Source organism: Myotis yumanensis, unplaced genomic scaffold, assembly GCF_028538775.1.
Source record: "Myotis yumanensis isolate MYYU_CA2020_CCGP unplaced genomic scaffold, mMyoYum1.0.hap1 SCAF_3, whole genome shotgun sequence".
In the NCBI taxonomy this organism is placed as follows: Eukaryota; Metazoa; Chordata; class Mammalia; order Chiroptera; family Vespertilionidae; genus Myotis; species Myotis yumanensis.
The window spans coordinates 10,115,007-10,187,095 of record NW_027223754.1 but is presented as its reverse complement, the minus strand read 5'-3'; the positions used below and the strand labels follow the sequence as shown (position 1 = coordinate 10,187,095).

General features: G+C 39.2%; 1 long non-coding RNA gene across 1 annotated transcript; it reads right to left on the bottom strand.

Moving 5' to 3' along the window:
- Positions 1-31,813: 31,813 nt before the first annotated feature.
- Positions 31,814-60,348, bottom strand: LOC139004847 (uncharacterized). Its single transcript, XR_011470618.1, has 3 exons — positions 60,236-60,348; positions 58,884-58,952; positions 31,814-31,897 (listed from the first exon to the last, which is right to left on the bottom strand). It is a non-coding gene; the product is annotated as an uncharacterized lncRNA (long non-coding RNA).
- Positions 60,349-72,089: the final 11,741 nt, after the last annotated feature.

Below are 72,089 nucleotides of genomic sequence, written 5' to 3'. Positions count from 1 at the left end.
TACAACTCAAAGAATTAGAAAGAGAACAACAAGAAAACCCCAGAGTGAGCAGAAAGAAGGAGATAATAAAGATTAGAGCAGAAATCAATGACATAGAGACCAAAAAAACAATACAGAAAAATCAATGAAACCAAGAGCTGGTTCTTTGAAAGGATAAACAAGATTGACAAACCCCTAGCCAGGTTCACCAAGAAGCAAAGAGAGAGGTCCCAAATTAACAAAATCAGAAACGATAGAGGCGAAATAACAACAGACCCCACAGTAATACAAATGATTGTTAAACAATACTATGGACAACTCTACTCCAACAAACTAGACAACCTGGAGGAAATGGACAAATTCCTAGAAAAATACAACATTCCAAAACTCAATCAGGAAGAATCTAAAAATCTCAATAGGTCAATAACTATGGAAGAAATTGAAGCAGTCATCAAAAAGCTTCCAGCAAACAAAAGCCCAGGACCAGACGGCTTCACAGGGGAGTTTTACCAAGGAAGAACTAAAACCTACCCTCCTCAGACTACTACAAAAAATTCAAGAGGAAGGAACACTTCCAAGCTCATTCTATGAAGCCAGCATCACCCTAATACCAAAATCAGGTAAAGACAACACAATGAAAGAGAATTACAGGCCAATATCCCTCATGAACATAGATGCCAAAATCCTCAACAAAATCTTAGCAAATCGGATCCAGCAGTACATCAGAAAGATCATACACCATGACCAAGTAGGATTTATCCCAGAGATGCAAGGATGGTACAACATCCGTAAATCAATAAATGTGATACATCACATAAACAAATTGAAAGAAAAAAACCACATGGTCATATCAATTGATGCAGAAAAAGCATTCGACAAAATCCAACACCCATTTTTGATAAAAACTCTCAGAAAGGTGGGAATAGAAGGATCATACCTCAACATAATAAAAGCCATATATGACAGGCCCACAGCCAACATCATACTCAATGGTCAAAAACTAACACCATTTCCCCTAAGAACAGGAACAAGACAGGGATGCCTACTCTCACCACTCCTGTTCAACATAGTACTGGAAGTATTAGCCATTGCAATTAGACAAGAAGAAGAAATAAAAGGCATCCAAATTGGAAAAGAGGAAGTAAAACTGTCCTTATTTGCAGACGACATGATATTATACATGCAAAACCCTAGAGACCCGATCAAAAAACTACTAGACTTAATACATGAATTTGGCAATGTAGCAGGATACAAAATTAACCCCAAGAAATCCGAGGCATTTCTATACACCAATAGTGAACTTTCAGAAAGAGAGATTATAAAAACAATCCCATTTACCATCGCACCAAAAAAAATTAAGCTACCTAGGAATAAGCTTAACTAAAGAGGTAAAAGACCTCTACTCAGAAAACTACAGGACGTTGAAAAAAGAGATAGAGGAAGACATAAAGAGATGGAAGAACATACCATGTTCTTGGATTGGTAGAATCAACATCATTAAAATGTCCATACTACCCAAAGAAATCTATAAATTCAACGCACTTCCCATTAAAATACCAATGGCCTACTTCAAAGATCTAGAATGAACTCTCCAAAAATTCATCTGGAATAAAAAAAAGACCCCGAATAGCTGCAGCGATCCTGAGAAAGAACAAAGTAGGTGGGATCTCAATGCCAGATATCAAGCTGTATTACAAAGCCACTGTTCTCAAAACTGCCTGGTACTGGCACAAGAACAGACATATAGATCAATGGAATAGAATAGAGACCCCAGAAATCGGCACGAACCAATATGCTCAATTAATATTTGACAAAGGAGGCAAGAACATAAAATGGAGCCAAGATAGTCTCTTCAATAAATGGTGTTGGGAAAATTGGACAGATATATGCAAGAAAATGAAACTAGACCACCAACTTACACCATACACAAGAATAAACTCAAAATGGATAAAGGACTTAAATGTACGACAGGAAACCATAAAAATTCTAGAAGAATCCAAAGGCAACAAAATCTCAGACATATGCCAAAGCAATTTCTTCACTGATACAGCTCCTAGGGCAGTTGAAACTAAAGAGAAAATGAACAAATGGGACTACATCAAAATAAAAAGCTTCTGCACAGCAAAAGAAACCATCAACAAAACAACAAGAAAACCTACTGCGTAGGAAAACATATTTGCCAAAGTCATATCTGATAAGGGCCTAATCTCCAAAATTTATAGGGAACTCATACAACTTAACAAAAAGAAGATAAACAATCCAATCAAAAAATGGGCAAAGGATCTAAATAGACACCTTTCAAAAGAGGACATTCAGAAAGCCAAGAGACATATGAAAACATGCTCAAAGTCACTAATCAGCCGAGAGATGCAAATCAAAACAACAATGAGGTACCATCTCACACCTGTCAGAATGGCCATCATCAACAAACGACAAGTGCTGGAGAGGATGTGGAGAAAAAGGAACACTTGTGCACTGCTGGTGGGAATGCAGACTGGTGCAGCCACTATGGAAGACAGTATGGAGTTTCCTCAAAAAATTGGAAATGGAACTCCCATTTGACCCTGTGATCCCACTTCTAGGAATATATCCCAAGAAACCAGAAACACCAATCAGAAAGGATATATGCACCCCTATGTTCATAGCAGCACAATTCACCATAGCTAAGATCTGGAAACAGCCTAAGTGCCCATCAGTAGATGAATGGATTAGAAAACTGTGGTACATCTACATGATGGAATACTATGCTGCTGTAAAAAAGAAGGAACTCTTACCATTTGCAACAGCATGGATGGAACTGGAGAGCATTATGCTAAGTGAAATAAGCCAGTCAATGAAGGAAAAATACCACATGATCTCACTCATTCGTGGATAATAAAGACCATTACAAACTTTTCAACAATAATAGATACAGAGGCAGAGCTGCCTCAAACTGATTGTCAAACTGCAGTGGGAAGGCCAGGGAGAGTTGGGGACAGGAGGGAGGGGAGTAAGAGATCAACCGAAGGACTTGTATGCATCCATATAACCATAACTAATGGACATTAGACACTGGGGGGTAAGGGAGGGCAGGGGATTGTCAAGGGCAGGGGAAAAAAAGGACACTTATGTAATACCCTTTGTAATACTTTTAGCAAAAAAAATAAATAAATAAAATAAATAAAAATAAATAAATAAAGATCATCTATTGGCCTCAGCACTGCAGGCCCAAATCCTTACAGGAGACTGTCTGTGAGACTGTAGGACAAGGGGATGGTGTGGGCTGATAGGGTAGAGAGTTTGCTAAGAGGAAGATGTGGTGGACATGGTGCATGAGAGTGTAAGTGAGGGTTAGAGGAAGGTAGGAGCGAGTGACAGAGGAGAAGATGGCATGAAGGAACAGGGAAATTTTTATTATATTTTGTGTCTGTGTGACTTTCATGAATGTATAATTGTACAAAGAGGAATTATACCTAAAAAGCATTTAAGGTAAACTTCCTATGTCATGGACAGGGAAAAATGGCTGGACTTGTTGAGAAGGTGAAAAGCAAAGATGATATTTTTACATTTCTGGAGTGAGATTTGTGTTTCCTTTTAATGTGATTCTGCAGACACTGGGTCATGGGGAGACACAGTATGACACAGGTAAAACTGGAATAAAAAACGTTTTCATCCCTAACCAGTTTGGCTCAGTGGATAGAGCGTCAACCTGCGGACTCAAGAGTCCCAGGTTCGATTCCAGTCAAGGGCATGTACCTTGGTTGTGGGCACATCCCCAGTAGGGAGTGTGCAGGAGGCAGCTGATTGATGTTTCTCTCTCATCGATGTTTCTCTCTATCCCTCTCCCTTCCTCTCTGTAAAAATTCAATAAAATATATTAAAATAAAAAACATTTTCACCTGAAGACAAGTTCCCAGGAACCACTCCAATACCAAAGGTTAAGTCTGGCTCCCTTGCCATAATTGTTGCTTCACCCACCTAACAGAAATCTGCACAATGATCACCAAATACATTCCATCTCAAATTCCTCCCCACTCTACAATGAACCCATTTCCTGTTCTGTGTTAGTCCTTTTCAGCCTAACCACATCACACTCAGCATCTCACTTGACTATGCAACACAAATCTGTCATCTGCTCCATATGAGAGTCTTGCCATAACATGACTGGTTGCAGCACGTATGCCAATTGCCTGGTTCTAAAAAGAAAGCCTGAGAAAACACGATCCATCTATAAATTCCTCTCTACTTCCTGGAGTCTGCCAACCCTAGAAGACCAGAACTCACATTGGCAATAGACTGACAGGAGTAACTCTGGAAATATAGGGTGTCCCAGAATTCACGCAAGATTTTCAATCCAATTCAATTGCAAATCTTGCGTGGATTTTGGGACACCCTATATATCAGGTGTTGAGTTCAAATGCTGAGACAGTGGCAGCAAGATTTTGCATAGACTTTCAAAGAAACTGCCCCATAATACAAAGCCCCCGAGAATTCATCTGGGCCTGCTGTGTAAGTTCCCTGTGTCTCTCACTTTCTTTGATACTTTCATCTGTTTTTACCTCTGAGGAGTATATCCTCATGTTTTCTCGTCTTTCTTTTGTCATGTCCTCTCTTAGGAAGATTGTCCTGGTCTCTAACTTGTGTTTCCTCTACATTTACCACTTTTGTTCATTGCTGCATTCCTGGCACTTAGACCAATGTTTGGGACATAGAACATGTACCCATTTGACTTTGACTTACTCCCACTGCTCAAACTATGCATCCTAAGGTAGTCTAAAGGATCTACACCAACTTTAATTATCGAAGAAGCAAATTCTGTTCATAATAGTCAAGTAAAAGTAGGAAAAGCAACATTTTTAGAAAGTGCAGAAAAAATCTTTGTCAAGAAAAATGGCAAAAGGCCAAATGATGTTTTGCCATTTTCAACAATGTTCTAGGAGCTGAAGTTTGAGAAGACACCAAATTTTAAACAAATATTTTATTTATACAATTGACAATTCGAATTATGTATACAGCCAAGTTCTAAGCATGGGATCCAGGAGTGAAATGAAAACAATCAAGAATGTTTCATTCAGCATATACTTAAAAGGCAAGAAACAAAATAGTATTTAAACAAACCATTTCTCATGTTAGTAATTGCTATGATATTAAAGCTGGGAAACTGCATAAAGGTTTTCGAAGAAATGCTCTATAGAATTGTTGGTACATGGAAACATAAATATTCCATACTTTGCAGAATTCAAAATAAGAGTACATTTCAACAAATTGTGTCTAAAATATATGCATAAATATTAGCAAGGATTTAAATTTATAGGATTTAAATATCTTTGCATTTTTCTATAAAGCTTCTTAACCATCTTAAGCAACAGATAATTAAAATCCCCTGACATACTATTTATCAATAGAAAGAAAATGGCTTATTTTGTATAGCAAGGGGTTATTTTTGTTTCTCTCTGTTACTGAGCCCAGAATCAGCTTTCTATGACAGTTATCTATTCATTTCTCTGTGAATGACACGATCTCTCATAATAACTTTACTTCTTATTTTCCTGGCTTCTGAATCTAAAAATCTGAGGAAATAAGACCGCATTTTGGCATTTTTCCCACTAACGGCTTTTTATTAGTCAAGGCAGTTGCTATTCTCAAAACAACTAATGGAAAGTCAGCATGGAAAATGCAGTATGGAAAACTGTCCATCGTTTCCCATATTTGAGAGTCACATTCCACTGGCTTCACTTGCCTCTGCTGGAATTACATTTAATATACTTACCTGTTGATCACTCTTATGTTTCCAAAGGATGGAATACAGCTGACTCTGGGACTCACGGATTAGGGGCACCACCCCTGCACAGTCGACAGTCCACTGTAACTTTTGACTCTACAGTCTGCCCTTCAAGTCCCAAGATTCAATCAACTGCAGATTACAAAAAAAAAAAAAGTATTTTCACATTTACAATTTCGATTCCCAATGGCAGATTTCTAATGGCAAATCAAAAAATACTCTTCTGAAAATATGTTTGATTGGATCTGTGGGTGGGAAACCTAAACAAATATGTTTGATTGGATCTGTGGGGAGGAAACCTAAGAATAGGTAGCTCAGACTGTATTTATTGGAAAAAATCCACATATAAGTGGGCCCTTGCAGTTCAAAGCTACGTTGTTCAAGGGTCAACTATGAAGGCATGACACCAACAAATACAGTTGTTTGTTCCTGGTTGGGCTTCTGCCCCAAATCCTATCTGTTCACTAAGTGTTCCTGGCCAACAGTGGAAGCCTCAACAATTACACTTGTCCTTTCTCTTGAGGTCTAAATCAGAACTAAAGAATCTAGACCCTTGATTCTTAGAACTTGAACCCCACCCTGACTTTTCTAAGCAACTCCCTAAGGTAAGGGGCCTCAAAAGCAAAGGAAAATTTGAAAAAAAATGTATGACCTCAGACATTCTTTTGAATTCTTTTAGTGCTACCTGAATACTAGTAGCTCTCAGAGGGCAGGGCTGAAATAGGAAGTTAATGGGTGACCAGACTGTGTCATCTTAGCATCTCAGAACTCTCCTTAAAGATAGATCTGAGGGCAAAAAAGGTCAACATTTGTCAGTCTGAAAATCATTTTCCCAATATTTGCATAATAATGCCCATTAGCAGTATCTCTCAGTTTTTTTAAAATATCTTACCTTCCCCCTTTTTTTGAAAAAGAAATTTAAAGATATTTTCATAGTTTTTAAACATATTTTAATTTATTGAGAATTTTTTAGACTAGAGTAAGGGGCAGGAGTTATAAACAATTTGTGAAATAGCTTATTGGGAAGGCCACTTAGAGAAAAAATTAAAGTAACATCCTATATAATAAAAGCCCAGGGACCATTATGGCGTAATGACCAGAATGACCAACAGCAAGACCTCCAGCCAGTAGCTATGAAGAGCACTGACCCAGATCTTGCTGTCAGCACCCTGACAGCCCCGAATCCCATTCACCCGCACCCCAGACCCTGACAGCAGGGAGGTGGAAGCTGGATACCTGCACCCCAGACCCTGACAGCATGGAGGCAGGAGCCCCATTCCTCGCAGAATCGGCCTTGGTCAGCTTGCTATCTGCACCCTGACAGCCCCAAATCCTATTCACCTGCACCCCGAACCCTGACAGCAGGGAGGAGGGAGCCCCATTCCTCACAGAATCGGCTGTTGTCCCTTATAATCCATATTTGTGGCTTAAATATAACTGTCATATAAACGTTGAAGTCTGTGCATCGATTAAGAGTGTCAAATATTTATTTAAATACGTCTATAAAGGGCACGATTGGGCAAATATTCAAATTTCTGAAAAAATATTATCAATCATGATGAAGTACAGGACTTCATTGACTCCAGGTACGTGAGTGCTCCTGAGGCTGTTTGGAGACTTTTTGCAATGCAAATGCATGACCAATCTCATGTAATCACAAGATTAGCTATTCATTTGCCAAATGATCAGAATTTGTATTTTTTATACTGATGATTTTGGTGAAGTTATAGATAGGGCTAAAAGGCATAACTTGACTTTGATGGCTTGGTTTTTATTGAATAGAGAAGATTCCAATGCATGTAATTATTACTATTGGGAGATTCTACCACCTTATGTGTTTAATAATTCTTCATGGAGAAAACGCCAAAAGGGCGGGAATAAAGTATTAGGTAGACTGTTCACTGTGAGCTTTAGAGAACCAGAATGGTATTACTTCTGCTTCTGCATGTAAAAGGTGCGATAAGTTTTGCTGATCTGCGAACTGTAAGAGGTGTAATTTATAATACATTTCGTGAAGCTGCTAAACATAGAGGATTATTAATTGACGACCTATCTGGAAAGATACGATTGACAATGCAATCATCCTTAATGTGCCCAAACAACTACAGCAACTTTTTGCATGTATATGCATGTTTGAATGTCCTTCTGATACACACAAATTATGGAGTGAGAATAACTCTCATTTTATTGAAGATTTTGTTGGAAATTACACCAAATTCCTGTGTGAACTGTGAAATGCATGCCCTTATGAAATTCAAGAATATTTACATTGCATGGAATGAAATGTTTGCATTCCAAACATCCAGACTATTCTTTATTAATGAATACAACTACATGTGATGAATCGTATGAGCGACAACAGGCAGAGGTTTTGATATATTCTCTGAATGATGAACAGTTGGCAGCCTTTCAGACTATAACTTCCGCCATCGAAGATCAAACTGTACACCCCAAATGCTTTTTCTTGGATGGTCCAGGTGGTAGTGGAAAAACATATCTTTATAAAGATTTAATACATTATATTAGAGGTCATGGTGGTACTGTTTTACCCACAGCATCTACAGGAATTGCTGCCAATTTACTTCTCGGTGGAAGAACCTTTCATTCTCAATATAAATTACCAATTCCATTAAATGAAACTTCAATTTCTAGACTCGATATAAACAGTGAAATTGCTAAAACTATTAAGAAGGCCCAACTTCTCATTATCAATGAATGCACCATGGCATCCAGTCATGTTATAAATGCCATAGACAGATTACTAAGAGAATTTATGAATTCGAATGTTGTATTTGGTAGGAAAGTTCTCCTTCTTGGAGGGAATTTTCAACAATATCTCAGTATTGTGCTGCATGCTATGCAATCAACCATAGTACAAACGAGTTTAAAGTACTGTAGTGTTTGGGGATGTTTCAGAAAGTTGCCTCTTAAAACAAATATGAGATCAGAGGATTCTGCTTATAGTGAATGGTTAGTAAAACTTGGAGATGGCAAACTTGATAGCAGTTTTCATTTAGGAATGGATATTATTGAAATCCCCTGTGAAATGATTTGTAATGGATCTATTATTGAAGCTACCTTTGGAAATAGTATATCTATAAATAATATTAAAAATATATCTAAATGTGCAATTCTTTGTCCTAAAAATAAGCACGTCCATAAATTAAATGAAGAAATTTTGGATATACTCGATGGAGATTTTCACACCTATTTGAGTGATGATTTCATTGATTCAAAGGATGATACAGAAAAGAAATATTTTCCCATCGACTTTCTTAATAGTATTACACCTGAGGAATGCCGTGTCCTAAATTAAAATTGAAAGTGTGTGCAATCATCATGCTATTGAGAAATCTTAATAGTAAATGGGGTCTTTGTAATGGTACTAGATTTATTATCAAAATATTGCAACCTAACATAATTGAAGCTGAAGTATTAACAGGATCTGCAGAAGGAGAGGTTGTTCTGATTCCAAGAATTGATTTATCCCTGTCTGACACTGGACCTCCATTTAAATTAATTTGAAGACAGTTTCCCATGATGCCAGGATTTGCAATGACAATTAATAAATCACAAGGACAAACTCTAGACAGAGTAGGAATATTCCTACCTGAACCCATTTTTGGACATGGTCAGTTATATGTTGCTTTCTCTCGAGTTTGAAGAGCGTGTGATGTTAAGGTTGTAAATACTTCATCACAAGGGAAATTAGTCAAGCACTCTTAAATTGTTTTTACTCTTAATGTGGTATACAGGGAGATATTAGAATAAGTTTAATCAATTTATCAGTCATTGTTTGTATCCATATTGTTTTTATATCATGTTTTTGTTGTTTTTATATCATGTTTTTGTTTTTAAATCATATCTTTGTTGTTGTTATATCATGTTGTTATTGTTTATTAATAAATTTATATATTATTTTCATATACATTTTACTAATTTTCTTTAATCTCTGACACTTCTATTATAGAGAAAGGGCGAATAGTGATATTAAAATATTTCTTCTAATTAATTCCCTTTCGATGTGCACAAATTCGTGCACCGGGCCACTAGTATATGAATAACTTTAAATAAAAATTTAAAAGATATCTTCATGTTGTCCAGACCATTATATTCCTCAGTTGCATAATTTTTATTGGAACATATGAAAGTGAAGAAGCAGAGGGAAACCTTGGAAATTAAAAGGTAAGTCATGGCTTTGCACTGATAGTTTATAAGAGAAAATTAATTATGTTTATCTTAATAGAGAGATAATAAGGGGAAATGGATGTCTATAGAAAATAGAGAAAAAAGCTATACAATTTTTGATACTTGAATAAGTGAATATGATATTTTAACTCCCAGCTGAGGAGCCAGTGACAAGCACCATAAAATCAGGATGACCCAATAGAGTTGAGATGAGCTAATTGTACTCTAGGATGAGAGAAAACCAGCATAAATAATAATTGAAGATTAGGGGGAAATGTATTTAATCATACTTAACTTTTAAAGGCACAATTCTGACCTAAATTATATATTATGCATTTTTTGAGTCTTATTTCTTATATTATGTATTTAAATGCACATTATTTAAATGCACTAGATAGTAATTCTAGTACACACTAAGTGTAGCTCTTTTAAACACTCTTTGTGTTTTAAAAGAAAAATGTCATTAGTTTAAATCTCTCAGTTAATCATGCTTATCAAAAGTCTAGAGGTTAATATGATGACTTAACCCTGCTATCTCCATACACCTAGTGGGTAAATATAGAAATTTGAAGTACAATGCCCAGAAGATAACATTTTTAAAAATCCTTCAGTTGTAGCCTACAGAATACATAAAAGTATTTTTAAATATCAGTATAAATATATCCAAACTTTTAAAAAGATTTTCAGCCAGATCAGTTTTGCCAGCTGGTAACTTTAGAAAATTTAGGTATGGCCACTTAATATTTGCTATTATGATTCTTCATCTTGAAAGTGAATAAATTCTAAGTTCTATGCAGGTTGGGAAGAGAAAGTTGATTGCATTCTTAAACATTCCTGGATGGATTCAGATGCCACAATGTATTTTTTTTTTCTTTGCTAGTGCCAGAGAGAATGAAATATGTTCACTGTGACCAGGAAGATCTAATCTCTCAATTTTATATTTTGAATATGATTTATTATTTTATTGTCTCTCAATTTGTTTCCACATATGTACATGTGATGTTTCCCTACACTATAGCCACTCTTCCCTTTATTTACAATGTTCCCTTTATTTCTAAGCGCTGTTTCTACAGGCTGTATACGGACTTCCAGTGTTAGAACAGGCCTTTCTTTTTTTTCTCCCAGAAAAGAAATAACCAGCAATAATTTAATTTGCCTCATTATGCTCCATTTTCTTCTAGAAGAATGTATTCCTCCCCCCCCCCCCCCGCCCAAGAAAGCATATTTTATACACCCAACACTAAACATGTGCTAATTTTCCCAGATTTGACCAGTGGGAGTTTCAATTGGTTTGTGTTTCCTTTTGACATGGTTCCATCCTTGTTGGAACATTTCCTTATTTTCTGATACAACAAGATGTCCCTGACTCATCTGTTTCTTTCTTTTCCCAGCCCAGGAATCAGTAATTTTTCCAAGGAGCCTTGGTTTATTTTAGTGGAGAATGATAGATATGAAGCTATATGTGAGTGAAAGTTATGTTCATTGCTATTGGGGTACCTATGCTTCCAGGCTTTCTCAGGACAGAGCTAGGATATATATGAATTAATTACATATAATTTATTATCTATCTGCATATTTATATTCACTTCTACCTACATCTATCTATTTATCTATTAATAAATAGACTGACATTTCCATTTCCAGTCCAACATTGCAGACAGAGTTCATTCCAGTTTTCTCTTTTTCCATATATAAGCAATAAAGCTGACTCAGAAGCAATAAAGCTGACTCAGTTATTCTCAATCTATATATAATTATTTGATCATTTCTCTTCATATGTAGACAACTCCTGTCAAAACCATCATCACCCTCCCCTCCTCTTTCCCCTTCCAGTGTAGACAAACTGCTCAATCTGCTTAGGTTTTTAGTGCCCTACCAGAGCTACCCCATCCCTCTCTCCCATGGTGCCACCTCACGTCGCTCAAGCTCCAATATTGTACTCTAGACCTCCACTACCCACCTCTCCTGTCAGGCATCATCCCCAACTTGCCTGTGTTTAATAACCAGAGCCAGGTTGTGTTTTTGCCTTCTCACATATTGTGGACTCCTAGTATTGTCATAGACTCTCCCCATCAGGAACCCAGCTATGAGGCAAGGATTTGAAACTCACCGACATATTACCAATAAGCAAAAGCCAGTTCCTTCTTAGATAATGAATACCCAGATATTAAGTGCTAAATATCCTTTATTTACTTCGAATCTTTTTCTAAATCAATGGCTTTGCTAGGTACCCAATACTTCGCCTTTGCTTTGCTTCCCCATCATGCTTAAAGCCTTGGTCATGACTCTCATCACTCCCTGTCTCAGCCAGGCCATAATCTTGCTCTAGATAGTATCCACAACTAGTTCTTACTTCTTTATAAATATAAAAATAGAAGAAATGACTTCTGACTTGCCCAGTGGAAAAACTGATTGTAGACTAGATTGGGGAAAACCAAATCACAGATACAGCCTTCTGTGTGTTTTACTCTCTGACATTAAGGAGGTGGGCCCGCTACAGAAGACAAATGCGGTAGGACAGTCTGTCTGGCAATGGCTCTGAGGGGGAAAGGGGCAGGAGAGTTTATACACAGAGACCAAGGGCAGACTCCAGAGGAGTGTGAGCAGGAACCCCAACTGCTCCTGCTGCCTTTGTGATCTTTGTGGTGATCAGACGCTCAGGACTCAAGTGAGACTTTCTTTAGATTTTCCTTCCTTATGGTTTCTTCATGGGGAGGTGTTTTATTGACTGTCTGGTGGGGCGGCATAGGAAAGTGTCATAAAAACGGAGGAAATTAAATGAAACATGCCCAGGAGGAGCTGAGCACAAATGCTCCAGTTCCTGTTCTTCGTTGCTGCTTTTTCCAGATGTGCAGAATTTTCTCGAAATGGAAGAAATTTTTAAAGGAGTGGTTAGTGGTGTCTAAAAATATATAATTGGATTCAATGACTATTGTGCTGGAAAGGTGTTTCTCAGCAGGACTTCCTGGAGAGAACGTCGCCTTCTGATATTTTGGCTTGCCTGACAATGTTATTTTCTCTCTACCCTGAGGACTGGGACTGTTTTATCTGGCTATCATGCTCTTTGCTTTGCAGAGTATTAAATCTTGGTACATATATTAAGAACCAAGGGCCAAGGTGGCTGTTCAACGTCTCCATCTCAGCTTCTAGCTGGCTCGCAGTTGCTGCATATTAAAAAAAAAGTTATATTGCGGTGGAATACGGGGGAATATTTTTCTTATGGATTGAATTTAAATGGAAACATGGAAAAGAGTCACTAGTGCTTTCAAAAGCTTTTTGCCTACATGAAAAATAATTATAGTTTACATACAATATGTTATTAGTTTCAGGCATCTGGGATAGCAGTTGGACCTTTCTATACCTTATGAAGTGATCAACATAATATTTAAGTGGCTTGAAATCTTCTCATGTTTCTCACACTCACTGTTGTTGACTGAGGTTTACCTCATGCTGTTGACAGGGCTTGCCTTCTGAAGGAAAGTCATGTTCTCAATAACTTTCTCATGATGATTGATTAAACTTCACTTGGTTTTCATTTCTCTTTCTAACTCCACTCACACACTCTTCTTACCCGAAAGGGGGAAAGATGCCATTTGATCATCAGAACTAATTAGTTCACAAAGTTGCACATGCCCTTGACAAGCTACCCAACTGTCTACCCATTATATTGTCTTTTTTGTTTGTTTGGGTTTTTTGTCTTTGTTTTTTGTTAATCCTCACTTGATATTTTTCCATTGATTTTTAGGGAGAGTGGAAGAGAGAAGGAAAGACAGAGAGAAACAACAATGTGAGAGAAACACATTAATTGGTTGCCTCCTGCACGAGCCATGACAAGGGCTTGGGCCTGGGAGGAGCCTGCAACCAAGGTATGTGCCCTTGACTGGAATCAAACCCAGGACCTTTTGGTCTACAGGCCAACGCTCTATCCATTGACCCAAACTGGGTAGGGCCCCCTCTTACTGTCTTGATCCTGTGATTTCCCAGTCCAAAGTCTGAAATAAAAGAATATATTGGTGAGTTCTAAGAAAATGAGAGAGGCGCCCTGCAGCAACAAGGCAACGTGAACATTTCCCCTCTATTTGTAATGTTTGATTCATTCATCCACTCTTCACATCTGTCTGTTGAGATTAACTAGTTATAAGGTAGAGAATCACACCTTTTAGTCTAAGGATCTATTAGAAGATCTCTGTCCTCAAAAATTTAGATTCCAGTAGGTAAGAAAAGATACCTTTAGAATAAAAGTAATAGACAATGGAATAAGAGAATACCTGTGAGATGCTAACACTAAATAGATGAAGAGACAGATGTATAGGAACCATGAATCAGGAAATTGTTATATTTATTTCATGTTATTCATCAGGGAATTGTTTTATGGAGAAAGTTCCATTTGATTTGGGTCAGCAAAAACTGGTTGAATGTCCATGCATGGACATAGGGTGGGGAGAAAGGAATGTAACAAAGAAGAATGGTATAAACACAATTGCTGACAAGGAACTGACAAGTGTTCTCGTTCTGCCTTGGACAGTGCCCTGTGGAGCTAAGGCCGTCTGCTTAAACGCAAGTTAAACCCAATCCATTGACTCTTGAGCCTGAGAATTATATACAACAGTAGCTGCCAAATAAAAATTTAGAAATAAATCTCTTAGTCTTGGAAAGGCATTGGGACCCTCTACATCCTTTTATAGTTTTTCACAAGTATCAAACCCCTGCCTAAATCCTCTAGTCCCATGGAACTCACTACTCCTAGAGAGAGGCCATTCCTCCTGAAATCCCTTACTGTGAGAATTTGTTTTTCCCATGTTAAGTGGAAACTATCTTCTACCCTCCAGTGCTTCTCTCTAAGAGGCTGCTGGGCAATGAGAAAATCCTCTTTTATTCTCCCTGTACAAATTAACCACGGGGTGACACCCATATACAATGCTTCCTACTCTCTGGCCTAGGATTTGGAATATTGGGTGGATTATTTTGTGTATTTACTACTTAATTCCATAGTCTTCAAAAATCCTTTCTAAAAAATTTTACATTAAGAATGAATCATGAAGAAAGACAAGCATGCATTCAATTCTCTTGGCAAAGCAAAATAATATCTTTATAAACCTCTTTTCTTTATGACCTGTTCCCTTATGGAACCAAATAATTTGGGTTTATAGGGCCTTCGTTCCAGAATGTTTACAACAGGAGCTTAGAAGACGGCGATACAGTAATTGGGAAGGCAAGAGTGGCAATGGTTATTACCCTTTCAGGAACCGTTCACCACAGCCTGGCTCAAGAGCCTGTTTCGGGAAGGGAGATAATTCCAGCTAGGACTTTGGGAGAAACCACTGATTGTCAAAAGTACTGTGGACTCTTTTATTAAACAAAGGAGCAAACCTAAGCTCAGAGACCAAAATTCAAAATGATTCCAAGTTTTGCTTTGGCCACAGAATGTCTGCATCTCTAAGTAAAATAAAAATAAACAGAGCAGTTCTGAATTTCTAAATGCCTTGGCGAGAAAGATATCTGTTTGTTGCCAAGTGTTTATAGTTAAGCTGAGTCCACCCATAGAATGTCCAAAATGCTTTGGGTGCTTTTAAGACTGCACCCAGCTGACTAGTGAAAAACTCCTTGCTCTGAAGTTTAAACCAGTCACTGCACACCAAACCCAATGGCCTTCTCTAAACCCATTCTCTATATTTTGAGGAATGGACACCCTCATTTTGAAACTCTATCCTCCTCTTGGATGTAAATATACCAAGAGCTAAAATAACTCAGAGATGCAATTCAGAGGTTGGGTGTTTGATAACTAGAGGGCCAATGAGATTTTTAGAAATATTTTTTACAAAATTGATAGAGATGAAGGCATATCTCTCATTAGCATTGTATATTTGCTTTTAACATTTAGCTTACAGACCATTTGAAGTTGGTTTTGTAATATGATCTGAGGTAGGCTCAGTCATCTATCTCTACATAGTCAGTCCATTTTTCTAATATGATTTAACAAACCTTCTATCTTTTCTCATTGATTTTTTATGCCAGCTCAACTATCTACCAAGTTCTCATAGACAAAAGGATTTGCTGAATATACCCTTCTATTTAATTGGTCTATTTATCTGTTTCTGTGCTAATGCTATTCTTTTAATTGACATACCTGTGTAATGTTTTAATACAATAGTTTGGGTTTCTTTTTTTTCAGATTTGTCTTAGCTAATTTTGAGTTTTTAATCTTTAATGTATTTTTAAGAATAGGTTTTTAAAATTCCCTACTAAAATCTTGCCAGAATTTGTATTGGAAATATTGAATAGTCAATGCCTACATTAATTTGGAGAAAATTGACACAAAATCCACATTTTTTTGGTCTTTAAAATTCTTTAATAGAGCTTCGAAAACATGTACATGTGTGTATATATTTATGAAAATCTTATGTAGTCTCAGTTAAGCTAAATTCAAGATATTTGGATAACCAGTGTTTGATTTTTCTATTACATTTTGATTTGTTATGACTGATGTAAAGAGGTGCTATGGATTTTATGTTGATTTAATTCTTGGAAACTTGCTAAATTCTTATTAGCATAAGTAAATTTCTGTATAGATTTTCTTGGGTTTTCTATGCAAGTGCAGAGCATCATCTAACAATAGTTATATCTCTTCACTTCTATCCTCATCTCTTGTGGTCATTTTAAATGACACATTAAACCAGATGGATTTAATTGATATTTTCAGAGCATTACACCCTAAAACTGCAAGATACACATTTTTCTCAAGTGCATATGGAACATTTGTCAGGCTAGACCACATGTTAGGCCATAAAACTAGCCTCAATAAATTTAAGAAGACTGAAATCATTTCAAGCATCTTCTCTGACCACATTGGTCATTTTTTAAGTTATATTTTTATTTTTTGCATTAACCAGAACCTCCAGCTTTATCTTACCCCTTTCAGTCTTGGTTCAAATATTACCTTCTCATCAATAGATTTAAAGATGTAAGTCCCACGTTATAACCTACCAATACACTAAAACATACACAATTATTTTATTTATTTTCTACTTCTTCTATTAGAACATAAGTTTTCTAAGGATAGGATTGTGTGTGTGTGTGTGTGTGTGTGTGTGTGTGTGTGTGTGTTTCTTTCTCCACTGCATCACGGTGCCTAGGAGAGTGCCTGGCATATAGTGAGTGACAAATATTTGTTGAGTAAATAAATGCTGGAAAAAAGAAGTGCTAGGGGAATAGTCTTTCTTATTCCTTAAATTAAAGGAAATGCATCTTAAATATGAAAATTTTTAGTAAACATAGCTTTAGCTGTTTTCTCTTAAAAATATTTTCTTGTAGTCCTAAGTTCTTGTATATTTATAATTAATAAATATTTAACTTTATCAAATGATATTTCTGCATACATTACAAAAGAGGAGGCATTGGTGTTATAAACCCGGATAATAGAGCCAGATTGCCTGTATCAGAATCAGAGCTTTGCTGCTTAGTAGCTGAATGACCTTAATTGGCCTAATTAATCTCCCTGTGTTTCAGTGTTCTCATCTTTAAAATGTGAACAATAATACTACCTACCTCACAAATGTATATACACACACATATATATGTTGTACATATATAACATGCATAAAATTTTCTGTATACTATCAATAAAGAAAAGAAAAATAGAAATAAAGAAAACTCTTGCAGTATTTCTTATTAATTAGTAGTGATAAATAGATATTTGTACTTCATTTTCCATTTCAAATTTGAATTTCACCTTATTCCTTTCCCCTTTCCAGAGGGATTCATTAATGTGACCATTATGCATTGTGTTCTAGCTTAACATTAATCTCCACCAATAAAGAGCAGGAATAGCATCCATGTCAGTCAATTAGATTCTTCCTAAATCATGGCAGCATTCCATTGGTATTCTTTCTTTGATCTAAGACAACTCAGAATAAATATATAATTCAGAATACTATTTATCAAGATTTTATGTCAGGCTAATTTGTTAACTAACAGCTTCCTCATCCTGTGGCAGCATACACTATTTACTTGCTACTTTAAGGTAAATTTAATGAAGTCAACAAACTTAAGCTTTATACTTAAAAGATATTACCAACAGTTACTCTCAATGACTTCTATAAAATATTCATCTGTATTACTTTGGTTTGGGATTATTTGAAGACTTTGCAAAAAGTGACATTTTGTCATTTTAGATCACTGCCAAAGACATCCAAAGTCTTCAGAAAACTTTAGAACAGCAAATTAAAAAGTTAGTGTGACAGAACACTAAGAATTTTTCAAATCTAAGTAAGATACATTCCTCATTTTCAGCAAACTTCATATAATTGTTCTGAATCTTAAAAAATGATGTAACTGGGAACTAATCCATTTTACATAAACTTGGACTTCAATTTCAAGAGTCATATATTTTTGTTTTTGATGGTAGGAGATTGTAGTGGTCAGCCCCAAAGGTGACCCCTAGTGTTTTCCACCAACTGGTAGTCATACCTTCATATAATTCCTCTCATTCAGTGTGAGTAGGACCTGTGACTTCTTTCCAACCAATAAGATATGGCAAAGGTGATAGATATCATTTCCGTGATTATCTATAATAATAAAAGCCTAATATGCAAATCGACCGAATGGCTGAACAGTGGAACAACTGTCCAGAAGTCCTTCCGGATGACCTTCCGGACAAAGCTGGGGTTGCAAGGGCTGAGGCAGCTGCCATGGCTGTGAGGGCCGAGGCAGCCAGGGCTGCAAAGGCCTACCCTAGGACAAATTTTGTGCATCGAGCCTCTAGTCTAATCTAATAAAATACAAACATGCAAATTGACCATACCTTCACTATGCCTTAAGCCATGCCCACCAGCCAATCAGAGCAACTATATGCAAATTAACCCAACCAAGATGGCGGCCGGCAGCCATGGAGCTGAAGCGAGCAGGAGGCTTGGTTTCTCCAGTGATGGAGGAAGCCAAGCTTCCCAGCTGGCTCTGAGCTCCACTCAAAGCAACAAAGTTTCAATTATAGGAGATAAATAAACCCCAGATACCTGCTTTCAGCCGGCCGTGGCCACGGAGCTGGAGCGAGCAGGCGCCAGCTCTGAGCTCCACTGAAGGCAACAAAGTTTCAATTATAGAAGGTAAATAAATCCCAGAATAAAAAAAAAAGAAAGAAAAAAAGGAGAGGCTGGGAGCTTCCATCACCGGGGGACTTGGCCAGCCTGAAAATGGCCCTCAGCCCCTCACCCAGACTGGCCAGGCACCCCAGTGGGGACCCCCCACCCTAAAGGGGGTGTGGCCAGCCTGAAAACAGCCATCAGCCCCTCACCCAGGCTGGCCAGGCATCCCAGCTGGACCCCCACCCTGATCTGGGACACCTTTCAGGGAAAACCAGCCAGCCCCCACCCATGCACCAGGCCTCTATCCTATATAATAAAAGGGTAATATGCAGCCCTGGCTGGTTTGGCTCAGTGGATAGAGCATAGGCCTGCGGACTGAGGGGTCCTGGATTCGATTCCAGCCAAGGGCACATGCCTGGGTTGCGGGCTCGATTCCCCTCGGTAGGGGGCGTGCCGGAGGCAGCCAATCAATGATTCTCTCTCATTGATCTTTCTATCTCTCTATCCCTCTCCCTTCCTCTCTGAAATCAATAAGAATATAAAAAAAAGGGTAATATGCAAACTGACCCTAACAGCAGAAAGACTGGGAATGACTGGTCACTATGACACACACTGATCACCAGGGGGCAGACACTCAATGCAGGAGTGCTCCCACAGGGGGAGCTCTGCTCAGCCACAAGCCAGGATGACGGCTGCCAGTACAGCGGTGGTGGTAGGAGCCTCTCCCGCCTCCTCGGCAGCGCTAAGGTTGTCCAACTGAAGCTTAGACCTGCTCCCTGCTGGCAAGTGGACATCCCCCGAGGGCTCCCGGGCTGCCAGAGTGATGTCTGACTGCCAGCTTAGGCCCAATTCCCCAGGGAGTGGGCCTAAACCAGCAGGTGGACATCCTACAAGGGGTCCCAGACTGTGAGAGAGCACAGGCCAGGCTGAGGGACCCCCTCAAGTGCACAAATTTTTGTACACCGGGCCTCTAGTCTATATAATAAAAGCCTAAGCAACCATTATGGTGGAAGGACCAGAACGACCAGTTGCTATGACTTGCAGACGTTCAATGCAGGAGCTGCCCCCTGGTGGTAAGTGTGCTCCCACAGGGGGAGCACTGCTCAGCCAGAAGCTGGGCTCACGGCTGGTGAGCGCAGTGGTGGTGGTGGGAGCCTCTCCTGCCTCCGCAGCAGCACTAAGGAGCAGCAAGCCGAGTGGTAAGGAGCAGCAAGCAGGTGGGCGGTAAAGAGCAAGGGCTTCTGTACTGTAAAAGAGATGTCCACCTGCTGGGGAGCAGGCCTAAGCTGGCAGGCGGACATCTCCCGAGGAGTCCCGGACTGCGCGAGGGCGCAGGCTAGGCTGAGGGATGCCCACCCCTCCCCCCCACCCCCAGTGCAGAATTTTGTGCACTGGGCCTCTAGTGTTATATAAGACTAGTTTTGCAGCCTGGACTAGAGTTCATCTTTGTGGCCTTGATGAAGTAAGTGGCTCTGTTGGAGAAGCCCTCATAGGAAGGACCTGGAGCCAGCATCTAGGCTCCTAGGACCTGAGGGCAGCCTCCAGCTGACAGTCAGTGAAAAGCCAGGGAATGTCCATCAGTCATACAGAATCAAGGAAATGAATGATGCCAAGAATCTGAATGAACTTGGGTAAAAGTCACTTAAAGTAAACCCATTTAAAAGAGACTGATATTAAGCTAAACATTGGAGGGTGCCATTGGGAAAGGCTTTACTGAAACTGTTACATTCAGTTAATTGTAAATTATAAATAAGTTTTATTTTTAAGAAAAATAAGGTTATAATTATATTAGCTCTAAGAATAAAACTTAATCAAATGTTAGTTGATGGATTGGACTTTTATTTGTTCTCATGATATTACATTATAAAGGTATAGGATTTCCTATTTCATGTTTGAATTGAAAGCAAAATAAAACATTTATCATGTCTTGAGGAATTCTTAAGTTTCATCAGTTTTTCCCGTGATCTTTCTTAATTCTTTAATGGTTAAGTTATTCTATTTTACTTACCTATTAATCATCAACTTTTTTCCTCTCCTTTTCTTCAGTTATTAGCTAATCTAGCTAATAAAAGATTCTCATTTGTCATTGAGTTTGTTATGATCTGAGCAGTTCTTTCATATCACTTTTATTGGCTGTATGAACTATTGCATTTTTTACAACATTCACCCTTTTACTTTACAAAAGTTTTATGTTATTTTTCCATTGTCTAGTGTTGAATATCTAATAATTTGCAAAACCACTCCCTGTCTCATGGCAAAGACAGATTGTAATATTAAACCTCAAATGTGAAATCTGCAAGAGGAAAGAATTTGTCTGCTTTGTCTATAACAGTTTCTCCCAAGATCTTAATGCAAAAACCCCAATTTCTTCTTTGAAATCTGCTCTACCTTCTATTTCTAGATTCATTCAGCACACAATTTCCTCCTTTTAAAATTATCTCTAACAAAATGATTCTATTCCTCCGGAAAAATATACATATATGAATCTATGAACTAGACTTTCTTGTAGGAGTACTTAGTGCTGGGGACGGATTACCTAGTACCTTCTTACAGTTTCAGCCTCCGTGAACCTTCTTACATTTCAATCTCTATGAAGGAAAAGCTTCAAGAATTTCTTTTCAAGTGCTAACTAACAAATACAACAAATGCATGTATTATTTGTTGTCTCCTGATGGTTATAGTTCCTATTTACCTTATCTAAAACTCTTATTAACAAGATAAATTGATATATGTGTTGAGCATAAGGTTATGTATGTGTCCTCTGCAAACTTCTCCTTTGTCTCATTTCCACACTTGCTATCTTTTAGAACCTGACACGGTGCCTGACACAAAAAATAGTTTTTTAAATAAATAGTTATTGAGTAGAATAACCAAATATTCCCAAGCAAGAGACCTTATAATAACTTTCATGTTTTAAAATACAGAATGATGTGTAAATGTTAGTGGTAATAAATTCTTCAGGCCACCCTAGATAAATGCAAATTTAGCTACAAAATAAATGTCATTGAAGAGGATTCCAGGGAAAGTTGTGCACTTTATTTATTGAAGGAGGTCAATGTAACATAACTCTGCAGGAAGTGAGAGGCATCCACATAGAATCACAGAATTATTTTTGAATATATACATGAATAGACATGATTTTCTAATAGTCAACTATGAACCATGACAAGGCAAACTTGCTTACACTCAAAACATTTGTCTCTGGCTCTGGGAAACATCCAAGGCTCCTAGTAGATAGACTTACGGTGTGTATAGTTCATTAGTTTCACTGATTAGAGCACAGTGAGGCCCAAATTAGAATCTGAGTTCCTGTGGAGACCAAATTATCTTACTTTATAATGTGGCCGACTCTCAACTCCCAACAGCCATTCTGAGCTGTTGGTCTCAAAATGCCCCAAGTGACAAGAGGGTGCAGCGTTAAATTAAACCTGTCATTACAAGGGGAGAAACAATCACAGCTGTAACAGCTGTGATTCTGGGCTGTGAAGACTTCTTTCCTACAATTACAGCTAATCAAAAGAACAAAACAAAACGTTAAATAATCTTAAACTAAGGTACTAGGATGGGATTTTTCTTGGGTACAGAGGAGCTGAAAATACATTCACCAGAGCAAATGACATTGTTATTAAAATCTGATTCTAACTCATTAGATTTGCTGTTAGAGTAAGTAAAATAGATTCAGTCATCATATGCAAAGTGAAAATGTGAGTTACATAATTGCCGGTAAGACAAAATAAAATATTATAGAATTGGATCCCAAGACCAATTTATAAAGAAAATTTCAATCCAGGAAGAGAGTTAAAGTATAATGAATCATCATCTTTTTGCATCCAAGTAACGTTGTAATAACGATGGAATATTTTTTCCTTTGTTTTTGTTATTGTTGTTTTGTTTTGTTTTCAGCCCAAGTGCAAATGGATTTTTCTCATCAGGTAGACTCAAATGTTAAATTCTGATTATTTTATTAAGAAAGAAAAACATCCCTTATTGCTATTGTAAATTAAATATGTTACAAATTTAGTATCAATAAGCCAAGAAAAAAGCAATGTCTGACCAAGTATTTGTCAACTTTGGGCTATTACTATTCAATAGTCTAGGACCGTGGTCAGCAAACCGCAGCTCGCAAGCCACATGTGGCTCTTTGGCCCCTTGAGTGTGGCTCTTCCACAAAATACCATGTGCGGGCACGCATGTACTGTGTGATTGAAACTTCGTGGCCCATGCGCAGAAGTTGGTATTTTGTGGAAGAGCCAGTATTTTGTGGAAGAGGCACACTCAAGGGGCCAAAGAGCCGCATGTGGCTCGTGAGCCGCGGTTTGCCAAGCTGCAGTTTGCCGACCACTGCTATAGGAAAGTGGTCAGCAAACTCATTAGTCAACAGAGCCAAATTTCAATAGTACAACGATTGAAATTTCTTTTGAGAGCCAAATTTTTTAAACTTAAACTATATAGGTAGGTACATTGTTATTAACTTAATTAGGGTACTCCTAAGCTGGTCTTTGCTAAAAACGTCCTCAATCTGATTGAGGTATGTTCACTGAGGTCGACTCCTTCCAACTCTCCCATTCACACTGGTCTTGTATACTTGTTTCATCTATTTCCTTTCCGAAAACCAACTTCTGTGCATGGGCCACGAAGTTTCAATCGCACTGTACGCGCCTGCATGTGATATTTTGTGGAAGAGCCACACTCAAGGGGCCAAAGAGCTGCATGTGGCTCGAGAGCTGTGGTTTGCCGACCATTGGTCTAAGATATAGACAGGGATATTAAAGATTATTAAACTTTCTGACAAATATGAAGCAACATAGAGCAATTTAATTCAAGAAATTTTGACTATGAAATACCAGAAAGGCAGATAAAAAAAGTACAATAAAATTTTAAATAAAATTTATAAAATTTTATAATAAAAATCTATATATATGAAAGCCTTAAGTTACCGTTATGACCAAACGATTGGAATGACCAGTCGACCAGTCGCTATGACATGCACTCACCACCAAAGGGCAGACACTCAATGCAGGAGCTGCCCCCTGGTGGTCAGTGCGCTCTCACAGCCAACCTCCAGTAGCCCCTTCCCCCTGCCAGCCAGGGTCCCTCCCCCGGGCTGGCAGCCCTGCCCTGCCCCCACCCATAGGCCTTGATCGCTGGCCAGGCCAAGGGACCCCACCTGTGGATGAATTTGTGCACCGGGCCTTTGGTAGTCAATAAAATATTCAAAAAATGTACATTTTTACTTTTATATCACCAACATTTACATATTATATTTTGATACTAAATTTTTACTATAAAATAAAATTTCTGATCATTTATTGAATCATTACTGTTTTGTTATAAGTAAGCATGGGCTGAAGTTTCAATCATTCCAGTTAAAAAATGAGTTTTCTTTGAAGTTAGGAAGTGTATACCAGTGCTAATAAGGCCTATTATAATTGTTTTCTGGTCCAAGGTTACAGTTTGCTTTTAGTTGTTAATGTCTCTTTAGTCTCTTATCTAGAGTGGGGCATCATTCTTTCTTTGTCTTTTATGGCTTTGATAGTTTTGAAGAGTAGAGGCCAGTTATTTTGTAGACTGGCTCTCAGTTGGGTGCACCTGATGTTTCCTCATCATTGTCAGTTCATTCATTTCTGGCACTGGCACTGATATAAGTGATGTTGTATCCTTCTTAGTGCATCGTATCAGGAGGCACACAAAGGGAAACACTGTTTTAAAAATTAATAACCATCCTGACATTTTAATGAATAGGTTTTTCTATGAACATGTTTCCATAAAGTTTTCATATTTGTAATCACAGAATCATATAATTGTTTATTCTACTTCTTTTTCTAACATTATAGCATTTTATGTCTTTATGACTTCATAATTTTCATTTATTAATCACATAATATTCAGCCAAGTTGAGAATTTATTTGACCAGTTGTCTTTATTATTGGGTATTTAGGTTACTATTTGAAATGCTTCACTATATTTTTTATTAAGTGAATGAAAAACATATATATATATATATATATATATATATATATATATATATACATATATATGTGTGCGTATATATGTGTGTGTGTATATATAACTGTTGGTGGAGCTATTAAGTTCAGCTGGAACAAAAAATTATGCTAATGTAAATGAAGTTCTTCAGTATTCTCAAGTCTCCAACAACAGTTTTCCTGCTCTCAACAACATATTTACAAATGGAAGCTTTGTAGCAAGCGACACCTGGCAGGCAATAAAGTTGGGACCAACATGCTCTCATTCTCAATCCTAGAAAATAGTTTTCAATGTACGCCTTGTTGACAATGACTCAGTCATGTCAATTTTTTGAAGGTCTATAGAATGCTTTTGTATGTCAATGTGCTTTGGAGAAAATGTAACTTATATTGGCCTAAATGTGCTTAAGATTATTTTTTAAGGAAATAACTTATTATGAAAAGTTTAGATGTGTGTATCTAGGAATTTTACTCATCCTTCCTCCAACTTTTCACTAGAAAAACATAGCTCATCTAAGAGAACTTTCTTCATGTTTACACGCATGGAGATGGAATAGTGTTTTACATAAGGCAGCTATTGTGACTGTAACCAAACACAGTCAAGTGATCAGAATTAGCATGTTGATGTCCTGTAGTGAAGCCTGACAGAGCCACAATGCAATATAAGATGCTCCTTTATGACCAGCAGTGGACCATTTGGAATATCTCAGAAATTAAACCTTGAACCAGGATGCCAAGCAATCTACTGTAATGCCAGACTTCCAAGACAGAAAGAGAGAGGGGAGGAAGGAGAAGAAAGAAAGAGAGGAGAAGGAGGGCATTGGTGATCTCTCTTTGGCTAAGTAGCTGCCTAGGTTCACAGCAATTCATTACGGCTGCATTGCTAAAACTTGTCCAACCATCAAACCGAATAGAGAGCCTATCAGAGGATCAACTGCTGAGTGGGAAGGAAAGAATTAGTGTGGCTCTCACTGGTTACCTCACTGCTTAATGTGACTCTTCCCTCTATCTAGTCAACTCATAATTATCTGCTCTAATGGGCCTCAGAGGGAGGGGTGGGAATGGGTAGCTGCGACACAGATAATGCAGAATAGCAAATAGTGCAAAATACTTTGTTAGGCTTTTGCATGTATCATATGCTTAAGAGGGAAGTATGTTTATCTTTCTAATTATGTTTTGCTTAGACTAATTTTTTTTTAAAAAATTCCCATGCCAATGAAAAAGCTATTTCAAATTACACAGATAGCAGAGGAAAGCAGCCTAGGTTTTAAAATCTTTGAGATAAAACTTAAGAGTTTTGTAAACTACAAACCTGAAACATGATATATTTTTCTGAAAATGTGGCCTCTCCAGTCAGTGTTCTTGCGCCTTGGTTCAGGCCTTCATTACCTCTTAACCAGTCTCTCTCTCTCCAGTCTTGCTCCTCTTCAGCCATGTAGCCAGAGAGCACAGTGCTGTGTGTGGGAGGCGAGGAGGAGATGCTGAGTTGCTACCATTGTCCTGACTCACCCATAGTTCAGGTGCTGGGGTGTGGGGATGTTCCCTTCCCCATCACCACCAGTCCCTCAGGATTCATACTCTGAGTCTGTGATCATAGTTAATGTGTTTGAGAAAGATTATAATAATTCTCCTCTCACGCTCCTTTTGTAGGCCAAAGGGAAGGTGATTTTTATTATATATAAATTCATATTTTCCCCTTTGTTTTCATTTTAATTCAACAAAACCTACAATGTGCTATGTTCTAGGAGGAATAATGGGTGGGAGGCTTTCACATTTTTTTTAAATTATTATTTTTAATCCTCACCTGAGGACATGCTTAGAGAGAGGAAGGGAGAGAGAGAAATATTGATATAAGAGAAAAAGATCAATCGATTGCCTTCCATAAGTGCCCCAACTGGGGATTGAACCTGCAACCCAAGTATATGCCCTGATCAGAAATCAAACTGCCAAACTTTTGGTTAAAAATCTGTCTCAGACTTTGTTTCCACAATAATCCAACCAATATTTATACTAGGTATTCAGTGCACATTTTACAGGAAAAGAATTAAAAGTGCCCGTGTAGACATTTTAGGAAGCCATTTCTATGCCACTAAAATTACAGGCTCTTGGGGACTCAATAAATTAAATCCCATATTTTTGAACACTGGTCCAAAGAGGGTCAGTTTGTTGTGTGGGTTCTTCTCATGCGCTATTGAAGCTTTCTGGTTTGGCACATTTCATTCAGAATATTCAGATGAGCCCATTCAAGACCATACAAATTACATATCTACACGAATAAAAGAGAAATATGCAAATTGACTGTACCTTCACAACACCCACCAGCCAATCAGGGGTGAGTATGCAAATTAACCCAACAAAGATGCTGGGTTAATTTGCATATGCAGGCACTGAGCTGCCAGGGATGGGCAGGACATTTGCCGCTCCGGGCCTCTGGGCAGTGTGGGAAGGCAGAAAGGTGGCTCCTACTGGAGCGAAGGCAGTGCCAGCAGCCAGGGGAAGGAAGGCCCATTCTTGCACGAATCTTCGTGCACTGGGCCTCTAGTTTTATTATAAAACTGCAGACCCTTCCCTGGCTGGCATGGCTCAGTGGTTGAGTGTCAACCTATGAACCAGGAGGTCATGGTTGGATTCTTGATTAGGGCACATGCCTGGGTTGCAGGCTCAATCCCCAGTGGGAGGCGTGCAGGAGGCAGCCAATCAATGATTCTCTCTCATTGTTGCTGTTTCTATCTCTCCCTCTTCCTTCCTCTCTGAAATCAATAAAAATAAAAAAAAATAAAAACCTGCCGACCAAGCAGACCCAAGAGTTGACAATTGCCTTTGATGGTAATTCTCTGCCCATGTTAGCACTGGCTCCCCATCACTGCAACAATCTGCACATGTGTAGTCAGTTAGAACTTCATTCAGAGCAGGATCAAGCTGGAAATCTGCGCCTGAGCATGTCCCTTGTGTAACGCCACTGAGCACCTGCCAGCGCTCCGTTCCAGGCTCAGAGATCAGGAGCAGCAGAAGAGAGAAGAGTGGTAAGGACGGCCAAAATGAAGGTTGGCTCGCATGAACTTGTCTGCTTTATCCCCTTCCCATCCATAAAATCCTGGACCAGCTTATTTTGGGAAATTAATCTTTCCTTTAGTACACATCATATTTTGCACACACAAAAAGGTATATATAAAAATGTCTATAGACAGTTGCCATGGTGTACATTAGAAGTGCATATATATTATCTAAGGCATAAGGAGAGAAAAACCAAATCTGGTTTCTATTTCTTCCCTTGGGCAGATTCCAACATCCACCCCGCCAGGCACTACTAGCTCGTTTGCTCTTGCTCTGTTTTGCTCCTTCTGGAAGCCGTGAACTTTGGGTGGCTGAGATTTAGAGAAGTCCTCAGGTGGTCATGTGCTAACGACTTTAAGTACCATTATTCAACATCAGTTAGCTCTTCCTACGGGTTCTGGTTAATTAAGTGGGAAACCATCCTTAACATAAAGTGGGGAAAAGCATCAATGTAACCCGCTCACCATGACAGACACTGTGCTATAGGTTAAGAATATAAACCCAGGTTGCCTGGTCCAATCCCAACTCTGTCACTTACTAATTAGGCAAAAAATCGCCTCTAGATTTTCTCTCTAAGGGTAATAATAACACCTTCCTCATAAGGACATGTTAGGATTTCACTTGCATAAGTGCTGCATTAGTCTGCTCAGGCTGCCATAACAGAAAACTACAGACTATGTGGCTTAAACAACAGACCTTTATTTCCTCATTATTCTTTTTTTTTTTAATAATTAAATCTTTATTGTTCAGATTATTACATTTGTTCCTCTTTTTTCCCCCATAACTCCCCTCCTCCCAGTTCCCGCCCCACCCTCCGCCCTCACTCCCCACCCACTGTCCTCATCCATAGGTGCATGATTTTTGTCCAGTCTCTTCCTGCATTTCCCACACCCCTTCCCCCCCCCAAGCATAGTCAGTCCATTCCCTTTCTATGTCCCTGATTCTATTGTAAACACCAGTTCATTCTGTTCATCAGATTATTTATTCACTTGATTCTTAGATTCACTTGTTGATAGATGCATATTTGTTGTTCATAATTTGTATCTTTACCTTTTTCTTCTTCTTCCTCTTCTTAAAGGACACCTTTCAGCATTTCATATAATACTGGTTTAGTGGTGATGAACTCCTTTAGCTTTTCCTTATCTGTGAAGCTCTTTATCTGACCTTCAATTCTGAATGACAGCTTTGCTGGATAAAGTACTCTTGGTTGTAGGTTCTTGGTATTCATCACTTTGAATATTTCTTGCCATTCCCTTCTGGCCTGCAAAGTTTCTGTTGAGAAATCAGCTGACAGTCGTATGGGTATCCCCTTGTAGGTAACTGATTTTCTTTCTCTTGCTGCTTTTAAGATTCTCTCTTTGTCTTTTGCTCTTGGCATTTTAATTACGATGTGTCTTGGTGTGGTCCTCTTTGGATTCCTTTTGTTTGGGGTTCTCTGCGCTTCCTGGACTTGTAAATCTATTTCTTTCACCAAGTAGGGGAAGTTTTCTGCCATTATTTCTTCAAATAGGTTTTCAATATCTTGCTGTCTCTCATCTTCTGGCACCCCTATTATTCTGATGTTGGTACGCTTGTAGGTGTCCCAGAGGTTCCTTACACTATCTTCACACTTTTGGATTCTTTTTTCATTTTGCTTTTCCGGTTGGGTGTTTTTTGCTTCCTCGCATTTCAAATCTTTGACTTGATTCTTGCGCTCCTCTGGTCTGCTGTTGGGAGTCTGTATAATATTCTTTTTTTCAGTCAGTGTATGCTTACTTTCTAGTTGGTCCTTTATCACACCATCGAGGGTCTCATTAGATTTCCTGTATATCTCATCAAGTTTATTGACAGCCTCTAGAAGCCTCTTGAGAGACCTCAAAAGTGTGGTTTTGAATTCTATATCCAGTAGCCTGCTTTCCTCCAGTTCTGTCCTTTGTGGCCTGTTTCTTTGTCTTGGCATTTTTTTATGCTTCGCTGTGTCCATAGAGTGGCTTTCCGTGTTAAGTGTCCCAATTACCTGAGGTAGACACTGTTGGTGCACCCCCTTGTGGCCTCTGTGAGCAGTCTTGTTGAAGTCAAGCCTTGATTGTTGTAGGTAATTTATACTTGACCTCCAGGCCAACTGGCTGTGAGAATCAGCTGTGTTTGCAGTGGGAGAACTTCTGTCCTCTAGGGAGGTGCTAATCTAGCCTTTGCCTGAGGCTCTCCGGCAAATGGCTCTGTGCAGGGCTTGGGCGGGGCGGTTCCCACAGGATCAACAGGGCGGAGGAGGGAGCAGTTATGGCTGCTCTCAGTCCGTCCCCAGGGGCTCTGCCTCTCTGTCCCAGCAACTGCTGCAAACCTCGGAGGGACCGAAGCCAGACAGTCCCGCTTCTCCCGTTTGAGTCTGGGTCCCTAGAGACTCGCCCGGATCTGGAGCTCAGAGTCTGAGGCTCCCTCCGGATTGAAACAGTTAACCGCGCCCTCAGCCACCAGCCCGCGCTGCGCGCACTCCGCACCTTAGTATTTTACTTCAGCACTGCGCCTCCTCTGATTCTCGGTTCCTCCTAGTTGTAGAACTTCCACTCAGCCAGCCTTCCTGTGGTTCTGGATGATGTCCGTTCTGTCTTTTAGTTGTATTTTTGAAGTGGTTGTTCGAGGCAGCAAACTCCCGCATTAACCTATGCCGCCATCTTGGTTTCTCCTCTCCTCACGATTCTGAAGGCTGGAAGTCCACGATCAATGTGCTGGAATATGAGGCCTTTTTCTCTGGCTCCCAGAGGGCAACCTTCTCGGTGTGATCTCAGGTGGCCATTTCTCTGAGCACACACACTCCTCACGTGGCTTCCTCTTACAAGGACACCATCTATTGAATTAGGGCTCCACCCTTAGGATCTGACTTAACCTTAATGACTTCCTTAAAGGCCCCATCTCCAAAAATAGTCACATTGAGGGTCAGGCCCTGAACATATGAATCTGAGAGGACATAATTCACTCCACAGCAAGCACAGATACATGCCTGGCACGTAGTAACTTCACAATAAATACTTGTTATTTCATGGTATAGTTTTACATCTCTCTTGTGGATGTGTAATGAATGTCCATTTCAACGTTTATCATTTTAGCTGGTTAAAATTCCAGGCTGTAGGCAGAGGCAAGCTTACACGGGCAAACCCCAATGAGTGAATATATTTTAAATGACAGTGAGTGTACTTTTGGCCAGCATGTCTCACCAACCTAGTGGGGTGATTTAAATGCAGGCATATACACATATTAATTTATGTAACACATTTCAAAAGAGACTTGACTGTAATCTTGTACAATCTGTCCTTGCTCAATGTCAGCACACTATCTGTGGGTCACATCCAGTCCTTGGCTAGCTTTTCTACAGCATGTGAGCTAAGAATTCTTCTTACATCTTTAAGGTGCGGCAAAACAAACAAGCACACACAAAAGAAGATGTGACTGAGACCTTGTGTGGCTCCGAAGGCTGAAAACATGTACCATTTGATCCTTTCCTGAGTTTGTTGACCTCTGCTTTAAGGTAGGAGTCTAATATAATAGATCCATTCTTGTAATGTGAGCACCTCAGTTCTCCTCTAACCTGCGTGAAGTAATACTTGTTACCCCCAAGATTTTCTCCCTTATTTATTTTGGAAAGAGGTAGTTCTACAGTGGCTAGCATGTCTCACCAACTTCTAGGGAATATAATGATTGTAATTTCCATTTTTCCTGGTTACTGGGCCCCAGTGACGGCCTAAGAAGGGAGTAAGAATCATGGTTACTTCTTCTATTTGATGTCTCTAATGGTCCGCTTGGTCTGTTATTTCTTCCTACTGTTGGTCTGTCCATCTTTGAAACCTTTTCCTCTTCTACTTCTCACCTGCCATGGGCTGGGGAAAGAAGAGAAAAGAAATCACTATTAAAGATCTATTAGGTTTTCTTATATATACATCAGTTTCTTTAATTCTCATAATTTTATAGCTAAATGTCATTATTTCGCTTTACAGATTAAGGGAATGAGCCTCAGAAGGGTTAATTTACTTGAACTTAAGCCAAAGTTTTTCTAGCTCCAAAACTCAAGGCTTTTCATCAAAGAAACCAAAAATACTTGACTGACTTGAACTACAGGTAACATAAGGGTAAACAGGCTAAAGTGATGCTTTTGTAAATAAAGTCCCTGGTGGTGAAGAGCCCTGAGACATCTGGTTTGTTTTCTTCTCGGTTCTTAGCTATGTTCCAGATAGTTCAGTTGTCGGGCAAACAACTTCCAGATAAGTGGGGTGTTGTGATAACACTTTCTTTGTTCAAATATATCCTCGAATGCCATTCATTCAATGCATTCACTCAAAGGTAAATATTGGGAAAGCATGTATATTTACGATTCTTGAGAAGGTTCAAAAATGAGTATGGCCATGGAGTGATGGCCCATGTAGAGTGTTATGCCCATAACTCGATAGACAACGGTATGTGTGTATGTGAATATACACACGCTTGCACACACATGGCTTATTCAGGCATGCACACTGGGTACGCAGCTAGAGCATTTCTGTTGCTTCTCTTTTACTTTTCCAGTCTTTCCCCTGAGGCAGGTTTTAAGTGAGACTCCTGGACTACATCTGACTTCCACGCCTCCTCTAGTAAGTAACATAGGGCCTTGTGCAGAACTCTGCCTATCTGAAACACAGGAGAAATGGGAACTATTATGAAGATACGTGTTCACTCAAAAGCGGGCACCCAAAGTATAAGGTTTAATAAACAAATTATTTTAGAGATTTAAAACAATCACCTAATACCAGACTCCCTAATTGGCTAAATATTGCAATTTCTCTATCATAGTACATAGATGCTATTATGATTGTGTTTGCACAATAACAAATATTTGCCAAAAGAAAGAGCAATGTCTGTACTATAGCAAATTAACCAGAGATTCAGCTTCAGACAAAGTCTGACCATTTCCCCAGATCAGTGAGAACCTCTGGGCTTTATGGGATACAGATACAAGCAACAATAAGGAGGCACTAAATTATTCTCTCCAGTGGTTTTCACAAACAGCTCACCACTGGCAGCATGTGAAAGGAGGGAGTTGGAAATTCATTTAGCACTCTCTGGGTATTTCTTTCCCCGCAATGAGCAGGTGGGCCTCACTGTTCTCCCTTTCATAGGGAAGGATTGGATTCCAGATGGAAAGCAGAATATGGTTACAGACACTCCTTTCCTAGATGTGGGGTTCCTTTACAGTGCTTTGCTAGGGCAAACTAGTGGGGTGTGGTTTAAGAGCTGACAAGAAAGAGAAGATTTTCATATAAAAAGACATAGAGCCCTAGCTAGTTTGGCTCAGTAGTAGAGCGTCGGCCTGCAGGCTCAAAGGTCCTGGGTATGATCCCGGTCAAGGGCACATGCCTGGGTTGCAGGCTCGATCCCCAGTGGGGAGCGTGCAGGAGGCAGCCAATCAATGATTATCTCTCATCGTTGATATTTCTATCCTTCTCTCCCTCTCCCTTCCTCTCTGAAAAAAAAGGCATAGAAATTGATGGATTCCCCAAACAGCAGTGACCTCTGCCTCACCAGAGGTAGTGACTCCAGAGAGGTGGGACTGCTCCAAAGGAATCACTGTGGGTGCCCTGAAGGAAGATGAGCTCTAGGGACTGTATATCCCAGCCTCCCTCCCCCCCCAAGAGCTCCTAAATCAACTGCATGCAGGTCCCATTGTGAGGGACTAAGAGGATAGTGGATATCACCATGACAACCTAAAGATAAGATAGCCCTTTCCTGGTTTTCTAGATATTACAAGAAATCCTCATATTCTTGTACAACCCAGAGAAAGAAAAAGTCCCCAATAATAACTGAGATGGAGTTTCAAAAACAAGATATTTGATTTAAAAACAATAAAAGACTGTGGTCTACCTTCTAATGGACCCAAGTTTCATACAAGTACATTGCTAGGGAGCGCTCTCTCCACACATTCAAATCCAAGGGCTCCTCTAGCTTCTGATGGGGTTGGTGCTGCTGTGAACCAGGCCCCGTGACCTATATCAGAGAAGGCCACTGCTGCAGAATGGCCCCCAATCTGCAATGCGCTCCTCTGCCCGGCACAGCGAAACATCACCATCGCCTCTGTGTCTTCCAATTCCCCTGTTACAACTTCCATATCACTACAAAGGGCACCCTGTAGTATCATTATCAGCCCTAAATTCTAAATTCACACACAAAATCTTCTGGCTTTCCCCATCTTTTAAATAACATGCAAATAAAAGCACTGCCCACTCGCTTTCCCCAGGTGCAGCAGCAATGCCCGAGGCAGACTTCTGAAAGATTCAGACTCTGCTTTCTCTGTCCTTGACCCCGTTTTCAGGGCCCCTTCTTGTTGACCTATCCCTTGGGGACCCTAACGCTGCCCCAGGCTACCTTTGCTGGCAGCACCCACTCCCGAATTCCCTCTGCTCTTTTCTTCTCAGGACAACTTATTTTGCTGAGTCTAATTCCTGTAGGGCTTTATCCTAGCCCAGGAAGGAAACCAAGGAGAAAGACAGGGAAGACTCTAGAATCCTAAGGTGCCAAATGCCAGAAATACAAATTGAAAAATCTCATTGGCTCCTAAAATCCAAGGGATATGTTTATTAAAAATTAGGACAAGGGGAAGGATACGATCAGGCCTGAGAACTACAGAAACATCTCCCCAGCTCTTGCCTCTGCTGCAGCTTTTTCCTACTGGCAGACACATGGCCTTATAGCCAGTAACAGCTCTAACAGCTCCCAAGTTGTATATGTTATAGCTTCCAAAACTAACAGGGAATTGAATCTTTTACTTCCAATAAAATGCACACACACATACACATGCAGTACTCACACACACATGCAAACCCTCAAAACGAAAACAAATGAAAAACCCCAGGAAGGATTCTAATTGGCTTGGTTTGGGTCACATGTCCATTCATAAGCTAATGAATTGTGACAAGAAGGAAAAAGAATTATGATTGGCCAGTTTGCATCACATAGGATGGGGTGCAAGGATCCTGTAAGAACATGAAATCTTCAGAGAAAACCAGTTGGATATCTTCTTTCCAGGAGAAGGAAGAGTTCCTGACAGATAATGACATAAATATCTGTATGGAAACATGGGAGCATTTGGGGGTGTCTACTGAGCAGAATATGGGACAGATGTTTGCACATGCTTTACCTGTGGTCGCCTGGAGGAGGTCCAGGGTTGCCAGATTCGGAGGAAGCCCTGTGTAGGTGGTAGTGGTGGTGCTCTTGGTGCAATGACAACCTATCAACTGATATAGAGATCCTCCAATAGTGTAACCACCAGTATGGCCGTATGTCTGTTCCATTCTGTACTGATAGAGTTATTATCCTATAAGATAAAATTCCCTATAGCTTGGTTTTCTTCACTTAGCAAAATCTAGTGAACATTTTTCTATGGAAAATTATATTTCTACTAGAGGCCAGGTGCATGAAATTCATGCACTCGGGGGGAGGGGGTGGTTCATCAGCCCAGCCTGTGCCTTCTCCCAGTCCAGAAGCCCTCGGGGGATGTCCGACTGCCACAGAGGCGGGACAGGCTCCCACCACTGCCTCTGTGCTCGCCAGCCATGAGCTCGGCTTCTGGCTGAGTGGCACTCCCCCTGTGGAATCAGGCTGAAACCAGCTCTCTGACATCCCCTGAGGGGTCCCAGATCGCAAGAGGGTGAAGGCCAGACCAAGGGACCCCACTGGTGCATGATCAGGCCGGGGAGAGATGTGGGAGGTTGCCCAGCTGGGGAGGGACCATGGAGTGCTCCAGGGCATGTCCAGCCTGTCTTGCTCAGTCCTAATTGGCGGGACCCCAGCAGCAAATTAACCTACTGGTTGGAGCATCTGCCCCCTGATGGTCAGTGCACATTATAGCGACTGGTTGGCTGGTCAAATGTCTGCCCCCTGGTGGTCAGTGCACACCATAGTGACTGGTTGAGCGGCCTTAGCATATCATTAGCATATTATGCTTTGATTGGTATAACGGCCAAACCATCAACCAGACACTTAGCATATTAGGCTTCTATTATATAGGATATATGAGAACTTTCTAACTGGTCTTCAGTACTGAGCTATAGGCATGCTGAGGTATTGATCTTCTAAACTCTTCCCGTAGCTAGGTGGGCATGTGCCACCACTGTCTAGAATAGTCACCTCAAACCCACTTGATTGTTTACCCTAGTGGGTGATTAAAATACTGTCATTTTCATTTTGCGTCATGATGTGAAAAGGGTTGGGAAGAATCACGCTACAACATGGTTTCTAATGGGCTCCTAATTGCCCCATTTTATATCTATTATATGGTTAACTTAACCAGTCCCTTATTAGTGGTCTTTCATCTTGTTTCTCAGTTTTTAAAATATTTTATTATATTTCTAGTGGACATACTTATACATATATCGGCTATTTTTTAAAGACAAGTTCAAGAAAAAGAAATTGTGATATATTGGGTCCTATTGAAGGACATGGTGTATCAAATTTTCCTACCTTTCTATGAGTACCTAAGTATATAGGCTCTAGATCTATTGCGAACCTCTGTTCCATCATCTTATTAGATGTGTGTCTCAATCTGTAACTCAGGGCCTCTGTGCCTTGCTGAAAATGGAGATAATCATAATTTTTATTTCACTTGATTGTCATGAGGATCAAATAGAGGACATAGAACAATTCCTGGCTCATTGTTACTGTTATCATCATAATTAGCTAGTTATTAATATTAATTAGAAAGAGAGCAAAGAGGAGGCCAGACATTATAAGCATGGTCATCTGGACAGCTTCACCAGGAAGCTACAGCTCCGTACTCCTTAGGGAACCACCAGTCCATTCCCTATAGATCACTGGGGGAAGGGATCGAACAAAGGGCGAGATGGGTGCTTGTGCAGTTAAGTTGAGGTGACATAGGGAAGATGCTTGCCTGTCAGTCTAGCCTGGGGAACTATAGATTGGTTAGGGCAGTGGTTCTCAACCTTCCCAATGCCGCGACCCTTTAATACAGCTCCTCATGTTGTGGTGACCCCCAACCATAAAATTATTTCTGTTGCTATTTCATAACTCTAATTTTGCTACTGTTATGAATTGTAATGTAAATATCTGATATGCAGGATGTATTTTCATTGTTTCAAATTGAACATAATTAAAGCATAGTGATTAATCACAAAAACAATATGTAATTATATATGTGTTTTCCGATGGTCTTAGGCAACCCCTATGAAAGGGTCGTTCACCCCCAAAGGGGTCGCAACCCACGGGTTGAGAACCACTGGGTTAGGGGGTGGGGCCTATCAGAAGCACACAAAATCTTAGAGTGTAAATTGGTTAGTTTGAAGAACCTCCTGGTTCAATCCCAGACAGAGAGTTCCCTCGCTCTTGTTCGCTCTTGAGCTCTCTCTTGCTCTGTGATCTGCATTCGCCCATGAGCTTACTTGTTCTCTCTCCATAGCTGTGTGGCCTTAAGCAGCCACATGGCCCGTGACTGTGCGGACCCCACACACACAATGGACTGTAGCTTGGAACACAAGCTAAACTAGCCAGATGCTGGACTTTAAGATGGAGCAGAAACTCTGGGCAGTGGCCTTTATTCTGGCCCTGCTGAAGACAAGACTGGACTTTTTCCATGGCAAGACAGACAGCGATGGGGCCTTGGAGGGGAGCCCCCCTTCATTTTACATCCTCAATAAAGCTTTCCAAGAAACCCCATCCTCTTGTGGGAGCCTCAGGAAATTCTTTTCCTCTCGGCACCCCGATAACTCCCTTCCCACAGATAACATTACCACTTATTAAATATTTGCTATTTTAATAATGGTAGTTTCTGTTATTCTAAAGTATGACAATCTTTACTCCCCAGATACATATAAGAATATCTTTTCTTCCCACCATCCCAAAGGCATTGGGAATTAAATTCTTTATAATTATTGCTATAACATAATAGGTACATAAAGACTTTCCTTTCAGAAAACTAATTATTTATGAGATTGCATTTATGAGATCACAAATCTTTGACATGCATATATGGGGTTTTTTTCTTTTGTCTAAATTTCTATTAGTCTATTGTCTAAGTCAGCTAATTCAGTGATATTCTTTAAAATGAAACATTTCCTAGGAGTCCTAGGCAACTTATTTCCCCATTCAGGTTAAACAGAAAAGTGGAAAGGCCAAAGTAATTGGAATCTCATGGATGTGCTTTAGATGGGAAATTGTGGTTTCACCACTTTGGCTGCCCGTTGTAATCACCTGGGGAATTTTAAAAGCCACTGATGACTGGGCCACACCCTCGGGGACGGTAATTTAATCGGCCTGATTTAATTACCTGACAGAGGGATGATTGAAAACTCCCTGGGTGATTCTAATGTGCAGCCAAGACTGGGAACTGTGGTGTAGGTGGGTACTGATTAGTGTGGGGTCAGCTGGGTGTGTCTGTGAGGCCAGGCCCTAGACAGAATGACTTTCATCATCAGCTGGCTCTTCAGGCCAACTGAGTTAATCACCACAGTGTAAATTAGCTATAAAGCCTTCTGACTAAGAGTGAAACCAAAACATTCAATTCATCTACCCTTTGCAATATCTTGAAATTTTTGCTCTGGTCAATTAATTTCACTTTCAAACTTGTCTTTTTCTTAAAATTCAACCCAACGGTTACACTTGCATTATGGTGGTAGAAAAGATTACAAAGAAATTTCACATTCTTGATTTTGCTTCCTCTGTGTTTTGCTGCTGTTGAGGAAGCAAACAGTCACAAAAGGATTCAACACATAGAGAACAGATTGGATATCATGTGCCCTGCATACAGCAACTTTGATCTCTTGTCTAGTTTGAGTAAGTGCCTTGAGATTTTAAGGAAAGACTACTTCACTTGGACTAAAGACAATAAACTGAAATGTCCTTGAATTGGAAATATTCAACCACAGTGTTTTTTCAAGGGAAAGCTTTAAGAGCAGCTTCAAAGAACTTAGAAACTTAAGAGAAGGACAAGAAGATGCTGATGTGTTAGGAAAGTCTGCATTATTTGCTTCTGTGGTTTTGAAGATGTAAATAGAAATAGCTATGGCAAAAAGTTCTATAATTAGCTTTCATCCTGATTCCAAACATTGCTTATTATAAAGCTTTTAATAGTATATATGAAAACCACTGTTTAAAACTCTTGGTTTGAATTTTCTGGCACTTTAATGAAAAAATTAGTATTTTCAAGCTCTGTGGCTTCTCTAAAGTCATGTGCTAAACAAGAAGTCCTCTGTTGCGCAAAGGTTTTTGGAAATGGTGGATGCTCTGGTAACTTTCTTCTCCTTGGGCATAGTTTTCTCTAAGAGTCAGAATATGAGTTTAAGTCAGAAATTAAATGAAATACTGATCTAAACTGTGGGTGTAGTTATGGTCAGAGGTCAGACACTGGTATTTAGACCGAGGAAATGTGCTCTTTAAACACAGTGACCTTACCCTGTTGTCCTTCCAAAACCACAACAGAGAACAATCTTGCTCAGTTAACCAAACCTCCCTGAAGAAACTACCACCTAGAAGGGTGTCTTTCAGAATCCATCCAGCAGCATTGCAGGGCAACCACATCCTACCCTGAAAAGTGAATCCTCATCGTTTCCCCACCATCCAAACTGCCAGCCAGCATCAAGTCGCTCTCCTGAACTCACCAAATGTGTTGTTTCATGACTTGTTTTCTCACTTTGGTGAATTCTTTGTAGGTCTGAATCCTATGGGATATGAATCACATCTGGAGGAAAATGTAGAATAAGCCTACTGCCCCAAGCAAATTTTATCCAGATAAAAAGTGGACCATGTGGGGATAACAGAAACTAAATTATGTCTATATTTGAAAGAACAGAGTATTACTAATGAATATCAAGAATATTAATGAAATTTTTGAATTTCCATTTAACATTCTGCTTAGAAGTTTCAGGAAAAAATTTTTTTAATAGTAATAGAGTGTATGTTGGAAGAGAAGGTTAGGTTGGACTAACATTTTTTGAGCTCTTCATATGCATCATTTTAATAAAGGCTCGGTTGTTATTCTTCCCATTTTGCTTTTGAAAGAAACTGAAGTGCAGATTAAGAGAAATCTATGCAACCACACAATTGGTAAGTAAGAGAGGCAGGATTTAAAGGCAAGTCTGGCTGATTCCACAGCTCACATGTTTTAAATTGCATTATACTAGGCCAATCAGGAGAGAAGCAAATGTCCTTCCTTAATCATTAAAAACATATATTTTAATAATTGATATCCTATAAGATTATTCTGTGTTCACAGCATGGCCATAAAAAATAAATTTCTAATAAGACTTTTTCATCGTTCTTATTTTTATATTTTTCATGAAGGAGTATATAGACACTTTATGGAATCTTTGAGTCCAATTTCTTAAAACAAACAAACAAACAAACAAAACTACTATCTTCTTAACCAACTAAAAAGCAACTTGTATGTTGTCAAATTATTGTCTCTTTTTAAAATATATATTTTTATTGATTTCAGAGAGGAAGGGAGAGGGAGAAAGAGATAGAAACATTAATGATGAGAGAGAATCATTGATTGGCTGCCTACTACACACCCCCTACTGGGGATCACCTACAATCCAGGCATGTGCCCTGACTGGTAATCAAACCTGGGACCCTTCAGTCTGCAGGCCGCTGCTCTATTAACTGAGCCAAACCAGATAGGGCTATTGTCTTTTTTTATGGAGAAAATTTAGGCTGAAAGATATGGCTTAAATCAGGAGGAAAGTGGAACTCTTAAAATTGAGTCCCTGTTTTAAACAGACATCCACCCAGGCACAGGCAACCGGCGTAACACTTGAAGCTCAAGGAAACAGAGATGAATGAGTGTATGTGTTCTGTATCCAAGCTTCCTTTCAAGAGAAAGTTAAGAGGAAAAGTCTAGATCATTCCAAACTCAACAATCAGATCAATTACTCCTCCAGGAGTTGAGAAAGTTCATGGCCAAGGACTACAGCTTTGGATCTACTTCTGATTGGGGCGGGGGGGGGTGGGGGTGGAGGATTATCAGAAATAGAAAAATCTATGCCAGGAAGTTTGTCATATGCTTAGTAAAGATGTGTAAGGAATCTTCTAAAGTTAAGCTTCATTTACTGAGTTTAAGGAAGAAACAGAAGGCTACAAAAATATATTCATGTATTTCCAGTCCAGTTCATAAAGAGAGAAGAAAATGAAAAGCCTTTTGCGCAAAATCATTTAATATCAATGTTTTTAGTATGTATTAATAAAGGAAATATTAAAGGTGAGGGTTAAAGGTGACAGAAACACTGTCATTTGGTGTCAGAGAAGTTAATTGGGACATTTCTGCTGTACCTTTAAAAATCTGATGCTTGGCCCTAACTGGTTTGGCTCAGTGGATGGAGCGTTGGCCTGTGGACAGAAAGGTCCCAGGTTCGATTCTGGTCAGGGGCATGTACCTTGGTTGCAGGCACATCCCCTGTAGGAGGTGTGCAGGAGGCAGCTGATCGATGTTTCTCTCTCATTGATGTTTCTAACTCTCTATCCTTCTCCCTTCCTCTCTGTAAAATATCAACAAAAAATATTTTTTAAAAAATCCCATGCTTGCTTTTTATTTCCTCCATCTCTTTTTGTAACATTTGCTTTAAATGAAGGTATCTTTGAAGAAACATTTCTCACAACAGAAACTAAAATTCCTTTCGCACAAAATCCTCAGTTCTGTAGTCAGACTGAGACATCACAGAAATGACAGTTTTAGATGTTCTTCTTATCTTCCTAGAATGTTTGAAGGAAGTTTTCCACCATTTAAGATGATTTCAAATATGAATTTAATTTGTTGAATAACTCCTAATAACTTCTTACTCTTTATGAGTATTTAATTTACACTTTAGAAATGATGTGTAACATTAAAGCAGATTTCTGAATTAACTTAGGCCAACTTCCCTAAATTTGAGTCCATATTTGTTTGATCTAGCATTTTAAAAATCAGAGAAATACTAGAGCTGGAAGCCATTGGTTCTACTGACCTCACTTTGTAGATAAGGAAACTTGGGACTTAAAAAGATTAAGTGCTATAATAAGTTTTTTTAGTGGAAGTGGGACTGGAGTAAGTTCTTTTAAGCTCTAAAAGGACTTTTTAACACTAGTTGCCTTCCTTTTCAGTTTACTTCTCTACTACTGATTACTAGTTTAAATGTTCTACCTCCTAAAATGATATTTCTCAATCCTAGTTGCTTTGCAATTTAATTGGATAGTACAGCTTTTATTTTTATTTTGAATCTGGTGCAATTCTACAGAAGGAGAGAAAATGTATTTTACTGTTTTTATTGCTACTTTTATACCGCAAAGAGAAAAATCACATGACATCAAAAGTTTTACAAAGCATTTGCCTTACCCCTTTCAGCTCTAATTTTAGTATGCGATTGTAACTTTGTGAGGGATATGCAAGGCAAGGCGGCACTTGCTATTCCCTGTTTCAGTGCTTGGGTGTGTTTTCCTGGACTTGCTATTTCATTCGAATTTCACTCTCATTACCCACATTGTGCAGGGGTAGGGGTCCCTTCGCCACTTCCAGTGGGACTCCTCAGATTGGGGGAGTCAGCTCAGGTTACAAAGTTGGGTTCAGTTATGTTTATTTACTGTTCTTGGGTAAGAAGCTAAAATGTCCTGCCTGTTTATTCCATTAGGAAATGTTTAAGTGCATTTCCCACTAAGAAGGTCTTGTTTTCAACTTGGCTTCGAGTAACGGCAAAATCTCTGAGGATGGCCATGCCTGCCCTTGGAGGTTCTCCTTTCAGTTGGATTGTGGACAACAAATCTGCTTTTTCTCTGGATGCACTTGGAAGGTTCCTCTGTCTTTTGCTCCCATGAGATTTAAAAACCTGCTCAACTGCTCCAGATCAGAAAACATTGTTCCTGAGCCAGAGATTTTCCCATTCACTGAGGCTAATTAGATGGTCAACTTGATCTTGCAAAATTGGAAATGAGGTTTTGCCCCTCTCAGCAATTATTTTCATCAGTAGGATGCAGTCATTGTACTTTTCCAACAGCACACACATGAATAGGGGCGTAGCTGTTTAGAAATGTCTCCATGTAAAATGCAACATAACATAAGCATATGTCAACACGGTGGGAAACAACAGCATCCCTGGTGGGAGGGAGACGGGACTTGGATGAATCACAGAGGAAGCCATCTGAGCAGCTAGCCTGCCAGAGGAAAGGGACATTCTGATAATCCTGCCTTTCTCAGGAGCACATCCACTTGGATAGGGGACCCACTGAGTGGAGAGGACAAAGGAATGCCGGGAAGGACCTGCTTTCTGGTCAGTTTCCTTTCACTCCTTTCCTGGCTCAAGCAGAAGTGCCCCACGTACCCGCATGAAGCCTGAATCAGCACCTTCCAGGCTCTCAGGATGAGGAAAGTTGGGTCAATATGGCCATGCCAAATCTACTCTGCCTAAAATAGTCCCATAAGTGAAAGAGGGTTACATTTTTTAACATTGAATTATTGATCAATTTGAATTGGCAATCTAAAAGACACTTTCTAAATGTCTCCCACTACACACACAACTTTTTTTTTTTTTTTTTTTTTTTTTTTTTTTGTCTTTTTACAACCTTCAGCCACAAAAAAGAAGGAATTTCTAAGGTACTGTTAGGTAGCCAAATTGTGTGCTAGATGCATTAGGTTAATGTCGGATACAGGATCTAAGGGAAACAAGAAATGCAGAGACAGTTTAAAAATCAGATCGAGTCTAAGAGGAAGCAATCTTTGGCTCGGCACCTTAATGGACAGTGGAATGATGCAGCAAGGATTATAAGTAAGTCAATCATCCCCAATTAGATCTCATTTTCCCTGACAGAACAATAAAGCCTTGTCTCCATGCGGCAGTAAAATTCATATTCCACTGATCAGTCCAGCTCCTTATTGCTGATCAGGTTTCCTGAATAGAAAGTTCGCTAGTCGCCCTAATGAAAGAGCTTCAGATATGATGGACGGAGCATTTGTGCCCTATTTAATAGTGCTACGTATTTCAATATTTTGGGTAGCCTAGACTTGCCTAACTGAATTTGAAATGGAGTTTCAACATTTCCAACCTGGCCATTTTCACAATAGACAAGCTATTGACCTGAATCACCATCAACATAGCAGAGTCGTATATGGAAGGTGAATGGCAGTGTGGCGTATGGGAGAGGTCAGCAGGTTTGGACTATGGCTCTGATCTGTCCAGAACCATTCAGTTCATTCCATGATGAGGAGAGCTTCCTTCTCTTTGTTTATTTTTTTAAAATATACTTTTATTGATTTCAGAGAAGAAGGGAGAGGGAGAGGGAGATAGAATCATCAATGATGAGAGAGAATCATTGATGGGCTGCCTCCTGCCTTCCCCCACTAGGGATCGAGCCTGCAACCCAGGCATGTGCCTTGACCTGAATTGAACCATGACTTCCTGGTTCATAGGTTGACACTCAACCACTGAGCCATGCCGGCTGGGCTCCTTCTCTTTAATATGGGGATTTGAACTAGAGATCTTCTCCAAGTGAAACAGCTACGGTTCTAGAAACAGGACAAAGCAAATGGTCTAATCACATCAAATCTGGCTTTCCACTTAAAGACCCTTCGGCCCAAACAACCACAACAAAAACAGTGTGTGAGAAATGAGTGTTTGGGGTGCCACCTCTCATCAGGCACTTCCCACTGCCAACAGGTGCCCAGGTTTTGCTCTTCCCCTGGCTGTGGTGTCACAGAGATGTTGTGAGAGAGAAACATGTGGACAGAGACATGCAGCAGTTACCTTCTGTGTAGACCCAAGATAACACCCTTGGAAATAGGAGATGGGGCAAGGACTTTCCTAGTTATCAAGGACAAAATGGTCACAAGAATTTAATGTCAGATTTCCTCCACGTTCTTGTGCTTATTTTCATAGAAAAACCAATGTTTAGCATAGAAGCAGAAATATTATTTGCAATTGACATTCCAGAGCTTCAGATACATGTTTATAGTTTGCTGACCAGGGAAAAAATGAGGTAACCCTGCTCATCCTAAACTCCGTGCATAGTGGGAGGGGGGCAACGCTCAAGATTCTGCAATTAAACTCCAAAAAAGTAGAGATTCTTGCCAGTTTTAGAAAACCAACTTAGAATTGAATTCCTAGAGGACAGTCCAACTATAAGATGAAAACCATTCATATACAAAGACTCCGGGGCTCAGAATTCATCAGGAAACTTCCAGTGGATTATCTGCTGTTTTATACAACGTAAAACTACAAAGTGGATGTGCATTGTTTACACTTTCCTTTTTTTGTAGAACAAGACAAATGCATATGGTCTTATGTGTACTTGGGGATAGAGATTGGGTGCAGTATCCTGGAGGAAGGCCATGAAGGAAGCCATGGAGGGAAGCTTACCTGCTTCTCTTTGTCTCCAGGAACAAGTGCTGGTGGGAACCTCTCCTCTCTGTCCCTCATGTTTCCTCCATTCTCCCTCTTTAAGAGTAACACAGGAAAGGGGCGGAGACAGGCAAACACTGACTGAAGTGGAGAGTGTGGAAAGCAGGGCCCGGAACCAGTCACCGCCAGTTCATGATTGGAAGACAGCATGTCCCCCCCACAAAATCCTGCCGTTCTAGCTCGGTGCTGGCTGCAGAGGGGAGCCCAGGGCAGTGTGCCGCAGGTCTGCTGCTCATCACCAGAGAGCCCTAGACAAATGCAATGGAGACAGAGCTGTTTCCTGGCCCTGTCCAGCTTTCCCTAGGAAATCACTCTCTCACTCAGCATATAGCGCCCAGATGCCAGTTCCAGGAAATTTGCTTTCCCCATCACCAGGACCCCAGGCTCCCAATTACCTTCTTCTCCTTTTTCATTATAAAAATTCCATGTAGAGATCCTATGTCAGTTACATGTTCATGGCATAATAATAATTTGCCCATGAGATTATGAACAATAATCTTTAACCCCCCAGGGAATGGATGTTTGTATCCTGAAGGACATCTGGTGTTCAACTCAAGAGGAAGTCTCATTTGTAATATGTAGGGGGTATGGGACCAGAGTCTTCCATTTGTCCAACTCTTGCTGGAAATCAAACATAATGAATAAACCAACTTTATTTATCTCATTTAGTCTTCACAAAATCATGAGGTAAGGTTTATTGTCTTTATTTTTTATAATGAACTGAAACTCAAAGTCTAAATGACTTTCCCAGAGCTCAGTAACTCCATGTCCCAAATACTATATATGTTTTGGTACTTCATCACATCAGAATTTCTACTATAAATATTCAAAGAAATAATTTTGAAAGCAAGTGAAGTCTTTTCTATGTATGAAGTTAGGACATAGGACTGTCGTACCTAACATGGAAGGTGGTTTTATGCTAGAAAGACCTGAATTTGAATCCCAACTGACTGGCTCTGAGCCTGAGGGGAGGGGCTTCGAATGCTTGAGACTCTTTCTCACCTGTCAGGGAAGGGTATAGATGGTTAAATGACTTGGTGTATTTATTAAAGACCTCACACCAGTAGATCTAGTCCTTATTTAACATTTTATTATTTTTGAGAAATGGAAAATGCCCTATCTTGGAAAAGTTGTACTTAGGTCTCTAAAATGTGGACTCTGCCTGCCACCACACACTGTGTGCCTTTCCACAAGTTACTTAAGCTCTTTACACCAAAGTTTATGAATCTGTAACAATGGGAATATGAGTAAGGCCTATTTCCTGGGGTTGTTATGAGGATGGAAAAAAAAGATCCAGCAAAACTGCTTTGCATAAGGCCTGCAACTCTGTCAGCACTCAATTAATAATTTCTATTATTGTTGGTACATCTGTGGCTAAATTGGAAAAGAGAGCTACAGCTCAGAAAATGCTGGAGACAGCTGCTGTGAAGAAAGGAGCTGTTTCCACACAGAGCCCCGTTTGTGAGTAAGTACCCAAAACTGGAACGTGGAGAGGGAATGGATTGAAGAAAATCTGAAGAATAGATCAGTGGTTGGTTACACAAAGTAATGTACCCACCTACCGAGCTCCATTCATGCAGATTCTGTTCACCAACTCAACCAAGATTTTTGTTAGGAGTTTGGCACATCCAGAGTGGGAATCAGCCCACTGGAGTAAGGCCACATTCTTGATACTGAGAGGCACAGTCTGTCTGCATCATTCAGGGAAACCTGGCAGAACACAAGTCCAGTAAGCACGCACAGATGTATTGGCCAGCTTCTCATTCAGGGAAGAATGAGCAGAGGAAAACAATCTGTATTAATCTAGACCCCAATCCACTTAAACATCTATTACTCCTCACTGGACAGATGAGACTGAGTCTCCCAATATTTGAAGGCCTGAACTTGGCCTTAGAGATTTGAGGGGACAACCAAAGATCAGCAGATGTTTGGAGATAACAGTCATACAAAAGAAAAGAAGCAAGAGAAGTGGATAGAACAACTCACATCACAGGAAATGAAGCTGAGGGAAAAGAAGAGAAGGTTATAGTAATGTACTAATTGGCAACCTCAAAGAGATTCAAGAGGAAAAAGGGAAGATAGACTCTGACAAAGAGATATGAAGATCATAATAGGCTTCTGTGAAAAGGAGCAAATAAATAAGAAAAAAATTATGGATATTAAAACTCTAATAGCAAAAGTTGTTTTTATTTAAATGTCAAAAAGTTTACAAAATCAAGATAATTTCCCAGGAAAAAAAAACTTGGAGAAAATTTATAACTTAGAATATCAGTCCAAGACTAATCTAATGGGGATTACAGAGAAAAGAAAACTAAAATAGGGGGGAAATAATCAAGGGTAATAATTGGAAAAGATATACATCTTTATGTGACATGGCCTCACCAACCACTGAATAAGCTAGAAATCAATTCAATCTAGAGATAAAGAATGTGCAACTAATTTCCTAGAACACTGCATAAATGTCATCAACCTTCAAAACGTTAAAATAATAAGAGCAGGAGGTGGAATATGAAGAGAAGCCCAGGTGGATGGAGACACGGGAGCACAGAGCCTCTCTTCAGAGCAAGATGACAAGACATATTCCTAAATTTCATGATTCAACAAATAAAGGGTTAAGAATTATTATATGGAGCTACAAACACAGCCAATAAGTATGCTTAAATTTTTAGAATATTCTGTAAAAAAAATTGTAAGGAGGAAAGAAGACAAGACAGCTTAAATGAACTAAAGTCTCCCATCTTTATGGCCTGTAGTTGATGTTTAATGTTGATCCACAAGGAAAAAGAAGAAAACATAACACTGAATTGGGGCCATAATCATCAAAAAGAAATAAAAATTTTAAAACAAGGTTCGAATGATTACATCTAGAAAGAAGGATTTAAGAATGGAAATGGAAAGACAAGTTAACATTTCAATTTATAATTTTCTCCACTACTGAAATTTTTGATACTCTCTTAGGGTACTAAATTGAGAATAAATAAACAAACGTGTATATGAACAAGTACTTGTAATACTAATTGAAAAGATTCGTATTCCAAATTTCAGTAATATAGTAATGCTATAACACAGGGACCAGCAACTTCTCTGTGTAAAGGAATATTTACTATAGCAAACAGTTCAGACTTGTTAGGTCACGATGTCTCTGTCACAACCACTAAGCTCTTTCCCTGTAGCATGAAAGCAGCCACAGAGACCACATCATGAGTGGCCCGGCTGTGATGCAATAAAATCTTGTTAAGGACCCTGAAATGTAAACTTTATGTAATTTTCTCACACCTAGAAATAGTCTTCTTTTGATTCTTTTTTCAGCTACTTAAACGTGTAAATCTCAATCTTAGCTCATGGGCCACATAAAGACAGATAGTGGGCTGGCTTGATTTGCACAGTCTGCCCAAAAAGACAGTAGGAAGTAATTTCTCATCTGCCCAGCATGGCTCCCCATGTCTCTCCTTGTGGGACAGGCCCTTTTCAATGAGGAAAACATTTCCCACATTATGACGGTGCTCTCTGCAACAGCAATGGGGAAATGACAGCTCCCTGCTCCCAGCCCCTGTTCTTAATTCAGACACATGAGCCAAGTCGCCCCAGGATCTGTGACAAACGTCTGACGATTGGCATTTCCTTTCTCTGGGAGTTCTAAACCATAAGGACAATGTAGGCCTGGGGCTCCCAATTGACTACAAATGCTGATCTTCTTGAGAAGGATAACATGGTGGTTAATCTTACGTGTTAACTTTACTAGGCTATGGTACCCCGTTTTTGGTCAAACACCAGTCTAGATGGTGCTGTGAAGGTATTTTAAAGATATGATTAACAATGAACTCACTAGACTTTAAGTAGTTTACCTTCCATAAAGCTGGTGGGCCTCCCCCAATCAGATGAAGGCCTTAAAGTAAAAGGATTGAGATCCCCAAGGAATTCTGCTGCCACACTGTCTTCAGACTCAAACTGTAACATTAATTCCTCCCTGGGTTTCCAGCCTGCTGGCCTGCCCTGTAGTATTCTGTGCATCCAACTATCATCTGCCTTGTCTCTCTGTTATGGTTGTGATTAGCTAGTTATTAATAATAGGAAAGGAGCAAAAGGGAGCCAGGCATTATAAGCATGGCCATCTGGGCAGCTTCACCAGGAAACTGCAATTTCACACTCCCCAAGGAACCATCAGTCCATTCCCTGCAGATCACTGCGGAAAGGGACTGAACAAAGGGGAGATGGGTGCATGAGCAGTGACGTAGGAGTCACAGGGAAGGTACTTGCCTGCCAATCTAGCCTGAAGAACCATGGACTGGGCAGAGGGGTTGGAGCCACTGCAAACCCGTGAAAATGTGGGCATTCATAATCCCCCAGACAAGGAGTTTGCTCTCTGGCTCCTCTTGGCTCTTGGCTCTTGGGGCTCCTTTGTTCCTCTGGCTTTGCTCCTGCCTGTGTTCCCTGTGAACTCCACACACAATGGACTGATGGACTGCAACTGGGAACACAAACTAATCCAGTGTGATGCTGGGTTGGGCTATGCTCCAACATGGAGTGGAAATTCTGGGCAACAGCTTTAATCCTAGCTCTACTGACGTCACAGTGGTACTTCTTCCATGGCAGGACGGAGGGAAATGGGACCTTGGAAACTCAGGGACTTAAGTCTACGAAAATAAATGCCACTCATTCTCCCATGCACGTCTTAGAAAATTCTTTTTCTTGTGTCATCTCAAAAAACCCACATCCCCCAGCAACAGGTGGGACAGGAAGCGCTCCCCACCAATAACTCGCCTATCATCTATATGTCTATCTATGTATCTGTCTGTCTACCTATCTATCTATCTGTCATCTATCTATTTATATGTTTCCTATTGGTTTTTTTTCAAAGTATAGTCTAGAAATAACATTTTTTTATTCTGTTTTATTGAGGTATATTGACAAAATCTTAAGATATTTAAAGTGTACATCGTGATGTCTTGATATATGGATACATTGTGAAAAGATCACCCCATGGCATTGATTAACATTTTTTCTTCTTGGTGAGAATATTTAAGTTCTACTTTATTAACTAATTTCAACCATACAATACAGTGTTATAACTACAGTCACTGTGTTATCCATTAGATCCTAATATTTGTTCATCTAATAACTGAAAATGGGTACTCTTTTAACAACCTCTTCCTATTTTTTCCATCCACCAACCACAGGAAACCACTGTTCTATTATATATTTCTATAAATTTGACTTTATTTTTAGATTCCACATGCAAGTATTACCATTCAGTATGTGTCTTTCTCTGCCTGACTTGTTTCACTTAGCATAATGCCCTCCAGGTTCATCCATGTTGTCACAAATGGAAGGATCTCCTTCTTTCTCATGACTGAGTAATATTCCATTGTATATACACCACATCTTCTTTATCCCCTCATCCATTGATGGATGCTTAGGTTGTTTCCATATCTTGCCCATTTTGAATAATGCTGCAATGAGTATGGGTGTGCAGGTATCTCTTCAAGATCCTGTTTTATTTGCTTTAAATAAAGAAGTAGGATTGCTGAATCATATGATGGTTCTATTTTCTTTTTTTTTTTCCTTTTTGAGGAACCTTTATACTTTTTTTCCATAGTGGCTGCCTGCCCAATTCATACTCCCACTAAAGTACACAGGGTTCCCTAGAGAAGAGGCATTTTTGATGATAATTTGGAATCAAATCATATCATGTCTGAAGCTTGAATATCCCTTGAATGTCCCAATTGGAGGATCTATAAACTTTCTTTCTAAGAAAAATAAAATTAGTTTGATTTCTGAGGGGCTCTTGAGTAATACATAAGTAACCCAAGCCAAAAAAAATCATTAATGGAATTTTTGTTCTTTCATAAATATTCTGGAAAGCACTGAAGGTGTCTAAGTCAGAAAACCACTCACAGGGGCAAAAATAACATTCATATACATTTACACCTACATAAACACGACCTCTATATTTGAAGCTGCCAAAAAAATCCAACCCAATATCACAGGTACCCCTAGGCCTCAATGCAGGTGAATTGTTTCAATTCGCTGCTTTTCATAAGAAAGGTTTTATTTCCCCAGTTGATCAGAGAGCACACTTGGAGAAAAATCTGTTGATATTTCCCTTGCTGAGTTTTAAATAGCCTGAGTATGTGTGATATATCTTTTGTAGTGAGTACTTTAGAGAAAAAGCATTGCTTTTAAATCTCATGCATGCCCCAAATGTAATGTGAAATAAATTCTACCGTAAATGAGCTCCTGCCTTGTCTAAAAACTGAATTGTAATATGCAAGGTTTCCCGGAGACAGGCCATTTTTTGTGTGCTCTTAAAAGCAGCAAAGCTAAGAGGATTGATAAATTTAAATCTCTCTAGCAGATTTCATGTAGAGCAGTAAGTTTATATCTCCATGCAGTTCTAGTAGCAAAAACATGGTAATTCAATCTTATGTTTCCCAGGAACTCAATTCCACTCAATTAACAGGGGGCATTTGACTCCGCATAGGAAAGTGGCAGAGAAGAATTAGATGCTACCGGCAACCTTGGGTCTGCCCTCCCGGAATTCGTATTTAATCCCTGAGATGAACCTATTTTCAGAGACTGGTCTCTGAAGTTTTCCATCTTGTTTTCAGCGTGCTTTGAAACGATCAGATTGTAATTAAAAGCTCTGAGTCTATCAAATCTCTGTTTGGCTGCTCACTGCTACAGGAAGTAAAGAGTCAGTTTTCTTTGTGATTGTCTCATCCCTCAAGGGTGAGGGGTCTTTTCTGAACTATGAAAGAACATCTTCCCTTCCCTAGAGATCCTTCTCAAACTCAACAGGAGTAAAATTAGAATGACAGTGTCAGGTCTCATTCATTGAGCGCATACTACATGTCAAGCACTTCACCAGCTTTCACACATCATTTCCTTTCATTCACATCATCTCATAAGCAGAGGTCTTGTTATCTCCAGCTTGAAGAGCCTGAAGATCAGTGAGGTTAATTGACTGAACCAAGCCCACAAAGTCCTTAAACAAAGGAGCCCAATTCAAACCCCAGTCGTCTATCACCAAAGCCCCTCTTCTTTCCACTATGCTGCTTGCCTGAAAAGCGCCTTCAGGGCCTCCCATTGAAGCTGTGAGGGAGCACATTAGGATACATACAGCTACAGAGGCTCTGGGTTGCTTTCTTCTTCCACACCTCAGCTCCTTCCCTGGAACACTAAAGCTTACTCTGTAACCTGAGAAAAGTTCCCAGAGGCACTTCACCTGCGATCAACTGAAGATAAGAAAGCATTTCATGCCCCTCATGGCTCCTAACTAGGCTCTCAAAGGCACCCCTTTTCCAGAGTTTCATGGCTGAGCAGAATGGTAACCAGTGGACCGAAGGGACGTTTATGTTAACCAATAGGACTTGCAAATATCAGCGTGAATAACAGTCACTCACTGTGAACAGGCTGCTATGCATGCCCAACATGAGTTGAAATATGCAAAATAAAGAGCAGAACATGCAAACTTTTTAAAAAACACATTTGAGAAATGCAAATGCAGATTGGGGCCACACAGGCATGAACTGTGCAAATAAGCATTAGAACATTCATGTTTCATCTCTTCGGTTCCAAGAATTTTACAGCTGATCTTATTGTGTGCACTTTGAAGGAGGTAGTGTATTACCTTTCTTAAAATTCTCTGAACGGCAGATTACAGCAGGATTTCTTTCCTCAAATGCATATACTTTCCTGAAACATTGAACCTCATTCTCAGAACCCAGTGTGTTAGGAATGAGATAACCCAGTGTCATTTCTTAAGAGGATTTTTCCTTTCAAATATTTTATTGAGTTCAGAAAATATTTATATGAAACATTAGATTTTATAGATTTTTCTGTGTGGGTTTTTTTCTATATCTTTTTTACAAGCCATTGAAACTGTTGTGGTTTTATTGGTTAAAATGACAGGAGAAGAATGTATTATTGTGTTAAATCCCACTATATTAAGCCGTGTATTTTTTTTAATTGTGGAAAAATATACATAACATACATTTTCCATCTTAGCCATCTTTAAGCGTGCAGTTAAATAGTATTTAGTACAGTCACATTGTCCTTAATTACCACCACCCATCTCTAGAACTCTTTCCATCTTGCAAAACTGAAACTTCTGTTAAACAGTAACTCCCCATTTCTCTCTCCCCCAGCCCCTGGAAGCCATCATTCTCTTTCTGTCTCTATGAATGTGACTACTCTAGGAACTTCATGTAAGTGGAATCACACAATATATGTCTTTTTTTATGTGGCTGGCTTCCATCACTTGGCATACTGTTCTCAAGATGTAGCATGTGTCAGAATTTATTTTCTGTTTAAGGCTGAATAATATTCCAATGTTATGTGTATACCACATTTTATCCATTCCTCCCTCGATGGACACTTACATTTGGGCTATTGTGCACAATGCTGCTATGAACAGGAGTGTACAAGTATCTTTTCAAAATCCTACTTTCAGTTCTTTTGGTCTATACCTAGAAATGCAGGTGTGGGAGTGAGATGACATGGCAATTCCATGTTTAATTTTTGTTTGAGGAATCGCCATACTGTTTCCTACAGAAGCTTAACCATTTTACATTCTCACCAATAGTGCACAGGGTTCAAATTTCTCTGAATCTTCACCCACACTTTTTTTTTCTCATCTTTTTTTTGTTTTTTAATAGCACCCATTCTAATGAGCATGATGTGGTACATTATTAAGGTTTTACTTTCCATTTCTCTCTGGGTTAGTGATGTTGAGAGTCTTTTCATATGCTTAATGGCCATTTATATATCTTTCTTGGAAAAATGTCTATTCAAGTTCTTCACCCAAGTTTTTATTTGTTGAGTTTTAACAATTCTCTATATATGCTGGATATTAACCCTTAATAAGTGCATGATTTGCAAATATGTTCTACCATTTATTGGGTTGCCTTTACCCTATGTTGACTGTGTCATTTTGATGTAGTCCAATTATCTTTTCCTTTTGTTGCCTATGCTTTTGATGTCATTCCCAAGAAATCATTGCTAAATCCAATATTGTGCTTTTCCCCTAAGTTTTCTTCCAAGTGTGTTTATAGTTTTAGATCTGATGTTAAGTTTTTTATACATTTTGATTGATGTTTGTATACGGTGTAAGAGAAGGGTCCAACTCCATTCCTGTGCATGTGGATATGTATCCCATTGATTTTCATTATTCATGGTAGTTATATTTTATACAGTTACTGTGAACGCTGAAATTAGGGTATATTGAAATACTGCTCTTGGGGAAATATAAGATTAGTCTTCTGTCATATTTCTGTCAACTGATCAACCCTTGTTTTATATGGGTTTCTATTTAAAGACTGCCTATTTAATGCATATTGTTGCTCTATTAACATTGAGCCCACAGCCAACAAAACAGCACTGTAACTGATGCCTGAAGGAAGCGTACCTAACACAAGGAATTTCTCTGTTAGATAACATACATTTGCACTTAAGAATACTAGACAGCCCTTCAGCGATAACTTTGGGGACCATTTTAAATTGCAAAATAACCAACAGAAATCATGAACATGTTTTTTAAAAAAGCACCAAATAGACAACAAAAAAGGACACTTCATTACAGTATGTGGAGCAGAAAGGAGGAGGCAGCATCACCTTGTTCCACTGATGTTAGGAACATGTGCAGAGATAGACTCAAATGTTTTGCCGCTCTGCCCATGGCCACGAATGACGATGGAAGCAGCACAGGAGTATTGGTTTGGGGATAACGAACACATTTTAGCAAGTAGGTGAATTCACAAAAATTAATTTCACTAATACAGTGGGGCCTTGACTTACGAGTTTAATTCGTTCTGAGACCGAGCTCATTAAGGAGCTCGTTAACTCAAATTACTCTATCAACTCAATGCAAAAAATCGGCCAAGAGACAGCTGGTATCTCAAAAAACTCGTTAGTCGGGACACTCGTAAGTCAAGGGCCCACTGTAATGTGGATTGTCCAAATATATATGTCTATATATATATATATATATACACACAATCTACTTTGCTTCAGGATCCTTGTCTCTCTGGTATCCATAGAGAGGAAGAATTGCATGTGCATAAGCTGCAGAAAATAAAGATGGACGTGCTTAAATCTCAGTCCTCCTATCAAGACCTTTGATATAATTCTTTGGCCCTGCCCCCCAAATTAACTTACTCTCTCTCCACAACAGACATAATTTCATAAAATGTGTTTTAAATTCAGAAAGTATATTTTATGTTGTTACTTGATCCAAATCATTGCATTTTGTAAAGATAGGCAAGTTTGACTCCAGTATCTAGACCACTTAACAAATACCTACCTATTGTAGAGTTAGATGCACCTGACTAGCAAACCCTATGTCCTTAAATATTTGTAACACGTGACTCATGCTTTGGTGGGATGCCAGGTAGCATACAATTGGATGACACTATCTGAACAATTTCAGAGCTCTGGCCCTCTCGGCTGTGAGGTGTAAATTAGGGATTCTGTATTGTGCTTTTTCCAAAGCACTGTCTTGCAAAGAAATTTAAAACTAGATGTTGTAAGAACAAACAAACACATAATTCTTTATCACCCTTTCAAACTGTAGAAATAGATTTAGCTGCAATCAAGAAATGTATTCCAAACTACAGGAACTAGCTGCTGACTGTTCCAACTGTAGGCTAAGTTTCTGCGTGGTTCCATAAATATTTTAACTGCAACCTATCACAATGTCTTGGATTTTGCTCATTATTATCATAATATCTGCAACTAGATTCAGACCTGCATCATTGAACTCATGACTCCGGCAAATGAAACATTTTCCACCTTCTTTTTTCCCAAATACACCCCTCACACATGCACACACATGGAGACATACAAACCTACAGCAATGTGTAGACCCTGATTAGAGTATTAGGTAGGTGTGAAAAATCCATGCATTAATATATTTGCCAGTAAATAAGATCTCTTTTCTAAAAATTAATGCGGTACAAGTATTAATAAAGGAGGGCAGTTCAGCATCAACGATGAACTGTGGAGAGGACATGGTTCACCTGCTGATGGTGAAAAGTACCACACAGCATCACCACAAACACAAGAATTTTAGTTTATTCATCATTTTATTTTCTTAAAACTAAACATTAAATCTTATTTCACAAAGCTGACCAGAGATAAAATGTGTTACTTAACTAACATAGGTACCTTGCTTACCTGTTAGTATTTATATAATAACTAGAGACCCGATGCACGAAATTCATGCAAGAGTAGGCCTTCCTTCCCCCGGCTGCCGGCACCAGCTTCCCTAGCAGCCCTGGCTTCGTCTGGAAGGTCATCCAGAAGGACGTCTGGTCTAATTAGCATATTACGCTTTTATTATTATAGATAATGAATGATATACTTACTTTTCTGTATGCCAGAGCACAACATTGACTTTTCTTCAAAAATTACTACTTTGTATATACTTACTGCTGCTTTGTGGTGGATTGTCCTCATGAATTATGGTTACCTTAAGAGGAATTCATTCAGATTTATTTTATATTGCCTTAATTTTTTGATACCAAGACACAGTGAAATGCAATGCCACCTATATTTTGGGGTAATTGCATGTATAGTAGGACTTATTTTAAAATTAAATTTGTTGTGTTTCATTGCTAGATATGCACTAGTATTTTATCCATGTAACTTTATAACAATTTTTTTCAGGTTTTGTATAATATTGTATAACCAAGTCTTATGGACTTTCCAGAAATAAATATATTTACTTGTATCTACTTTACTTCAAAACTACCTTAAAATTAAGTCTATGCATGAATGATAAGAAGTACTTAATTTTTTTTCAAAAAATTGTTCTTGTGTAATTAAGCAACATCTTACTCTTCAGCTAGTCTTAAAATCTGTAAATTGATGTAGGGAATAGTCAAAAGCTCCACTAATATGATGGCCATTAACCACATATGGCTAGTAAATTTAAATGAAATAAAGCTAAATAAAAATTCAGTTCTTCAGTCATACTAGCCATTTACCTGGTGTTCAATAACCATGTGTGGCTAGTGGTTACCTTATTAGACAATGCAGATGTAGAGTATGGCTATCATTACAGAAAGTTCTATTGGACAGCACTGGTCTATAGCATTAAATGTTAGAATTTAAAGCCAAAAAAGGTTTCTAAAGACGTATATGAATGTATACCACTTATGTATTCCAATGAATAGATTTTAGGAGTTGCTACAACAAAGGCCAAAAGAAAAGGGAAAATAAAGGATCTAAATTTTTTACACAGAATATTAAATAGCCAGATGTCTTATACCAAATTCCTTTGTTTCTTCAGTTCGAGTTTACTAAATTCTCCTTCAAGTTCATGCACACCTAGTAGCTATATTTCCCATTGATTTTTCCCAACCTATGTGCCAAAGTGTGATAATCTTTAGTTACATTGCTGAGAGTGTTCATTTCAATTAGGGATTTAGTTAGCTTTCTTCCAACATCCAGACCTAAATCTAAGTTGCATGGTACATAAAATGGTGACATGTGAGTATTATGGAAAGTCTATTTTCATTCATGTTATAAGTAAATTATAGGTGGATATACAAATAATATTCATAATTTATATGGTAGTATTACCTGTTTTAAAAATCTATATATAAAGTTTATAAATAATGCAAGCCATTATGGTATGTTAATTAAAAACATACATTAATTTTTCTATAAATTTTGAACCTACACTCTGGAGAGAAGAAGGGAAGACTAAGAAAATACATGCAATATAACACCTCTGCTAATGAAGAGAAAATTCTTGAAACGGAGTGAAACGTGGTAAATATTGGCTCTATTGAAATGTCCCTTCCTTGACATTCATAACTTCTAGCTTTTAGTTTCAATATGAATTCTAGTTGAGAAAAACGCTCAAAGCTTGCTTTACCGACCCTTAAATAACATGTTATAAAATTGCTCAGGGTCAGTGCTCAGACACCAGAGAGGAGCTGCTGGCTGTCCAGGGAGCTTCTTACTAACAAACAAAATAATAGTTTCAGAGACGCGGGGCTGCCTCCAGCCAAAAACAGGAAGAAGACTTTCCTACAGGGATTGCTGTTGTAGTGCTGTATGCTCTTAGGATAAAGTTTGACTTTAATCATTCAGCAAGTCTGTTAAAACCCACAGCAATGTCTACAGTGTCTGGCCAGAGAGATATACTCACACAGTAGAGATACTGGTCCCACTTCTTTTCCCACCATCAAAATGAAGAGAGCTTTATTTCACTATTTTTCATGAGACAGTTCTTTTTATATAAAAAATATAGTACATAGAACAAGTGCTTAACTGTTTTAAATTATGTTCATTTAACAGGGCATGTTATGAAATTGCCTAAAGATTATAAGAATGCTTATTTAATGATCTCTCACCAACCTACCATAGAAGAATGCTAATGCTCATTGCTATAAAAATAAACACAGTTCTTGAAAATAATAAAGGAGATGAGAGAGGCTAGCTGGGTATCAGTTTTCAATACCTTTTACAATTCTGTTTCAACTTCCTTTTTAATTTCTTCTGATATTTTCTTTTACTTCAGCTATTTCCCCTGAAAGATTCAGAAAAGGAAAAAAAAAGATTAGCAAATAATAATAAAGTATATATAGGAGCAAGAGAGAGAGGAATTGGTTATAGTATAAATTTCATGCAATCAATAAATTGTACATATGTGTATTGATATGTTGCAATACCTCCAGCACCATGCTGTGCCTTAAAAGAGACACTGATGTTAGCAGATTAAATGTAATAGCAGTGAGGATATACATGGCATGTCTTAATTAATGTCTGTCATCAAGCAAGGCATTAGTTAATTACTTAGACCACATGAATGATTATATAATAAAGAGTATATTTAATAACATTTTCTTAGATAGACATATGCCTTTATCATGTAATAATAATTCAGTTCTAGTTCAAGGAAGAGAGAAAGTCACAATTAGCTGTGTCCACCTTAAAGGAAATAGGAATTTACTTGGCCTTGATGGGTTATTCATCTACTCAGAGGAAGAAAGGGGGAGAAGCGTCCTCCACGGCTGCAAAGAAACTAAGTCAAAAGTGAGCATGCCAGCTCGGAAGGCAGTGCGGGCGAGTTTGGAAAAACAGGAGTTTGCACATGCAGTGAACAGTTGTAGAAAATCAGGTTACGAACATCAGCTAGAGGCCCATACCAAGGACCTGAATATGCCATCGAAAGCTGGCGAAACTTCCTAAATTAAATAGCAGACTAGTCATTTGCATTTGTCTTCTGTTGCACCAGTGCCTCGATGAAATAAGAGCCCCGATTTGCAAAAAGAAATAAAACTAAACTATGAAAACAAGGATGGCAGATGAGGGACCAGAGTGAAGGATGATCTCAACAGGTTTCTGAAGTCGGTGAGGGGCGAGGCGCGCCAGGCCTGCTGTGCGGCTGAGAGGCTCGGGCAGGTCAGGGCCTGTCCACCCACAAGCCGCTGAAGGGGCGCCGGTCAGTAGCTACTGCTGGGGGCTGAGGTTGCGACGTGCAGCGGAAGAAAGAGGTGAATTGAATCAGTGCTGATATCCCTCAATCCTTGTCCAAAATGAAAAGCAAATAAAAGCTTATCTTACCCCAGTGCCAAACCCCAGAAGATCTTCTCTAAAGATTTGACTTTGGGGAAAGCCGATGCTCCTAACGGGGATGTTGACATTCCAGAGTAAATCTTTCTTTGCTCTGTGCTTTGGGGGATTTTCAGTCTAACAGCTAGCTCGTTGTCCACTTACTGGACAGAGGACCTGCTCGTCAGCATACCTCCACCGCATATGATTTCGTCCCGTAGGAGACCAAGCCAGAAAAAAAAAAAAAGCCATACTCACAGAGCAGCAAATGATGGCATTCACACCCGACTCCTGCCCGTCTGTGAATTAATCAGTGGGATTGTCTCAGTGTCTCTGCGATGTTTCTGCTTCTTGTTATGCACAGACCGGAAGCCTGGAGACTACATTTCCTAGACTGACTGCCTGGGAGGCAGCTGAGCAAGATCTAGAAAGCTAAGAGAACAAGAAGCCTCTCTCACTCCTGCGTTAGTGGGAGGCAGTGGCCTTGGCAGACCGCGGAGGTGACATTTGCTAGACGGCACACGTGTCCTCTTGGGAGCCACTTAGTGCTCTGCTCCCTGCACGAGCTGATTTCCTGAAGACTGAGGACAACTTCCTGGGCCGAAAACACAGCCCCAGCGCTTCCGATGGTTTTGTAAACTTCTGATTCCTGTGCTCAATGACTTCCTGTAAAGACATACCCAGAGCTGTTTCTCTTTTCCGGACGGAAATTTGGCCAATTCAGAGATGTAGGAAGAGACTCAACAAATACAAGTAAAACCAATTTTAAAAATCAACCTAAAAGCATAGCTGTCACTGTAGTGAAGAGAACTAATTGAGAGAAGAAAAGAAGATCAAAATAGCTAAACATTTGGATGGTCATTCATAGACAAATTCTACAATACAGTACATCCATGAAACAAACTATTATAGGAAATAAATGAATAAACATTAAAATTGAAATATCTGAAGTAAAGGACTTTATCAAAGGATTCAGAAAACAAATGTGAAATCTAAAACAAAAGTTTAGAGTGGCAAGATTGGTATTCTTTACAACAATGTGAGTTAACCAAAGGCAAGGGAAATGGATGTTCTTCACCAAGAGGGCCAAGATCTGAGGAAGGAGAATACTCAGTTGAGGACAGCATCTAAATTTCATCCCACATGCCAACCCCAGACTATTAGCTGTGACAGCTTGGAAAGCTTGGCTGAAAAAGATTTTAAAGTTTAGTCTTGGCTCAGTGAGAAAGTGTCATTATCAGTTAGCAATTTGTCCCTTGTACTGTAGACTGGGGAAAAGCCACATGTATCATTCACCTTGCCCTTGGCCATCTTGATATGCTCTGTCCTTAGAATTCTCTCCTAATTCTCATGCTAAGTTTATTGCCAACATAATTAGAGGGGAACATTGGAAACATTTATAAATTGTCTATATGTCATTTTTTTTTAAGAATGTTTTAAGTCTTTTCAGGGTAGGTTGTAGGCAAGCTGGACCTCATCTATTAAACAAACAAAAAAACGAAAGTATTGAGCCTATGCATCTGGCACTGTGCTGAGTAATTGGTCATCAGGATAAATAAAGCCCAATTCTTGTCCTCAAGGAGTTGGCAGTCCAATGCTAGAGAAAACAAATAAAAAGTAAGAATGTGATGGGAGAAATATTTTTATTTATGTTTGTATAGAATTTATATTGTTACAATGAAGGACAGCAAACCCTAATAGAACAAAGGAGAAAATTCTTTAAAAATAAAAACACTGGTTTTAGAAAAGGTTATGTGCCATGTTCAAGGACCAATGAGACACCAGGGGCATTTTGCTGGGATTTCTGGAAAAAGAGTCTTCTCACGCTTTGGGAGTTACCAAAAGAAACAGTCTCTCTTCTGCTCTGTGTGGTGCACAGATCAAAGCCTCGAACTGCAGCGTTTTGCCATCATGGAAGCAGTCAGTTCTAGGACAAATCTACCTCTATGGAAAGCAAAGAGAGACGGAAAGAACCAGTTCCTTCATGTGCAAGGATGAGCTGCCAAATCAAACCAGCCCTGAAGCTGTGCCTTACCTAGGCTTCCCATTGTAACTGAACTTTTCTTTATCTCAGTTTTCTTCCTACTTTCCATGATTTATATTTGAAAGCAATTAATTACAAGTGAAAATGGGACACGGAATCCAGACCCCCAAGGCTTCTATTTCATTTATTCTTCTGCATGCCCTGGCTAACCAAACTGCTGTTTGACCCATATGGCCAGTCAGTTAAGTTAGAACAAATTGTAGGAAGTAGACTTGGATCTTAGAATTGTTTGGTAGAATGAACCAAACCACAGTAGTTTGGGCATCAGGTATCAACCTGGTTTGAACTACCAGGTGTTCCCTTATAAAATATTTAGTTATAGAAAAAGGAATCAATAGAGAAAGAAAAATGATACCTTAGAAATCTTGAGCAAGAGTTGTAGTGGAATATCCAATCCTCACAGGCAGAATGTTGCCTTCTGCAAAAGAAGTTCTGTACAATTCATACAATGGGGCACAAAAATTTTAAGAATGACTGTGAAATCACTGCAAGATGATTAGCAGCCAAATCATTTCCGGGCAGGATTCAAACATATCTACTGCAGAGTGGCCTTTTTTCACGTGCATGATGTGTAACTGAACTCCTCACATGACTTGAGATCAAATAAAATGTACTTTCAAGTGCTTCCAGAGATTTGAGTACATATCTGCATGCTTGTTTGAAAAATTTAGCACAGCAGCAACATTTAGAGGTAAATCCCTGTCCCAAACCTGCATGGAAAGAAAGATAAAACTGTATCTCATGACCTCTTCTGTTTCCCTCTTTCCTACACTGCCACGGTAACTAAGAAGAGTTAAATCAATGGAATTCTTACTAATAATTTATTTCAATGAGTTTCTAGAACATTTTGTGTGTGATTATTTTAAAATATTAGAGTGTGCTAATTACTCCATCCATAATGAATGCCTCATTCGACAGCCACAGTTCAAAGTTTTAAAAGAATTGTTCTTAGGCATTAAATCCCATTGCCAACCACACTAGCCCTGTTACCTACCAGCAGTGTAGGTGCCAAGTGAAATAAGGACAGTGAGTGCTGTGAAAAGCTGGTGAGTTACAGCAGAGAAGAAATAATGGCCTCACAAAAAAAAGACTGAGAACAGTCTTAAAGCAGAGTTTCTCCATCTCAACATCTTGGCTCAGATAATTTTTTGTGTCCTGTTCATTGTAGGATGTTTAGCAGCATCCCTGACCTTCACTGACTAGATACCAGCAGTCACCCATTGGGCCAATCAAATGTCTCCAGGCATTAGCAAATGGCACCTGTATTGGTTGAGAGCCACTGGTCCAAAGTAAAATAATTTTCACATGAAATGATGATAAATTGCTGCACAATGAACATTCACTAATGTTGCCTTGCAAAGTAGATACTATTATTTAAATAGGAAACAAAATTAGTATAAGAAGGAGCAGCCAATGGCCCAATGCCCAACAATGGTCCTGGATTCAAATGTTAAATGTGCCTGCACCTGCACTGTGTTAGGCTCTGGACAATCAACAGTGACCAAGACAAAAGTTTTGTCTTCAAGAAGCTTCTAGTCCTTTGGCATCTTGCTGGGGGGTGGTATGAAGATAGAGAGTGTCTAGGAAGGCATCAGAGACTCTTCGTGCAGCCTTGGAGTTAGGAGGATAACTGTTTAGAAGAAACTTGCCAGAAAGAGACTTGAAGGGTCAATTGGAATTATTGAGAGTAACGAAGGTTAAGGTGGGGTTTAAAAGTGAGAGCTGAGACAAAGAGCATTCCAAGGGGTAGAAACAGGATTTGCAACTGCAAGAACTTAAAGGAGAACATGGCTCAGTTCCAAATGTCTAGAGAAGAGGATGGAGGGTAACTGAGTACACTTTGAATGTCTTAGAGAAAAGTGATGAGCTGGAAATAAGATGTTATTTTCCCGGCCCTTTCATCATGTGTTAGAAAAAGCTTTAGCCTGTCTCTAAAAAGTTGGCTATGATCTACATTACCTGTGCTTCCAAAAAATTTCTGATCTACATATGTGGGCCAGCCAAGGTATTTGTTCAATAGTAGGATTAATGCTGTATTCTTGGTGAAGCATTAAAAATAGAATAGATAACAGATTGCCTCAATATGCTGAAAATAGGAAATAGTAGGTATCCGATAAGTGTTGATATCATTTATTTAATTTTATTCATGCTATCACTTACCTCCATATACCTTAGAGTTTTATCACACACAAACCTAGTGAAAAAATATAGTTTCCTAAAACTATAAAGGCTGCCTAAACTCTGGGTAGCTTATATTATTAAACAAGAAGCATAAGGGGACTCATAATTTGATTCAGAACCTGAGGGAATCAATTCTCCAGGAACTTATCTCCCAGGACTGGTATAGATCAACAGTAGTGGGAAGACAAATCCTTGAAAAAGTACAAAAGTAGACAGTTATTTACAATATGCTCCAATTCATGTAGAAGACACTGTATGTGTGTTTCACGAGCATATTTTATATATTATTTTTAAAGTAATTTCCTTCAGGTCAGACAAAGAAAAACATTTAACTGGATCTGGAGATGTCAGCATGCTAAACCTTCTCTCTGGTGTTTCCTTCCTTGTCTTCAGCTTGTATTTTCAAGCTCTGAACTTTGTGATTATACTTAATGGATTTAGGAGACTGGGGAGATGCATGTGTTTCAAAAAGTGCACTGGCGTGACAGTCAAGAGATCTGGGTCTCTTGACACTTTATAAATAGTAAGATTGACAATGTGTTGCCATAGATAAGTCACATGAATGATTGGCATATGTCCTGGCAAGCTCACCAGGCCGTCATGGGGATAAAAATTATAAATTCATAGAAAAGTGCTTTAAAAATTGAGATGAGTAATGACAATATCTTCAGGCATGATGTTTGCATTTCATGGATCCCAAATGCTAAGCATTTTTAAACATTTTAAATGTTTGCTTTGCTTCCTTGAAAGAGAGAAGAACCACAGGAATAGGCCTTTCAACAGGACCTTAATGAAGCTCAGTCTCCTCTAATTTCTGTGGACTCCCCCAGCCTCCTTCTCAGGCACTGAGCCACTTTTTGCCTAATGCTCCCCATTTCAGCCAACCTCCCTTCTCTCTACATGATCAAAATAATTATGTCAACAACTGCAGTTTCTCTCATATTAAAAAAATAAAACCATACAGAACCCATCTTTGACTTCACTTTTCTGCAACCAACATATTGTATTATTTTTTCTCTCTCCTTTTCAGCCAAATACCTTTTAAATTTTACTTATAAATATGGTCGCTGTTTTTTTTTACCATTAATTTGTCAATCTACTCCAACCTGTAAAGACTGTAGGTTTACCAATATTCTTGTCACTAAATGCTAAGGGTAATCGTCACTCCTTAACTCACCCGACCTCTCACCTTCATTCAACACTGTTGCCTGCTCTTTCCACCTGGAAATCTCTTCATTCTGTCATCTGATAGGTTGTCTTCCTACCTCTCTAGCTGCACCCCCTTCAACTCATCCTCCCTTTAATATGAATTGCTTCCAGGGACTCACTGCTAGAGAACAAACTATGGCAAACGTAATAGGGATACCCTTCTGATAATTGGTTACAGAGACTGGCTTCAGACTTGCACACCCAGAGTTACTCTCTTGCTGACTCTGAGGGAAGCCAGCTGCCATGTTGTAAGCTGCCTTAGGGAGAGGCTCATGTGCCAAGGACCTGATGGAGGTGTCCTACCATCAGCCAGCAAGAAAATAAATTCCAACAGCAACATGAATGATCTTGGAAATGAATTCTCCCCATCAAACCATCAGATGAGACCAGACCCTTGGCCCAAAATGAATTTCAACCTTGTGAGAAACCTTAAGGCTGTGGCACTCAGCAAAGCCACACATGGATTCCTGAACGCACAGCAACTAATAGATAATAAATGTTTGTTGATTTCAAATAACTTCTTCCTTTGGGAGTAAGTTATTATGTAGGTTTTATAAGTGGGCAGTTTCAAATGTTGGAGTATCTGGAGAGTCTTCCTAGAGTGTAACACTTTCTTTCTCCACATGTTTATGAAAAAGAAATTTAAAACAGAACTGGTAGCTTAGAAATCAAAATCTCACTTTTATTGATACAAACCAAGCTTAGTGTGATAGCGGAATCATCTTTCTAATGGACTTTCAGCAGTAGTCAGACTTGGACCCTGTCTTGGGCAGCACTTGATGGAATAGGTTTTCTCATGTGTCAGAGAAAGATTCTGTCTCTGGGAGAAGCAGAGACAGAAGGTCCCTTAAAGTAGCTAAGATTCCAAAGGATAAAAGTGACAGAGCTTAGCATGTCTAGTTATTCATCCCAAATTTGCCTGTTATGCGAGGAGCAACATGAGTAACGGGGCAGATGAAAGACAGGAGACCAACCACATGAGGGTCCCTGCACCTAAAATAAATTGATGAAGTAGTATTCCCTGTCTAATGTGAGTCATTACAACTACTTATGAATATCATTGTGATGGTTGCACCGTATCCATCATGTGGATGTACTATAATTTATTAAACTAATCACCTCTTATCAGAAGTTTAGATTATTTCAGATTTTTTGTGTTATAAATACTGCTGCCATGCATGTCTTTCTTTATATTTCTTTAGCATAACTCCCCCTAAAGAAAGTTACTCACTCAAAGGTCATGAGCATTTACATGTTTTCTCTGTATATTGCTAAATTGTTTTCAAAAGATTTGACTAAGTCCACTCCCATCAGTAACATATAAAAATGTGCCTGTGACCCTGAAGTTTGGGATATTAGCCTTTATTTGATAACCTTTGCTAATTTGATAAGTGAATCACATCCTTATTTCAATTTGCAATTCCTTTATTATAAATAAGGTTGAACCCAGCCTCTGTGGCTCAGTGGTTGAGTATCAACCCATGAACCAAGAAGTCAGTGATTCAATCCCAGTCAGGGCACATGCAGGGGTTGCAGGCTCAATCCCCAGTAGGGGGAGTGCAGGAGCAGCCTATCGATGGTGTATGTTTCTATCTTCCTATCCTCACTTCTCTCTCTAAAGTTCAATCTAAAAAAATAGGGTTGAAAACTTTTTATTGTTAGTTAGATATTTGCTTTTCCTTTTCTCTCAATTACCTGTGCATGTGGGTGCTCACAGATGGATCTGCTGGTGTCATCCATCTCTGTCCCCAGCACAAACACTCCCTGGCCCCACTGTCTGGAGCAGGGTGATCCCACAGAGAGGATGGCCAGGGGAAAGCGCCACTGGATGTGTTGGGTCATTTTTAAGATTTCTATAATTCCCTTTATTTGAACTTGATTTTTCTAGAGTGTTTCCTACTAGGTGACTCATAATAATGCCTAGTACAGCATTATAGAGCTTACAGTGGGTTTGGCATTATTCTAGGGGCTTTGTATGGCTTAATGCATTGAATCCCCACACCAGCCCTATGCGGTTGAGACTATTTTTATAACCATTTATAGAAAGTGGGTGGAGGAGAAGGGACATTGAGTGTCTGTTTCACCCAAGGTAAAACAGCTAACAAGTAGCAGAAATCCCTCTAAACCTCAGAGCTCCCATGCCAGGGCCTAGGAGCTTATCCATCACGCACCCAGCCCAATACGTGGTTAACCTCAGAAATAATGGACTTAGTCTTCCCTAAGAAGTCATCCTCAATGAATAATGTGCTTACACATTAAAAGGGGAAAGTATTCACCCTCATTCTGATATGGTTTTAATAATAAAATGATTGTTTTCAAAATTAAAGAGCTTTATTTTTCAGATTATAAACAATGTGTATATTTTGATGTTTTAAAAGTTCAGGAAGCACGAAAAAAAACCCCACAGAAAAAGTAAATTATATGATCTCATCCTCTGGAAGTAGAAAAGACACAGTGGAAAAAAATGAGAGTAGTTTGAAATTCTACCTTCATATTGTTGTAAATCTGATGGGGTCAGGGAGGAAATGAAAAGCATAAAATTCTACTTGTTCTAAAAGACTTTCATAGAGTATATATTATGCTGTAATGTTTATACATTACCAACAAAACATATACATTGGGGGAAATGAAATGATTCAAGTATAACCATTCTTATTCAATTATAGAAAGGAAGTTTCACTTAATTAAAGAGAAGAAACAAAGCATTTCAAAACAGCCCAGATAAGGATATTTGTGTTGCTTCCTCTAATTCTATTTCCCCTTCAGTTTAGAACACTTCCATTTATATTAAAAAGAGAGAATTATGCATGTAAGTTCATCAAACTTATGGAATAAATCATGGGTGGATGCAATTTAAGTGTACACTGTATCCCCCAAGCAATGCTCTTCAAGATGATGACTTCCCTCTTACAGAGTGCTCTTAAAATTATAGCAAATATTTGAGGCCAATTAAAATTGATTTTTAGTTAATGGTTTTATTCAAAAATAATACAATCCAACACTAAAAGGAAAATCCACTGTTTTTAAGTGTCATATTTATTTAATTTTCTAAAATTTTAAACAGTAATTTTTAAGCCTAAAGTAGTCTTTATATGAAAATCTTTTTAAACTAAACATTGATTACTCTTCTAAAGTTATTAATTATCGCAGGCCTTAATTGCTTGTTATAAAGTGAGAATTGATCCCAAATATATATTTTCTGGTCTTAAATTAATACCTATTTTACCTATTTCAAAATACTTTAAAAATTATACTTTATAACGTAGAGACAGAATATATTCAAGTAAAGGCAAGCACTACATCTTTATCTGCAATGTTCCTGGTTCATAGTAGACACACAACCAATGATTGTTGCATATATTTTTTCTATTTAAAGGTAAATGTATTAGATTGGGAGCTTTTTTTGGTCTCATGCCTATGTGTCACTAAGTTTCTCACATGAGGTATTTACAATGCACAGGCTTAAAAGATTAATTATTTTGACAACAATCAAATATTCCTCTGTACTTGATCTCTTTTGACTCTTTTTGATTAAGAAGCAGATTTTTTTTTTTTTAGTTTAAACTGTAGTCCTTTTATTTTACTAGTATTGTTTTGTTTTTAATTCCACTATGCCCATAAGCACAGAGCTGTGGTAGACTTGCATGATGTATAGAAAAAGGCAGAACTAAGTTATATTCTAACTTTACCTCTTACTAACAGGTAACTCTAAGCAAATTATCCATCTGTAAAATAGTAGGACCTAATAGTAACACCCCCTAACAAAATGAGACTACCTAATAAAATAGTATTTAATAACTGTCATTGTCCTGTCTATTAGGTACTCTGTAATTTCTTCTTACCATTATTTTTATTTCTAATTATTCAAGGCAATCAAAGATTATTTCCAAAAGTAGACTTCCACAAAATAGAGAAAAACTCTAAAAATGTTCATTGGAAAAAAAACCAAAAATATAAACATGTTTTTTAAAGTTGAAGAAGAGTTGAAATGTTCCAAAATAGATGACATGATAATGAGATGCTATGTGACAGTGAACAAGTACCATTTTTCTATTTCTGATTTTGTTCAGGCCCAGCCAGAACACATAAAAAAGTCAACAGCTAACGTGATCTCATACACTCTAGCTGTGTTGCTGGGCCTGAAGATCTTTTGCTATGTTCCTGCTACTTGTGCCCTGGTCAATTTTAGACTCCCCTACAATATGGTGCAGAGAGGGTCTCATCCTGGCACCAGAGTGCTCTGGCTCCTAAGGCCAGCCTATCAGCCTTGGAGGATGCTCTGGCCTAAAGCCTGGGCCATGGTGCATGAGAGCAGCCGTGCCCAGCTGATGCTGTGGGGATAATTGGTTGGAGGCACATCTACTCCAATACTTCTTTGCCCATTTCCCTCTCTTACATCATACTGTGATATTGAAATCAGCTGTGTAAGCTCTAAGGATCACTCATTTTTTTTAATTGACTATGCACATTGGCACAAATCATAATACTTTGAATACTTTGCTGGACAAAAAATAAGCCCTGGACAATATATAGGGTGTCCCCCAAAATACGTATATATTATACATGCATTTTGAATAATTATAAAGACAGTGTTTATTAAAACACAATTCATTTTCAAAATTGAACTACCAGCTGTTAAAGTGTGTATACACTTTGGGGAGACATCCCGCATATATTTTACTAATTTACAAACTAAATTAACAGCTTTTTTCTTTTTTAAAAAATAAAACCAGAAAGTAATTCAAGCAAAATGACATATGTTCTAAACGTATTAGAGTCAATTATCAAAATTGTTCAAAATGGAGCCAAACTATACCTATGTGTCATTTGGTCGAAGTCCCCTAGATAACCCAATCCTATATAATAAAAGGCTAATATGCAAATTGTCCCCATGGGCTGGAGTTCAACTGACCAAGAGTTATACCTACACTGAACACCAGGGGGCAGTGCAAAATGTGGCAGGCATGGGCAATGGACCCCAATGAGAGCAGGACCACAGCAGGATGGCAGAACAGGTGAGTGGGCGGTGCCAGGCCAAGGCAGATGCGAGGAAGGGTTTGGGGGTAGGGTGGGGGGGGACAGGGGCCCTGATTGCCCTGCCGGTCGCCCCACAGATCGGTCCTGATCGCCAACCAGGCCTAGGGACCCTACCCATGCACAATTTCATGCACCGGGCCTCTAGTGAATAATATATTTGGAAGAGTTTTGGCAGAGAAGGCAACCCTGCAGTCTTGAGTGAGAAGCTCCAAATTTTCACATTTCTCCCTTTTTCTTCTAGTTCCACTGAAGTTTGGAGCATGGTAGCACCTGCAGGGAAGGATCTGCTCCCTTCTAATGGAATGCCTCCACATGCCCTTTCTAACTTCTCCATGCTCAAAGACAGAAGACCCATCACAGCCCAAGGGGATTGAGCTCTCCTCAAGTCTTCCATGATTTCCTTACTGGAATTCTCTTTTGCATATGGGAACTTACCAAAACATATTATCAACATGTCTTGTGATATAGCTAAAACAACATTAACCATGTGTGGTGCATGAAAATCCATGAATCCCTACTGGGTGTGGGGTTCAGCCAAAAATACCAGAATACTCTACCAACAGTCCTAAAGCAAGTGGGTCTTCCCCCCACCACACAGCGATTCTGGAAGTAAGCAGTTTTTGTGACCTCTCTTCACCTTTGCAGTTGCTACAAGGGGGAGCAATCCTAAGCGCCATGTTTTCATGCAGTGGTGTGCAAAGGCAGGCAGCAGGCGGCAGAATGGAAGGCAAAGAGTCTCCTTGTCCCCTTCTCTCTTTGTAGGGAGGCTCTCGAAGTCTTCCCCTTATATCTTATTGCCCAGTGGACATCAGGCCCACCTCTAGAAAATACCTCTAATACTGATGCAGAGGGGAAGCTAAGGGAAGCCTCAGCCCAGTGGCAGTGTCCCGGTTCTTGTCACCACGCAAGAAAGTATTCAGGAATGAGACAGAGATTCAGCAAAGCCCACAGATTTATTAAAGTGAAGTATGCAGTCCACAAGGAGGGGAGTTCAGGTAAACTCAGAGTGTGAGTCATGCAGAGGGAGTCATGGTCTCTGACACTCGGGGGAGGTGAGGGGGCGGGGGAAGGTGCTGTAGCTCATATCAGTCCCTCCTCCCTGGATGGTGGCCTGGATCTGGAGGGTGGTGTGGCTCAGTGGTCGACCCATGAACCAGGAGGTCATGGTTAGATTCCCTGTCAGGGCACATGCCTGAGTTGCAGGCTCAATCCCCAGTAGGGGATGTGCAGGAGTCAGTCCATCAATGATTCTCATCATTGAAGTTTCTATGTCTCTCCATCTCCCTCTCTCTAAAATCAATAAAAACATTTTTTTTTAAATGTGACATAGGTCAACATGGCTACCCACTCTGGATGAGACTGGTTTTTTATTTGTCTCAACTATTTTTACCACAGGAAACTGGGCCGGGGGCAGCAAGGGGACAGGTGTCTAGCTACAAGTCATACCTGCAGTCTTCTAACTTAGAAAAGGGGAGAAGGGAGGGAGGCCCAGGGCCTCTGTTCCCTATATTACCTTTCCTGCCTCACACTTACCCTAAGACCAAAGTCAGAGGTGTGGTGGGAGAGAAGAGGGTCAGGGGTAGGCAGTGTAGATAAGTCTAATTTAGATGGACATGTGTAATACAATGGACCTATGAGGTA